The sequence below is a fragment of the Astatotilapia calliptera genome, chromosome 12, assembly GCF_900246225.1.
Source record: "Astatotilapia calliptera chromosome 12, fAstCal1.2, whole genome shotgun sequence".
Classification (NCBI taxonomy): domain Eukaryota; kingdom Metazoa; phylum Chordata; class Actinopteri; order Cichliformes; family Cichlidae; genus Astatotilapia; species Astatotilapia calliptera.
This window is the reverse complement of record NC_039313.1, coordinates 38,489,017-38,561,105: the sequence shown is the minus strand read 5'-3', so window position 1 is coordinate 38,561,105 and position 72,089 is coordinate 38,489,017. Positions and strand designations below refer to the sequence as shown.

Genomic DNA, 72,089 nt, shown 5'->3' with positions numbered 1-72,089 from the left:
TTTATGTTGTAATTTTATTTTGCTGACATAATATCCGTGTTTTCATTTCTTATTTCACCGTATATTTTCACGGTGTTTGCTGGTGAAAAGAAGATTAAAATACTGGTTAAACATAAGTTGGAGCATGGCCCTTTATTCTACTCCAAACATCAAAAAGAATTACCTTCAGGAGCAGTTATAGACTGGACAGTCTGAGCTACCAGAATTTTTTCTGTAATTTTACACGTTTATTTCTTACAATTTAAGACCAAAGAGTTGTGCTGACAGATGTCTTTCTTTGTTGCAGCAGCTTTTTCTTTGTCCTGTGGAAAAACAGTTAAACATGTAACTTATTTATACTGACTGAAGATCCCAGTGATCTTCAGTCAGTATAAAAATCTTTACTGAGGCTGAAGATCACTGAGGTCTGCGGATCACTGAGGTCTGCTCCTGGTTGTCCCGAGATCCAGATTAAAGCACAGAGGAGTTCGGGCCTTTGCTGTAACTGCTCCTAAATTGTGAACCGAACTGGCCCTTCACATCAGGACCTCCCCAACACAGGACACTTTTAAAACCCGTCTGAAAACACACTTTTACGCCATGGTTTTTAAATCAGAATGAGTTTGTTTTACTTTTATTTATCTTACTTCTTGCTCAAATCTTCTTATTTTATGATTGTTTCCTTAACTTTTATCATGTCTGTTTATCATGTTTTATTGCTTTTGATTATCTTAATTGTACAGCACCTTGATCAACATTTGTTGTTTGTTGTAACGTGCTATATAAATAAATTTGACTTTGACTGACTGACTGGTGCGACCCACTTAAGGTCATAGTGGGCTGTTTGACACACCACGGTTGAAGTGTAGCTTTTAATTATTGTAACATTGCTACGGTGTAACTAAGAAATAACCCAACAATAATTGTACCAACCTGATTAACACCCATTTCAATATCAATAATAAAACATATTTGATTAAAAACAAACAATCAAAAGTGTTTGCCCGAATCCTTATTCTAGCAGATAAAGACCAACATTTCTCAAATATAGGACTGCAAAAAATGTTTGTTTTTTTAAAGGCCGGGTTGTAGTACTTCTATAGTCAGTGCAAAGGGTTTTTTTTTTTCAACCCCTGTAATGTGATGCCTTCACAGCGGTGGCTTTAAGTTATGTATCAACACAAACATACATCCATAGGCTAGAATACGATGGTCGGTGGTGATGGTTTGCGCCGCTTTGGAAACAGAAACAGTTGGTTTGAAAGCCTGTAGTGCCTCCTTGTGGCGGGACTCCGTAAGATGTCCAACAGTGTCAGCTGTATGCTAGAAAGTCATACAAGAAATTTTCTGGGGTCACCATGAAGAGCTTACTTCTTTTCTTGCTCAGTCTACAAAATGTGGCAGTTAATGGATTGAAAAGAAAAAAGATGACACCCTTTAGTTCACACTAGTGATGATGATTCAGGGTTTTAATTTGTCAGGTTTCAATTTTGAGTCCTCATAAATTTTAACCTCCTAGGACCTGGCATCCACATATGGGGACATCCCATTTTGGGTTGTCTAGACCGCAATACTAAATTTGGTTCTTTCAAATGAGCCATATTGCTCAAAGGGACACAATTGTTGCTTCTTGTTTTGTTTTTGTACTCAGGAAAAATGCAGCTGTTTTCAGACACCAAACACAGACCTATCCGGGTGCCACTTGTGTCAGCTAAGAACAGAAACCTGAGGCTATAATTTGTGCAGGCTCACCAAAATTGGACAATACAAGACTGGAAAAGTATCGCCTTGTCTGATGAGTCTCCATTTGTGGTATTGGGTCAGATTTTGGTGCAAACAACATAAAGTACAGAACCATCCTGATCAGCTCAGGCTGATAGTGGTGTAATAATGTGTGGGATATTTTCTTGGCACACTTTGGGATCATTAATACCAGCTGAGCATTGTTTAAACATCACAGCCTTCCCAAGTATTATTGCTGACCATGTCGAGCCCCTCAAGATCACAGTGTACCTATCTTATGTTGCTTCCAGTTGGACAATGCAACACATGACAAAGCTCAAATGATCTCAAACTGCTTTCTTGAACATAAATGACTTCCACATTCACCAGATTTCAGTCTATTAGAGCATCTTTGGGATGTGGTTTAGCAGGAGGTTCATGGATCGTGAATGTGCAGCTGACAAATCTGCAGTTTTGCAGCTTTTTTTTGCAACTTTGTGATACTGTTATAACATAGTCAAACACAGAAGCCTTCTTATCTCAAATTAAAGCTGCCATTTGCTCCAGGTTATAAATTAACATGTAGGATTTTACATTTGAGCTCATGTTTCCTGTCTTAATGGTTTCAGATAAGTTAAACTCTGTAGTCCATCCATCCATCCATTTTCTTCCGCTTATCTGGGGCCGGGTCGTGGGGGCAGCAGCCTAAGCAGAGAAGCCCAGACCTTCCTCTCCCCATCCACCTCCTCCAGCTTATCCGGGGGAACACCAATGCGTTCCCAGGCCAGCCGAGAGATATAATCTCTCCAGCGTGTCCTGGGTCTGCCCCAGGGCCTGCTCCCTCCCGGGTGAGGTTTTCCGGACATCCGGACATGCCCGGAAAATGCCCGGAAAACCTCACCCAGGAGGCGCCCAGGAGGCATCCTTGTCAGATGCCCGAACCACCTCAACTGGCTCCTTTCAATGTGGAGGAGCAGTGGCTCTACTCTGAGCCCCTCCCAAATGGCCGAACTTCTCACCCTATCTCTAAGGGAGAGGCCAGCCACCCTTCGGAGGAAGCCGATTTCCGCCGCTTGTATTTGACCAGTAAATTGAGAGCTTCACTTTTACACTCAGCTCTCTCTTCACCACAACAGACCGGTACGGTATCCGCATCACTGCAGCCACTGCACCAATCCGTCCGTCGATCTCCGGCTCCCTTCTCCCATCACTTGTGAACAAGACCCCGAGATACTTGAACTCCTCCACTTGGGGCAGGAACTCATCCCCGACCTGAAGTGGGCACTCTACCCTTTTCCGGCTGAGGACCATGGCCTCAGATTTGGAGGTGCTGATTCTGGTTCCCACCGCTTCACACTCAGCTGCGAACTGTTCCAAGGCAAGCTGGAGGCCATCACCTGATGAAGCCAACAGAACCACATCATCTGCAAAAAGCAGAGATGAGATTCTGAGACCACTGAAGTGATAGCTTTCAGCCACTTGGCTACACCTAGAAATTCTGTCTATAAAAATTATGAACAGAATTGGTGACAAAGGGCAGCCTTGGCGGAGCCCATCGCCCACCAGGAACAAGTCTGACTTATTGCCGGCTATGCGAACCAAGCTCTTGCAACGGTCATATAATGACTGAATGGCCCGAAGCAATGGGCCAGGCACCTCATAGTCCTGGAGCACCCCCCACTGGACCTCCCGAGGGACACAGTCGAATGCCTTCTCCAAGTCCACAAAGCGCATGTAGACTGGTTGGGCAAACTGCTATGCACCCTCAAGTATCCTTGAGAGCTGGTCCAGTGTTCCACGACCAGGATGAAAACCACATTGTTCCTCCTGTATTCGAGGTTTGTGCTACTACAAATTCTGTAGTAAAAAGTAAAATGTAACCTCTGCGTCCAATGTTTTCTTGTGTAATAAAGTGTAATAAATGAGAACCCTAAAGGATTTTAGTCACTTCTTACCTGTACTTACCATCAGAGCTTCTGTAAAATGGCACAAATGCTTGCAGCCAGTTCAAAAACTCCCAGAAATGTAGACTTTATTTAAGAATCAGTCACTTTTAGACCATATAAACATATCATGTATCAATGTTGGTGCTAATTTAAAAGCTGAATTGTGCAAAACAAAAACAAACAAACAAAAAACCTGCTCCTTTTAAAGCAGTCCATTCAGTGGCCAATATTGACGACAGCTTTTGTTTCATTATCACAATGAATACATTTATCACTGAATTCCTCATTAACAGACCACAATAAATAATCACTGGTCCAATACACAGTGTGTGTGTGTATACAGTGTGCTAAGCCAATTAAGTAGATATTATACATGCATAGATGTCCTTTGTAGTTAGACACTTTCAGATTTTATCCTGCAGAAAAGGATCATTGGGACAGCCATGGCACATAAGTGAGGGGAAGAAAAGTTTAAAAATTTAAAAACTAAGGTAAGAAAAGGTGCTAAAATGAGAAAAATGAAACATCCATTCACCACATTCATCTTAATACAGTGGGGCAAAAAAGTATTTAGTCAGCCACCGATTGTGCAAGTTCCCCCACTTAAAATGATGACAGAGGTCAGTAATTTGCACCAGAGGTACACTTCAACTGTGAGAGACAGAATGTGAAAAAAAAATCCATGAATCCACATGGTCCCCTCAGGAGGCAGAAGCTGGAGGATGTTTGGTCATTTGTTCTAACACAAGCTGTTGGGGAATTATATAATATTTTTAACCAGTTTATGAAAGAGGATCCAAAACCAAATTTGTGTAAAGTTGCAAATAGAAATTTCCAGTTAACTCTGTCAAATGCTTTTTCTGCATCTAAAGAGAATATTGTAGTTTCTAGGTTTTTACTGTATGAGTAGTCCATCAAATTAAGTAATCTACGTGTATTTGTTGATGAGTGCCTACCTTTTATGAAACCAGTTTGGTCAGGATGAATTAAGATGGGGGTTATTTTCTCCAGTCTCTTTGAGAGAGCTTTGCAGATTATTTTAAGGTCTACATTTATAAGGGATATTGGACGATAGCTTGAGGGATATACAGGGTCTTTGCCTGGTTTTAGCAGGAGATTAATGTTTGCAGAATTCATATTTGATGGAAGTCTGCCCTTTTCTTTAATTTCCAACAACGTTCTGTAGAAAACTGGTGCTAGAATCGACCAGAATTCTTTGTAGAATTCTGCAGGAAAGCCATCTGGACCTGGAGCCTTATTATTGGGCATACTTATCAGGGCTTCCTGGAGTTCACCTGGTGTCAGTGGTGAATCCAGTGCCATTGCTTGAGTGTCCAATAATTTTGGAAGAGTTATGTTGTCCAAAAACTGATCAATTTCTTTTTTAGATGGGTTTATTTGTGGTGAATACAACGTTTTATAGAAATCCCTGAAAATGTTGTTTATTTGTATCGGTTCATATATTGTGTTCCCAGATGAATCTTGAACAGCACATATAGTTGTTTTTTCTTTATTTATTTTTAGCTGGTTTGCTAGAAATTGTCCGGATTTATTACCATGTTCGTAATTTTGTAGGCGTAGTCTTTGTACTAAGAATTTTGTGTTTTTTATCAATTATCTCATTTAATTCTAGTTTTGTTTTCTGTATTTTGTTCAATGTTTCCTGATCTTGGTGGGACGCGTAGGCTTCTTCTAGGGATTTGATGGTTTTTTCTAATTCCTGAATATTTTTGTTTTCTTTTTTCTTTTTATGTGATGAGAAAGAAATTATTTTACCTCTCATCACAGCTTTCCCTGCTTCCCATAGAACAGAAGCTGATGTTCCGGGAACATCATTATAGTCTAAATATAGAGTCCACTCTTTTTTAAAATATTTAATAAAGTCTTCATCTTTAAGCAGTGATGTATTAAATCTCCAGTTCTTACTTGGCGTAGTATTATTCTTGTGCATTAGTGTTCGCGATACAGGAGCATGATCGCTGACAGCTATAGGGTGAATCTCTGTGTCTGAAATGTCGTTCAGCAGTGAGCTGCTGACCAAAAGATAATCCAGACGAGAGTAGGAGTGATGGACATGTGAGAAAAAAGTATATTCCTTACTGGTGGGGTGAAGGGAGTGCCATGCTCCAAAGGGTATAATACTTACTGCTAAGAATTATTGTTCCAGCAAAGAAATAATCAACTAAAAACAAATTCCCTGACGTTTGGTGACAAGTAATAAGGTTATATAATGCAGGTAGTGATGTTTTTTAACGTCAGCAGGCTCTTTGGTAGCAAAATACCTAAAATGACTGATCTAAAATTCTAGTTCTACTCTACATTCTAAAGTACATTCAGATCCAGTGCCCATTACAGAGGTTTTTTTCATGAAGGTCTAGAAATGTACTGTAGGTGAAGATACAAAAATAATTACCCAAGTGTTAAAATCACGTATTATCTGTGAGACAATACAATTAAAACATGGGAAACTGATCTGATCTGTTAGCATCTACCAAGAGGCAAATGTCAGAATTTTTACCTTTTTGTAGGTAAAAATTGTTGACAAAGAATATTTGTTTCTTGTTAGTTTCGCTGCAACCAAAAGACTGACCAGGAAAATACCGGGATGGGTAATATACCATTCAGCACTTTCATGAGAGTAAAGTCATAGCAGCCCTCAGTCTGCCCACTGAAGCAAGGGCCTGCTTTGCAGGTGTCACTTAGGTAGAAAACAAAAAGCGCAGAAAAAAGTGCTTTTATGAATAGGTGAATGAGTCAAGTTGTAGAAAGTGCTCTGAGTGCTCAGCATATCACATCTTCACCTGTCTGTATTACCTGTCTCCACTAGTTACTGGTGATCTGTTGTTGACACATAGGATATTAAACACGTACGTAACAGTAATCAATATGTAGCTTTTTAGGTGATAATCATAATATCAGATTGGGGCAGCTCTAGGACTTAGTCCATCTGTACCCCTGTTCAGCCCAGTTTAATCTGAGCTGCATTTAACACCAACAATAACTCATATAGAGCTGCTCATCACAAGATTGTGGCTTTTGTGTGTCCTGATCATTCTAGTAAGCTGCTTTGCTCATCTGCCCCCCCCCCCCCCCTTTTTTTTTTCAAGGTTCAAGGTTCAAGGTTCTTTATTTGTCACATGCATCGTTATACAAGTATAACACACAGTGAAATGTAGCCTGACACACTCCTCGACATGTGCAAAAATTGGGGGGGGGGGGGGTAGAGGAAGAACATTATATATATATATATATATATATAGTATATACACTGGGTGAATGTGCAGTAGTAGCAGCAAGCAGGTGAATTCTGTACATTAATATGAATAGATATCTGACTATTTTACAGGATAGACAATATAAACATATTTAAAATTAAAGGAATTGAAATGTACATTGTGCCTTGGTTTAGTGTCTGGAAGAGTCCTGTCTCAGTCAATTATAGATGATGTGAGAGGGCGGGTGTGTGTGTTTAGGGCATGGATGGCTTGGGGATAGAAGCTCCTCTTGAGTCTCTCTGTCCTTGCCCGGAAGATGCGGAACCTTCTACCAGATTGCAGAAGTTGGAACAGTTTGTTGCCAGGATGGGACGGGTCCTTCAGTATCTGCGCTGCTCTAGTCCGGCATCTCCTGGTGTAGGTGTCCTGAAGCGGGGGGAGAGCAATCCTGCAGCAGCGTTCTGCTGTACGGATCACTCTCTGGAGAGCTTTTTGGTCCTTCACACAGCTGTTCCCAAACCACGATGTCATGTTCTGTGTGAGGATGCTCTCCACAGCGCCTGTATAGAAAATCCTGAGGATCTTTGGAGAAACCCTGAACTTCCTCAGTTGTCGTAGGTGATACAGGCGCTGCCTAGCCTTTTTGGTCTGGACCTGAATGTGGGCAGCCCATGTCAGGTCTGAGGAGATGTGGACACCAAGATACTTGAAGGACTGCACCCTCTCCACTGGAGCTCCATTGATGATAATGGGCTTGTAGTCTCTGTGCTGACCCCTTCTGAAGTCCACCACCAGCTCCTTGGTCTTGCTGACGTTCAGCTGGAGGTGGTTGTCCTGGCACCACGATGCCAGATTCTTCACTTCATCCATGTAGGCCGCCTCATCGTTGTTGGAGATGGCACCCAACACCACTGTGTCGTCAGCAAACTTCACAATGGTGTTGGAGCCATGGGTGGCCACACAGTCTGAAGTGTAGAGGGAGTAGAGCAGTGGTGAGAGGACACATCCCTGAGGTGCTCCTGTGTTGATGGTGATGCTGTTGGAGAAGCACCTGCCCACCCTCACCACCTGAGTTCTGCCAGTGAGGAAGTCCAACACCCATGCACACAGACGGCTGTTAAGTCCCAGATCCCTCAGCTTTGTGAACAGTCTGCAGGGCACTATTGTGTTAAACGCTGAGCTGTAATCAACAAACAGCATTCACACATAGTTACCCTGTTTCTTGTCCACGTGGCTGAGAGTGGTGTGTAGGACGTGGGCGATGGCATCCTCTGTGGATCTGTTGGATCTGTAGGCGAACTGCAGCGGATCTGTGGTGTCTGGGATGGAGGAGGAGATGATGTTCTTCAGCAGCCTCTCAAATCTTGGTCCAAGATGGCGCTGGAGTGACGGCAGCCTTTCCAAGTAGCTCTGCAACACCGCACCTTTTTTGTTAACTTTAACTTTTTTAGACTAGGCTTTTCAAACTTTTTTTCACCTTCCTCTACTTATACCTCTTAGATATAGCGATACAAGATGGATAATGCACTTTCAAAACTTCTGGAACCAGCTCCTTCATCTATTCGAGAGCGGAACTGCTGGCACTAAGAACAAAGGGACAGACCGGCATGCGACACAACATCCCGGCCGAACTAAAGAGGAGCTACAGAGGCTGCAAAGCTGGAGCGAGGAGAGCGGATCACCGGAGGCGATTCAAACCATCAATCCCGACAGTGATCATGGGCAACGTGAACTCGTTACAGAATAAGATTGACGAACTGTGTGCTCTGAACAACCACAGACTATACCGTGAGTGCAGCTTGTTTATCTTCACGGAGACGTGGCTAACCGAGCTAACGCCGCAGGCTAACGTAGACCTATGCGGTTTCACATCCGTGAGAGCCGATAGGGACACGCAGGCCAGCGGAAAAAGCAGAGGTGGGGGACTCATTGTCTACGTTAACAACAGATACTGTAACCCTGGACACGTCTCCGTTAAAGTTTCGGTATGCCGTCCGGACCTGGAGCTGCTAGCTGTTAGCTTGCGGCCATATTATCTACCTCGGGAGTTCAGTCATGTGATCTGTGTGTGTGTTTACATCCCTCCGAGGGCCGACGCAACAGCTGCCTGTGAGAAAATACACACAGTCACAGCAAGACTTCAGACACAAAACCCCGAGGCTTTCATTATTATATCTGGAGACTTTAACCATGCCACACTGGATTCTACTCTGGCTGCTTTTCACCAGTTTGTGAATTGTCCCACAAGGAGCAACAGGACAATTGACCTACTGTATGCTAATGTGAGAGATGCATACAGAGCCACCCCCCTCCCCCCACTAGGGAAGTCAGACCACAACCTGGTTTACCTACAGCCACAATACACACCCCTCGTCCAAAGGCAGCCTGTCACAACGCGCTCCATCCGGAGATGGACCCCAGAAAAGGAGGATGCTCTGAGAGACTGCTATGACACCACAGACTGGGATGTGCTCCTGAGCCCACATGGTGAGGACATAGAGGGGGCGACACACTGTCTTACAGACTACCTCAACTTTTGTGTGGACACAGTCGCCCCTGCTAAGACGGTACGGTGTTATCCTAATAACAAACCGTGGGTAACACAGGAAGTCAAAGCTGTCCTCAACATGAAGAAGAAGGCTTTCAGGAGCAAAGTGAAGGAGGAGATGAAAGCAGCACAGCGGGAGGTGAAACGCTGCCTGAGGGAAGCAAAGGACACCTACAGGAGGAAGGTGGAGCAGAAGTTGGAGAGGAACAATATGAGGGAGGTCTGGAATGGTGTGAAAACCATCACAGGCCACAACACCAAGAAAAGCACAGTGGGGGGGACTGTGGAGAAGGCAAACGAACTCAACAACTTCTTCAACAGGTTTGACCAGCCCACAACCCCCCCACCCTCACCCTCACTACAGAGTCCTCTCCCCACTCTCCTGCCTCCCTCGCTTCCCCCCCTTCCTGACACCATGACACCCCCCTCCTCCAATCAGCAGCAAGACATCTCCCCCCCTCCCCTCCTCCCAAACATCTCCCAGTGTCACAGTGGATCAGGTCAGGAGGCAACTGAGGAAGCTTCGCCCCAGAAAGGCAGCAGGCCCAGACAAGGTGTGTCCTAGGATGCTTAAGGCGTGTGCTGCTGAACTTGGGGAGCCGCTACAACGAGTCTTCAACCTCAGTCTGCGACTGGGGAGAGTGCCCGCCCTATGGAAGACATCCTGCATCGTCCCGGTCCCTAAAAGGAACCGGCCCAATGAGCTGAATGACTTCCGACCGGTGGCACTGACGTCACATCTTATGAAGACTCTAGAGCGGCTCTTCCTCAACTTCCTCCGACCACAGGTACAACATGCCCAGGACCCACTACAGTTTGCATACAAGGCGGGTGTCGGAGTGGAGGATGCCATCCTGTACCTCCTACACAGAGCCCACTCACACCTGGATGAGGGATACTGTTTCTTGACTTTTCCAGTGCCTTTAATACCATCCGGCCCTGTATGCTTCAGGAAAAACTGAACAGGATGGAGGTGGACCCCTGCCTGGTGGCTTGGATCTCCGACTACCTCACCGACAGACCACAGTACGTCAGGCTGAAGGACATCACGTCTGACACAGTGGTCAGCAGCACAGGAGCACCACAGGGAACTGTGCTGTCCCCCCTTCTCTTCACCCTGTACACCTCTGACTTCTGCTACAACTCTGAATTATGCCATATTCAGAAGTTTGCAGATGACACGGCCATCATGGGGTGTATCTGGGATGATCAGGAAGAGGAGTACAGAAGTCTGGTGAGGAACTTTGTCGCATGGAGTCACACAAACCACCTGCAACTCAACACCTCAAAGACTAAGGAACTGGTTGTGGACTTCGGGAGGTCCAGAGAAGGTCCACTGCCAGTTCAGATAGAGGGGGAGGAGGTGGTCAACAAGTACAAGTACCTCGGGCTGTGGGTGGACAATAAACTGGACTGGTCATGCAACACAGAGCACCTGTATAAAAAAGCCCAAAGCCGACTGTACTTCCTCAGGAGGCTGAGGTCTTTTAACATCTGCAGGAAGCTCCTGAGGATGTTTTACCAGTCGGTGGTTGCTGGAGTACTTTTCTATGCTGTGGTGTGCTGGGGGAGCAGCACAGCAAAGAGGGACTCATCCAGGCTGGAGAAACTGATCAGGAGGGCTAACTCTGTGGTCGGCATGAAGCTGGACACTCTGGTGACAGTGGCAGAGAAAAGGACATTAAAGAAACTGATGGACATTATGAACAATGCTGGGCATCCTCTGCACACGGCCATAAACAACCAGAAGAGTCTGTTCAGTGACAGGTTGCTTCTCCCCAAGACAAGAACTAACAGACTTAAAAACTCCTTTGTCCCACACGCCATCAAACTGTTTAACTCCTCTCTGGAGGGGAGAGGGAGGGGAAACAGGAGGACAAAGGAGGGGGGAACAACTAAGCTGTAGTGCCTCTGCACCTCACTGTACAACACCTTGTGCAATACTTTTTGTAAATAGTCAACAGTGCAATAGACTCAATACTTGAAATGTGCAATTCACTTGTATTTTTATTTTTTATTCCTATTTATTCTATTTATCCCCTTCGTATATTTTATTTATATTGTCTCTGTATTTATATATATGTGTGTGTGTATAACTCTGTAACTTCTGTCGGTGCTGTGCTTTTTTGGAAATCGAATTTCCCAGAGGAACCCACCCGAGGGATTAATAAAGTTCTATCTTATCTTATCTTATCTTATCTTATCTTAATGAAGCACAGAAAACAGAGGACTTAAATACACAGGAGGTAATCAGGGGAAGTGAGAACACATGGGGAAACAACTGACTATTTACAAAAAGTATTGCACAAGGTATTGTACAGTGAGGTGAAGAGGCACTACAGCTTAGTTGTTCCCCCCTCCTTTGTCCTCCTGTTTCCCCTCCCTCTCCCCTCCAGAGAGGAGTTAAACAGTCTGATGGCGTGTGGGACAAAGGAGTTTTTAAGTCTGTTAGTTCTTGTCTTTGGGAGAAGCAACCTGTCACTGAACAGACTCTTCTGGTTGTTAATGGCCGTGTGCAGAGGATGTCTGGCATTGTCCATAATGTCCATCAGTTTCTTTAATGTCCTTTTCTCTGCCACTGTCACCAGAGTGTCCAGCTTCATGCCGACCACAGAGCTAGCCTTCCTGATCAGTTTCTCCAGCCTGGATGAGTCCTTCTTTGCTGTGCTGCTCCCCCAGCACACCACAGCATAGAAAAGTACTCCAGCAACCACCGACTGGTAAAACATCCTCAGGAGCTTCCTGCAGATGTTAAAAGACCTCAGCCTCCTGAGGAAGTACAGTCGGCTTTGGGCTTTTTTATACAGGTGCTCTGTGTTGCATGACCAGTCCAGTTTATTGTCCACCCACAGCCCGAGGTACTTGTACTTGTTGACCACCTCCACCTCCTCCCCCTCTATCTGAACCGGCAGTGGACCTGCTCTAGACCTCCCGAAGTCCACAACCAGTTCCTTAGTCTTTGAGGTGTTGAGTTGCAGGTGGTTTGTGTGACTCCATGCGACATTGTCAGGTCGTCCGTTTTCCTACACCATAGTCTCGTCATAGCTTTTATAATTTGGTCACCATTTCATAGCCTGTCCTCAGTTTAGTAGTTACTGTTTTTACCTCAGCGTTCATTGAATAGAATGAATGCTTTATTGGCCATATACAGGTTGCCCCGCAGAGGAATAGGACTACCTCCAACGCTTCCGTGACTGGGATGTAAGTGAAGAGAGATATAACGTCTCTCTTCACTGTACAGGTCCTGTTTATAAGATTGGGGAAACCTGCAGTCAGCTGAGACTGAAGAAAGGTTTCTCCCACTGAAAACGCTACGTCCAGATGAACAGAATCAACCTTTTGGGATTTACTTACCTGGATGATTAACCCTCTGGGCTCTATCCTGGCCATTTGTGGCCAGTTCACTTTTCTTTTTTCAACCATTTTTGTTCTGTTAATGGAATGAAACTTCCCAAAGGTGTGTATTTTTTTTTCAGATTTTTTAATTTTCAACATCAGCTCCTTAATAATGTCAATAATATTCACTATACACCAAATTGTTCCTCTTGACTCTATCGTGACCATTTTGGCCAATTGAAATCCATTATAACCACCTTTTTTGATCCCTTGTTATTGGCAGTACTATATCATGCGATTTAGATAAAATTGCTTTCATTCTAAACTCAACACATGAAAGTTGTAGTGTTGTGGAAGTTTTCCATTTAATAAAGCCCACAGACGAGCAGTGAGCGTAGTAATAATCTGACTGATATTCAAAGGGTATAATATCTGAATTTGAATTATATTTTGGCTTTCATGACTAGGACTGGTGCTAATTTAAAAAATCAAGTCAATGAAAGTAGAAAAATGTTTTAATATATATTAATTTTATAGTATTTTGTAAACGCAAACAGGGGGTGGCCATTTTTGGCCACGAACAAGCTGAGAGGGAGTGTTTTTGTTTTTCTGTCACTGCAAAAAAAAACAAAACAAAGATGCATAAAACTCATTGATACTTTTAATTATTGCTACACATCTAACCTCCGTCATGGTTAGAAAATAAATCAGTTTGCATTTGGGATTTTATGCTTTTATCTAGGGCTGGGTATCGTCACTGATTTCTAGAATCGATTCAATTCCGATTCACAAGGTCCCGAATCGATTCGATCCACGATTCGATTTAATTCAATTTAATTCGATTTGATTCGATTCTGGGAAATTTTGACAGTCAGAAATATTATAATTCAGATCAGTACATTTACATATTTTTGTATCTATTAAAAGGAAGCTGACACACGCAAGACTTTATCAAAGGTGTGAGCGTCACAGCAGAGGCCTTTGTGTCAAAATAGCTGAAGATAAAACACAGAAAAACATGAAGGTGATTTTCCTGTTCTGGGATTTTATAAAAATGTTCTGCAGTACATCAAAAATGAAAGAAAACCATTAATCAACATATGAACATCACATCTGAAGTTACAGCGGTTTTATTAGAGACACGGCTAAGCGTTTTGCATTTTGCTTAATTTTAAAAAGTTTAAATTTGTTCAATATTGAACGGCAGAAATTAGGTTTACTTTTCGGAAGTAAGTAAAAGGAAAAAAAAAAACGTCGGCCGACAGCCTGTAAACAACAGTAGACTGGTGCGTAACAAGCAAGCGAATAATACAGAAAAGAGAGAGAGAGAGAGAGAGAGAGAGCTGTGCATGAAGTGTGATTTTTATCCTGAAAAGTCAGCAAAAGTCAGAGTGAATACATGACGATGTTTATGTGAAGCGTGGTTTGGATCTTCTTTTGCTGCTGGTTCGGTCAATATTGTTTGGAGAGAGATAAAACTAACAGCCATATGATCAGCGCAAAAAGGCAAGGCAAGGCAAATTTATTTGTATAGCACAATTCAACAACAAGGTGATTCAAAGTGCTTTACAGAGACATTAGAAACAAAAACAAATAAAAAGCATGATTTAAAATTGATTAAAACAAACAAACTAACTAAACACACACATTTCACACCTGTTCGCGCGATCTGAACCCTTATCGAAAGGGGAGCTACCAGTCCTTCTGTGGATGAGCTACTTTCTATTTTAAATTCCCTGAATTTAAAATACTCTCTAGACCCAGTTGGGGAGCTAAAAAAAGGGCATAAACACACAGCGCGGACCCGCGGATCAGAATCAGCGAGCTGTCGGCTTTCAGCCCCGACTGTCAGCTGAGAAAGGCGACATCTCACTGATTCTGATCCGTCGGCGCTGTGTGTTTACGTCTTTGTGCAGAAGCTATGTACCTGCTCTCATTTACTGTCTTAGCTGTTTGGTGGTTGTTGAACTTTTGTGATCTTTCACCTGAGATTCTGGCATTTCGGGCAAAATAAATTAATATTAAAAAATCGATTCAGGATTTTAATGAATCGATTTTACGTTATCCAAGCCAGAATCGATTTTAATCGATAAATTGATTATAAAAACCCACCCCTACTTTTATCCCTATGTAAATCATTAAAATTATGTGATTTAACTGGTATTTAAAGGGTTAAAATTATGGTTTTGATTGAAATTTTGGTCTTGATGAACAGCACTGATGCTAATCTAAAAAAAACAAGTCAAAAAAAGTGGAACTTTTTCTTAATACATATGAATTTTATAGCATTTTATAAACGTAAACAAGGGGTGGCCACTTTTGGCCACGAACAAGCTGCGAGGGAGTTTTTATGTTTTTCTGTCACTGCACAAAAATAACAATGCATTATAAACAATGTTGATGTGAATCAATTACATGCCCCAGACTCTACTATTAATAATACAAGAAATTTCAGTAGCAATGCAATTATATAAAATTGCGAGATTTGAGGTTGTCTTCCAGCTAGTGCAGCGGACAAACAAACTGGTGTTTAAAGGGTTAAAAATTTAAAAAGTAATAACTATTTTATATTTATGAAAAGAACTAAAGTTACTTAAAAGCTTTATGCAGAAAAAAATGGCAAAAAACATAAAAAAAATAATAAAAAATTACAGACCTAATGATAGCAGCACAAACCAGCACAAATGTTTGACATCAATTTTGTTTGATTTGGGTAATGGGGGGGCTGCTTGACCTCAGATGACCTCTGTAAATTTTCTTTAATATCTTTAAAATGAAAGTGGCACAAACCACCACAAACTTTTGATACCACTTTTGTTGGATTTGAAGAAGGTGGGGGGGCCACCTTCACTCTCACTGGGCAAGATACTGAGTCCTGAATTTCCCCGATCCATGCATTGGACTGTCAGTATGAGAATTTTAGGTTAAAAGAGATCAGGAATATAACAAAGTGTTTGTGTGAATAAGGCTTGTAGTAACAAAAGTGCTTTGAGTGCTCAAATAGAGTAGAAAAGTGCTGCATAAGTCGCAGTTCATTTATTGGTTACTTGAAAATGACTAAACATAAATAACCTGTACACAATGGTTTCTTACTAAGTCTGCTTTAACTTGCAGCGTCATGCATTTTCCCAATTGAAAAGATTCACTCACTCATGCACGCACGCACGGAGACACAGACACACACACCTAAACAAACTAACAAGGTTGGAGAGAACATTTTAGTACTAGTGCACACTCTCTGTCACTACCATAAGTATTTGTGGGTGGTGAAGAACATTAACATAAAACTGATCAATGTCTGAATTCTGTCACTTTAATAAAATAATGTTATCCCAGATCTAAAAAGTGCTTCAGTCACAACCATGTTGTCCTGGGCTGGTGTTCTTCAGACTGTGGTTGGAGCTTATAAAAGCATCATATGGTACAGGATCTGCTGTCTTTCTTCACAACTTGAAGAAGTCAACAGCCCTTACTAGTACATGCCATACAAATGAAACTAAAATGGCCTCTGGAGGGTGTTGGGTGGTGAGCCTAAGCTGCTTGGACTGTGGAAATTTGAATCATAGGAGTTGGGCGTCAGTCCCACAATGCCCTCGGCTTGAGGCGTCTCTCCACATAGGAAGTCATCCTCATCCTCCTTCGAGCCCTGAAACACACAGAATGAACAATCACAGTCAGGCATTTACATTTTAATGTTCTCATGAGTTTTAATATTTCCCCTTGCAGTTGGTTGCAGTCTGAGGGGGAACAGTATTGAGTTCTTATATAGTGCTTTTCTACTCTCCTGGAGTACTCAAAGCGCTCTATACAACATGTCACATTCACCCATTCACACAAGGACTTTCTTCTATGCTTTTAAGTGCTCCCTAACTACCATTCACACAGATTCTTACTCCAATGGGTTAATATGAAAGATATTTGGCATGCAGATTGGGGGGAGCCAGGGATCGAACCACCAACCATCTGATCAGTAGATGACCTGCTCTACCTCCTGAGCAGGTCCTCCAACTGCTAGCAACACCAGCCTCCTGTAACTGTGCAGCCAGGTTTCTAGTAGTTGTTGGTACTACTCTTCACAGTGCAGCAGGCCCAACAGCTAACATGTTGGCTATTTGACAAATTTAGCTGCATTTATTATTAGTTTCTTTTTATTGTCTTCTCTCAGCTTTTAGGTCTTTTCCACACAAATATTAAAAGCCTGTATTTGTCATGCCTACATTTTCTATGCTGTTAAGAATTTATGCTTGTGCCAGTGCAAATACACCTTGCTGGCTATAGAGATGTAATCTCAGTTTGTGTTATGATCGAAGCAGATAGTGCTCTCTAGTCAGAGGCATGCACTTTCACTGCACCTGCAAGTGAACAAAAGTTCCACCAGAGAATGGTACAAAAGAAAAGATGATGGTGTGGGTTTATGTTTGTGGATCTGACATATATAGTGTGGCTGAGGTGGTAGATTTGGTGGTCCATCGCAGGTTGCTCCAGTCTGTATGCCCGAGTATCCTTGGGCAATATACTAAACCCACGTTGCTCTAGATAGGTTCAACTCAGAGTGAATGTTAGATAAAAAGCCCTTAGATGTTGAAAAAAAAAGTGCTTGTGTGTGAAATGTGTGTGAAAAAATTGTAAAAAGTGCTATAAGTGCTCAAGCAGAGTAGACAAAAGAAAAGCGCTATATAAGAACCATAAGTCCATTTATCATACTAGCATAAATGTAACTTGATAATCTCTAAACTATAAAAGAGAGAAAAGTTAACTATTCATTATTTTGCTTTTATATGTTAGGCAGTGGGAAGCGCAGTGGTGTGATGATTAGCACTGTTAGTGGGGTTAGGTTCATTGGTGCTTTAAAAGTTTATGAACCAGGTTATAATTTTATGCATGGTATGTGTGCCTCCACACCTGGGTGTGTAACTGTTCATTTTGTCTGTTGTTTCAGGTGGCAGCTGATCAGTGCTTGGAGACTGAATAGGGCTGAGTATAATTTGGGACCTGTCCAGACTGGCAGGTGACGCTTTTCCATCGTGCATCAGAAATTTCTGCTTTTGTGGCACCACCATTGTTTAAAACCTTTTCTCTTGTTTAGGTTAGGAAGACTGGTAAGATGCTTGGATTTTCTTTTGGATTCTCAGGTCGAGTATCAGACGCCACCTCTCTGGGACAACGCAAAGCAGGAGATGAAGCATCGCTGAAAATGTTTCCAGAGCAACTTCATTCTAAGCCAAAGACTAGAAAACATGGTGAAGCAAATCTTCCCTTTGGCTTCACCTGCACAAGTGCCGAGGTAGGTCTCCCTGCAGGATTAGTTTTTCCTGTGTCGGGAGCAGCGCTGGGCTGTTCAAATCACAGATAAACAGGATCCTACATTCTTGACTTTTAGTTCACAAACACTTGTTGTAATGACTAACTGCTCCTGACATGTTGGAGATGTTTGCTCTTTCTACAGTAAAAGTTACAGCTGGATACAAATAACATCAGGCTGATCCTGACACGATTTGTTCCCTCGGTTCAAATCACGGACAAACAGGATCCCACAGCTGTTTATGTTTTTAAACCTATTTTGCACAGAGAAGCATTTTTTGAAAAATGTATTGATGCAATGTTGAACATTATTACTCAGGAAAAAAACAACTACAGTAAAATAATGACACTGTGACGCCTCTGCCTTTGTAAATGGAGGGACAGTACCTGCGCGTAAAACCTGCAGACAGTCAGATTAACAGTATTTTGTCTCTGTCATTCTGCAATTCATCCCATGTAAACAATAACGTGGCCACAGCGTGACGTGAAAAAGGCACATACCTTTGACGTTGTGTGACCAACTCTGTATTCCTCGTCCACACGGAAACGTAAAAAAAGGAGTTTTTAAAAATCTCAGTTTTCGGTGATTCGAAACGCCGTTTACATGGACGAAACAGCTGCGTGTTCAAAAACACCCGTGTAGGTGCGGACGTAGCGTAAAAGAGTTAGTAGTTCATTTTCTTACTACCTGTAATTTATTGCAGATTATTGTATTTGCTTAATTGTTTACTAAATGTTTGAGGTGTGAAATAAACCACAATGGAGCAAAATATGGGCGTGTGTGGTTGGAGGATGTGTGCATGTGCACGAACATTTTTCTTGTAAAACAAAGGTGGGCCCAGCAAAAAAAGTTTGGGAACCACTGCTCTAGCAGATCATTACATGAAGGAACCTTTTAAATAAATAAATTCAAAGCACACTGTGCGCTGTCAAACTTACGTGCTGCACAATAATGTTTAATATTTAGTATTTACTGTTATATTCCCATATATCATCGTGATGTTGTTTATTATGTTGCTCTTTTTTTTTTCTTCTGCTTGTTTTCTCTTTTTTCTTTCTCAGCAGCTGATCCAGGTGATCGATATTTGTATTTTTTGTCTGTTAGTTTTGTTGGTTTTTGTTTTTTGCCCTTTATCCCCGTCCCTCTTCCCTGCTGTTTTTCTTTCCCTCTTTCTTTCTCCCTTTTCTTTCCCCCAGTCAAATCTGTCCCATGTTTAGCAAGTGAAAATAAAATAAACAATAAAAGGTGAATCAAATAGACCATTACGGCACGGCTGGTATGGTCAATTTGGTAAAGTAAATCCGTTGGGCATCTTTCTTCACCTTTAGACAACAATTCTGATGCAGAAGAGCCAAACGGGACAGGCAACAAAAAAAAAAAAAAGAAGTTATAGGCCTGCTTATTTTTTTTGTCCTGTCCAAATCCCCTACTTTTAAAAAACCCCTCATAAATCTGTTACAATCATCATCTTACCTGTTGCCCTCTTTTGGTGGGAAATGGCTCTGTGTCTGATAGATCATCCCAAACCTGGTACAACGGTTCAATGAGCTGACCAGACCTGTAAATATACAGTTTATATTTACAATCCTGTTTGTGCAGACATAAGTGCTGGGAAAACTATCATGCTTCAGTTTTTTTCCATATAATCAGGAATCAAATTTCCAATAAACATATTGGAAAGAGTAAAATAATCTAAGTAAAATGGTTTAACTGCTAAATCGTGGAAATAGTAGAAAGAGGACTAAACAGAATAATAGAAGTGCGAGATGCACTTAAACAATGAATGTATGGAAAATAATCAAAGGAGCTTGCAAAGAAAAGCGTCTGGACTTCTTTAAGTTACTTGAAGACGTTTCACCTCTCATCCGAGAAGCTTCTTCAGTTCTAAGGTCAAATGGTGGAGAGTCCCAGATATAAACCTAGTGGGAGTGACCCCCCACAGAGGGACAAAAGGACCCCCTGATGATCCTCTAATCGCCTGAGCCAAGGTGGGAAACTGGGCGTGGGTCCCAATCAGCCAGAGTTTCGGGTGTGTTCATTGTGAAACCTGGCCCCACCTTATCATGTGAATTCCTGAGGTCAGATGGCCCAGGATGTGAGTGGGCGTTAAGGCGTCTGGGAAGGATCTCAAAACTGGATTATAGATGGCAGAGAGTTGGTGTCGTAAACCCCGCCTCTGTTCAAAGATGGTCGCTCACAGTGGACATAGATGCTTCTTTCACTCCTCTTTCAAACCATCTGTCCTCTCTGTCCAAAATGTGAACATTGGCATCCTCGAAAGAGTGACCTTTGACCTTAAGATGCAGATGGACTGCTGAGTCTTGTCCTGTGGAGGTGGCTCTTCTGTGTTGTGCCATGCGCTTGTGAAGTGGCTGTTTGGTCTCTCCAATGTAGAGGTCTGAGCATTCCTCGCTGCACTGTACAGCATACACCACATTGTTAAGTCTGTGTTTTGGCATTTTATCTTTCAGGTGAACCAGTTTCTGTCTGAGCGTGTTGCTGGGTCTGAAATGCACTGGGATGTCATGCTTGGAGAAAACTCTCCTGAGTTTCTCTGATACACCGGCTACATAGGGGATGACAATGTTGCTGCGTCTGTCCTTCTTATCCTCCCTCGCTGGTGTCTGATCTTCTTTTCTGTGCCTCTTTGCTGACTTTAAGAACGCCCATTTAGGATAGCCGCACGGTTTGAGTGCTTCCTTTACATGTGTGTGTTCCTTCTTTTTCCCTTCAGGCTTAGAGGGAACATGTTCTGCCCGGTGGTGTAGGGTCCTGATTACTCCAAGTTTGTGTTCCAGAGGGTGATGGGAGTCAAAGAGGAGGTACTGGTCTGTGTGTGTGGGCTTCCGGTAAACTTCGATGTTGAGTTTGCCGTTCTCTTCAATGTGCACGGCGCAGTCCAGGAAAGGCAAACAGTCGTCCTTTGTGTCTTCCCTGGTGAACTTGATGTTTTTATCCACAGCATTAATGTGCGCAGTGAAGGATTCCACTTCTTGTGTCTTGATTTTGACCCAGGTGTCGTCCACATATCTGTACCAGTGGCTGGGTACTCTTCCTTTGAAGAGGCTCTTGGCTCTTTCAAAGGAAGAGTACCCAGCCACGATGACCTGGATGACTGAGAACCTTCACAGACGTATGGAAAATAATGGAAACGTAGCAGAGCTTCCCGTTCGTTTCTTTTAATGTGAGAAAAGTTACATTTTCCCCATGTCTCCAGCTTCTGCTGGAGCTGAAGTCACATGCTTCAAGTGGCTGATTTAGTACAAAACGTACAAAAAGTGTACGTTTTGTACTTTCAAGCAAATATGATTTTAGCTGTTTGTTTACTCTCGTACTAATTTTCTTTTCTCATCATGGTGGAAGTGGGAGATAAACTCCCCCATGGGTGTTCCCCAGCACCAGTGTCATAGTGAAGGATGGATAGCACCATCTTCATGGGTGCACATTAACTCGACCCCTCCACTCCAGAGACTTTGGTATCAGTATTGGTGATGGGGAACAAAGGGAGCAATCGGAGTATGAAGAATGTCGCTTAAGCCTAGCTGCTGAGTACGTAAACCAAAATAAATGGAAATAAATCAAACAATGAGTGTACCTCTTGAGCAGGTAGGGGTCGAAGGGGAAAAAACTGTCGAGTGGGTTGGTGTTGGTGGTCACACAGTCTCCTCCTGCAGAGCTGCGGACCACTGGCAGCACACACCGGTTGTTCCTCTCTATGATGGTGTAGCAGAACACCACTTGGTACTTCCTGCAACAAAAACAACTGCTGGTAGGAATGACGAGGAGGAAAAATACCAGCATTTTATAACTGATGCAAAGACTTTCTTCTAGTCTACACACTAGGGCGTGCACTGTGATCTACTGACAATGCTGTACACTTTAGCGTTTTTACATCAGTTAGAAAACAAATGTAGAGCTTTTACTTGAAGTCGACCAGAGGCCCCCTCAATATTAGCATGTCTAATAATCATTTAGTTCTTGAAAAGTTCCTGGAAAATAATCTAGAGGGTTCAGGATTACAGGAAGGTCAATGGTATTTGGGGGCATGTGCACCTTGTGATGGCAGCAAACATGTTGGTGATTGAAGGTAGGCAGACTCTGAGAGGATTCAGCTGACACATCACCACCTGCTCCAGGTTCAGACTCTGCAGGTATTCCAGACCTGACGTACACACACCCAGTGAGGAGGAGTCAGAACATATTCGACAAGGTGTGACCAAAAGGTCCGGAGAGCATCAAAAACAAAAACCATACCTGATTTAAAAACAGTTGATCAAGCTCATGTGTTCTAGTCAGTCTAAATGAATTCCAGCATGTCTGCCATTTTCCCTAAAATCCTCATTCTGACAGCTTACACTGTGCGCTATTCTTTATCATGGATATCTCAAACTGACTGGAATTTTGCATAAAGTATCGTTTCTGGTGATGACCAAGCAGTTTTCAAGTTAAGAGGCTTAAAGTTAGTCAACGCCAAGTTCTAAGAAACATCCTGAGGCATCTGAGGGAGAAGAGTCACAGGAAATGTCCTAACGGGCGATCGTGGCTCAAAGAGTTGGCAGTTCGTATTGTAACCGGAAGGTTGCCGGTTCGAGCCCCGGCTCGGACAGTTTCGGTCGTTGTGTCCTTGGGCAAGACACTTCACCTGCCGCCTACTGGTGTTGGCCAGAGGGGCCGATGGCGCGATATGGCAGCCTCGCTTCTGTCAGTCTGCCCCGGGGCAGCTGTGGCAACAACTGTAGCTGCCTCCACCAGTGTGTGAATGAATAGTGGCATTGTAAAGCGCTTTGAGGGCCCCGAAAAGCGCTATATAAATCCAATCCATTATTATTATTATTATTATTATTAAACCATGCTGTGTGCCATTGTGTCATGGTGCGTCAGCACAGTGCTTTGAAAACAATCTTTGTTCCCCATCTGGTGGCCTCAACAGATCTGACAGCCATCTACTTCATGAAAATTAAAAAGGATCACTGTTGTGGCACGCAGGAAGAGAGAAAGCACCCATCCCAGAAATGAAGGGATTTCTACAGAGTGAACTCAAATAATTGCCTTGCTGAAAGCCATTAAAATACATAATGAGACATCTTTAATGTGACACTAGAGACAGTTAAATCAGGTAATGATTCAGACCCATTGCTGAAACCTGTGCTTACATCTAACTGATTTTAGTAAATTAAACCAAGCAGCCTGAGGTAATTTTTGCTCCCATGCTATTTTATTGTTGTTGTTTTTTTACCTGTAATTAAAACAAATAAACTGATATTAGCTCAAAGTTTTCTATTCTACCTTTCTTCATGTTGGCCTCTAGCAATGCTCTGTGTCTGAAGATGATCGTGTAGAAGACAGCCTGGCAGGAAGTGTAGAAGGGCCCGTGCAAGCTGACGTCACAGCAGACTTGTTTCCCACAGCTGTCCTGGCTGTAGATGTACTGATGGATCCAGGAGCTCAGTAAATCAAGACAGGCCCGCACAGTGCTATAGGAATCATCATTGACACAGAATGAGAGAAGAACCCGTTAAAAACCTGCACCTGCTGCATTTGTGCTGTCTTAAGCAGGTGTCGCATAAACTCACCTCAATGGGATGAACTTGGCTCGGGCCAGGAAACTTCCCAGGTATCCAGCAGCAGCCTGGCGAAGGACAGCAGGCAGAGACGGGTTCTGCAGGATCTTCCACAGGTGATCCAAGAAGGCCTCTGCCAGGGCCTGTGACATATATCACAGGAAACACATAATATACACAACTCCAGAAGCTCTTAGTCTCAAAGTAATGAATGATAAACGTCAGTACGAATAAACCAGCTAAATAAATACATGCATTATAAATCATATATTCTGAATGTTGAGGACAAGGATGATTTAGAAAAAGCCAGTCTACCCATGAACATGAGTAAATATAATATGCGTAGCAATGTCAGTGGCAGCTGAGATATAAGAGACAGGGCACTCTGAAAGCCTGAATCTATGGAAGAGCTCTACAACAGCAGTAGGAGACACACTGGGCGGCACTCCTGTCAGATCCAGTCTCACCAAGACTGGACGATAGAAGCAAACTGTAGTCTGGTCTGATGGATCCATCCTGTATCAGTCAGGCTAATGGTGTGTCATGTTGTGGGGCGTTTTCCTGACTATAGTCAGGGTTGGATCAGGTGACCATCCCTGCTGCGATAGGCTGCTGGGGCCTTCCTATGATGTACTGAGCGTTTCTTCTTCACTCTCTATTAGGGCTGCGTATCATCACTCATTTCTATAATTGATTCAATTCGATTCCATTTGGACTCAGAGAGAAATATTATAATTCTGATCATTATCCATATCAGATACATATTTTTATATCTATGTATAAAAACAAAGTTGGCACTTGTGAGACCTCATCACAGCAGAGGCCTTTGTGTCAAAGTAAGTGAGCATAAAACAGAAAAACATGAAGCAGATTTTCCTGGCCCGACTTTTTACAGCAGCCTTAAAAATATTCTGCAGTAGAACAAAAACTGAAGAAAACCACGAATCAGCATCTGAACATGACCTGATGCTGCTGAAGTCACAGAGGTTTGATTAGAGACACAGCTGAGAGTTTTGTAAAAGTTGACATTTCTTCAGTATTGACAGCAGAAATGAGGCTTTCTCGTCCAGAGTCGTTTTTGAAGTTTTGCTGTACAAACTAGAGATGGACCGATCCGATATTACGTATCGGTATCGGTCCGATACTGACCTAAATTACTGGATCGGATATCGGAGAAAAATAAAAAATGTAATCCGATCCATTAAATATCACGAAAGCACCTCACAAAACTTGCAACACCCCGTAACTCACCTCAGAACGTTAGCACGTCGGAGCAGTATGCATCACGTGATAGAGCGGCTGTGGCATGCGGGACCTGTCGGTGGTCTGGATAGCATGTGGAGCTTCGCTAGCAACCCGGCATTTCATCTCCGACAAAGTTATCCCCGAGAGAAGTAAAGCAAGTGTGTAAGTCCATCTCTGAATGTTTGTAAAGCATTCCTGCGCTAACCCTTTTCTGTCTCGAGTCCGTCTCTCTTGTTTGTTTTTGGTCCACTTTGCACCAGAAAGAGGAAACCAGCGGCTGAACAACAGCAGCACGTTTAAGCTTGATCAGCTGTTGTTAGAATTTATTTATTATTACTTTCTACTCGAGGATCTTTTTCTACAAAGCTGACGGCTGGTAACTGTGCAGGGGCGGATCTAGCAAAGTTTAGCCAGGGGGGCCGATAGGGCATGAACAGGGAAAAGGGGGCACAAAGACACACTTTTCTTTATTCTCATTTAAAATGTCGAGCTTTTAATAAATAATTATCTGACACCCAAAGTTTTAATTTGATGTAAAATGAATAGAAGTCAATTACTGTATATAGTGACTATTAAGTCTAATATATATACCCTAGTAAGCTATAGTACATTTTCCTTTGGGAAGGTACCATCTGTGCAGTCTGCAATTTTGTTGAAGAAAGATGTTGAATCTATTTAATATTTCTTGAAAAATAATTGATTTCTGTGCTTTTTTTTCACACTGCATCAAATTAAGGTTGATTACGTTGATTAAGCATCATGAGGTGGAGCGTGAGAGGTGGTTCCCTATTTTTTATTTATTTATTTTTGTTGTTGCTGGGAGTTGGAACCCTATTAGTTAGGTTGCTTAATATTTACGCTAAGTACTCTTTAAAATACCAGAATAGGGAGGATGGTGTAGGTCTAAGTTTATTAGATTGATCAGTATTGCTGAACTATAAATATTTTTTTTTTGCATATAGGTATAACAGAATAGCTTTAGTGTAGTTGTTGTTTTAAACTTGAGTATGAACTTATACAAAATGCAGCAAGATATTTAAAAAAACTGTTTTGTTGATTAAAAAACACTATATCGGATTCATATCGGTATCGGCAGATATCCAAATTTATGATATCGGTATCGGTATCGGACATAAAAAAGTGGTATCGTGCCATCTCTAGTACAAATAATGCAGAAAACAGAGACTGGAAGCTGTTCCTGAAGTACACAGAGAGACAGAGCTGCGCAGGAAGTGAGATCTTATTGTGGCGGAAGCTAAACAGCCAAAGTCCGAGTGAATTAATGACGATGTTGATCAAACATGTAGTTTGATCTTCTTTTGCTGCTGGTTCAGTGAATTTTGGTCCGAGTGATGAAACCTGCAGCATCAGAGTCTGTGAGGTGTCGGCGTTCAGCAGCGACGTGTCTGCACACGTGCTGTCGGGGCTCCATCCACGCTCCGTGTTTACATCTTTGTGCACAATCCGTCTTCCTGCTCTCATTTACTGCTTTAGCTGTTTGGTGGCGGTGAAATAGTTTCGTGAGCTTTAACCCGAGTTTCTGGCAAAATACATTTATATTTAAAAATGGATTTAGGATTGAATGAATCGATGTGGCTTTATTCAAGCTAAACTCGATTTGAAACGGAAAATCAATTTTTTTAAACCCTCCCAGTAGAGCTGGGCGATAGAACGATAACGATATGTATCGCGAAATAACTTTTTCTCGATAGAAAAATTAAACTATCGCGATAGGCCTCACCGCTCTTGTCCTCTTAAAAAAAAGAAAAAAAAGAACAGCCAATCCAAATTAAGCAGCACAGAGCCGAACCAATCACAGCCACAGCGTCACGTCACGTGACTTGTTACGTACAGCGCAAGTGCCAAGCCGCACATGTGTATTTGTTTGGGAAGCAGCCAGCGGTAATGGAGGAAGTGAGTGCGCTGACTAGAGAAAAATCAACGAGAGCGTGACCGAAGAGAAAACAGATGATGGTTCCAACGCCGGAGAGATTGTTGAACAGAAGAGCCAAAGAAGTCCCGTAGTGTGAAGGTATTTCGGCTATAAGTCTGACAAAAACAGAGTAGCTGCACTGTAAATGTGCGGAAAGCAAGTCTGGAAATACAATAAAGCGGTGCAGCTCAGTCTCTGACTGGAAGCGCTGATTCGTCATTCGGCTTTTGTCAGACTAAAGTAACTGTTAAAACTGTTTGAAAAGCTCAGCTATACAACAAGGAGAGATTGAGAATTTCCTTTTAGTTCTCAGTTTATTTGATATTGACAAAAGTTAGTCCGTTTTGTCTGTTCTTCTGTAAAACAAACTAAGATTTATTTTTAGAATTAATATTTTGTTTCTAAGTGGAATTGACAATTTAGTCTGTTTCGTTTGTTCTATTTTGAAACTTAAACGCTTTAGCGGCTGCCTTTTGTGTAGTTTGCAATATTTGCCTTTATTTATCTGAAAAAGTCTCATGTTCCTTAAGTACATCTACCCTGTTGAACTTATTATGGGAAATAAATATTTAAATAAAAACAAGCTGCTGATTATTTCACATTTTACTTGTGAGCAACAGCACATTTAAATCTTACAAATATAGTTATTTGGCTTATATCGTGATAGATATCGTTATCGCCTGAAATGAAAAAAACATATCGTGATATGAAAAAATCTCATATCGCCCAGCTCTACCTCCCAGTGAGAAAGGTGACAAAGAAACACCCAGTGCATCATGGGAATCCCCGGCAGCCTACGTCTATTGCAGCATAACTAAGGGAGGATCCAGGGTCACCTGGTCCAGCCCTAACTATATGCTTTAGCAAAAAGGAAAGTTTGAAGCCTGATCTTGAAAGTAGAGATAGTGTCTGTCTCCTGATTCCACAGGCACCCACACCAGCTGTACTTTGTCATACTGTGCCATTTGTGAGGTAAAGCAGCCCTTACAGATGCAGAAAGTGGTGTTTACATCAGATAAAGCTATCCTACTTCTAGGCTGGAATATTACAATTTCTAATTACCAGGCTGCTCCAAATGCTCCTTTAAAAGCCTTGAGTTGATCCAGAATGCTACAGTAAGAGGACTGACACAATTAATATTATTATTATTATTATTTTTCTCATATATGGCTTCTCTTCTCCAGAATTGAATTTAAAATCATTCTCAAATTATCTATTTTATCTTTATCTAAGATGTAAGAGTTTGGAAACTTTCCTGTGCCTGTACATCTCGTCGCTGAAACCCAGACTGCCAGTAAAATGCAAAAACCAAAGTTAACTGGTCCCAGTATATGTGGGGAGTACTGACCGGTTTGAAGCTGCAGAGGTAAAAGAGAGTGTACTGCACATGACAAGAAGCATGTGTTGGCAGAATGAGCTTGTCAAATACAGTCAACAAATCTCTGTACAGCTCCTTTGTCCTTTCCGCATGAAAAGACCCTGAAACACGAGACAATACAATACATAAAAATATTAACGTACAGCTTAGTATAAATATTCTCCATCTTCCTACATTACAAAAGTTTAGAAACTGAAGGATTCAGTATCAGTCGGGCCTGGAAAAGATGGTCTAATCTTAAGAAGTCAGGGTTAAACAATGGTTAGTATTTGGACTAAAATCAATCAATAAAGATGTGATTGAATCAGGCTTTGAGCTTCAATTCAATTACTTAAAGTAGTGCATTACCATCAACGTAGCAGACATCCTTGATGTAAGCCATAAGCACGGCCATGAGAGTATCTAGTCTTTCTGCCACTGGATGGGCCATCACAGTCGTCCTGGTGGGCTCATCTGCTGACACGTCTTCATCCTAACAGAAACCCGGATACACACAGAGGTTATCAGGATTAAAAGAAAGAATAAAGAGAACAAATTCAAATTTGGGTCCAGGACGCTGCCCATGTTTCCTTATTTAGATTTTATGTCTAGGAATAGTTTTATTCAGGCTGTCCACTTAGATGTTTCAGTTATAGTCCAACACACCCAGGTCTCATGTTCAGATGACTTCATGTGGTGCCTTACACATGCAGTTTCAGTGGCGAGGTGTTGGGTTCAACCACAGACTTAAAGACTGAATGAATTACTGGGTCTTTAACGTATAAAGGAGGACAGTATGTGAGCAAAGGAAGTGTGACACACCTCTCTGTGCTCATGAAACACCAGGAATGTTAGATCAAGAAATGTTATTAAATGGAAAATGTAGATCATACCACGCTCTCCAGTTCGGGGTCACCTGAAAGACCAGCCAAGGTGTGGAACAATCATCTGCTCCAGAGCAGTATGAAGGTTCTGACACCATCTTGGTTTCTGCCTCACAGACACCACTGACTCAGCCTTACTGCTGCCACCTGGCTGAACCTCATTGGCTCCCAAGACTGCATTAAGTCATGGTGGTTGGTATTGGTACTTCTATGGTCTGACGTGTGGCCGTACCTTGTGCTCTGCTGGTGTCTGTGTGACAGATATTGCTCCAACTAATCTGCAGCTGTTGAAAACCACAAGGCCTTTGCAATCGTTGTCCATACTAATGACTTCTGTCAGCCTGTGAACTTCAAACGAGACTTTGTGCACCTTGTGGACAGCCTATGGGCCACTGGAAAGCAGCGTATCATCTCCGGTCCACTGCAGTGAAGTTTAGCCATCTCCATCATCTGCATATTTGGCTTTATGAGTTACTGCAGGAACAGAGATCTTCCCTTCGTCATCTTTCCTCAACTGCCCTGAACTTTTTAAACAAGATCACCTGCACACTAAACCACTGCACTGACCTAACCCTACACCCACTCACCCACTACAGCCTGACACTTGCACCACTAGTACACCCAGACTCAACCTTTTAAAAGAACAGCAGCCTGACTTTTTGTGCAGAGTCGTTATGTTTTACGCAGAAAGTACATTTATTGACATTTTCTATATTGGTGTTTTTTCCCTTAAAGCCTGAAAACTTGGTTTTAAAAAACTGTCGCTGATTTAACAGCACAACAATCAACAACATGTCACCTCCTGCACATCAGATTTCACATGTGCCAAAAATGTCCAATAACCTAACCCAACTAGTTTCATTTGAGCTCTCATACATGCTGGCCGAAAACGTTGACTTCTTAAGTTATTTAATTTATTCACTGTCATGACAATTATTCATATGCTTTGGAATAAGTCATTTTTATTTTATCTGTGGAAAAACATTACTATCATCAAACCCTGCTGGCTCTTACCATGTCAAAAAGACACTCCTCAGTCTGCTCCTCTGCTTTCTGGGTCTGCACTCGGTTTTCTTCAGCCTCCTCAATATGTGTGCGGGATGCGTTCACCTAAAATGTACCGCACACATGTGCACCTTTGACATATCTCACCAGTTTCCAGAAGAAAGCAGCAGATGATGTGTGAACTGATGCTACTTGTTCAGAAAAAAATGAATTGATCAATTTTATGTCTGAACATGTCCTTCTGCAACAGATAAGTCAGATATGACTAATTTATTTGCATGCATACGTTTCTACATATTTTGGTATTGACAGGCCTCTAAGAGACTATACAACAAGGTCCATAAGTTTTTGAAAGATGATACTTTTGTGTAATTTTGTCTCTCTAAAGTCCCATGTGCTCCATAACCGCATTGTTCCTCCTAGATCCAAGATTCGACTAACTGATACTTTCCTCTCCAGTATCCTGGCAAGTGTTGATCCGGAGGTACTGTCGGTGATTCCACATTAATCAAGTCCACTTGTGACTCGGTGGAATCACAGAGTACACATATATCAAATTCAGGGAGAGAGAGTTTCAGAGTCTGGGGGCTACTGTTGCAAAAGCTCTGTCTCTTTTAGTTTAGGTACAATAAGTAGGCCCTGATCACAAGGCCTCAGGAACCTGCTGGAGATGCATAGCTATGAAAGTTCACTGATGTAAGCTGATGCTTCTCCATGAAGAGCTCTAAAAGTCAGAACCACAATCTTGAAATGGACTCTGAATTCAAAAGGTAACCAGTGATGCGGTGAGCAGGAAGTTAGGTGACAGAAACGTCTCAAGGAAGACCAAAATTATTGCTCCAGGCTCTCAGTGAATTACTCCCATACCCACATTTTTGCTTCAGCCTTTCCCAGAGACTTGGCCTGTCAGCTACCTCCACATTCCACGGGCTAACAAGTTCAACAGGACTCGGCGGTAGATCTGATGTTAATAACACAATTATTGACTTGTGACCTAGGTTGGCTTGTTACTAAGTGCATGCTCATGCTGGTGATTTCTATGGACATAAACTGCAGGTCTCAGTCACACTGCCAAACAGCACCCGAGACTCGAAAAAGACATGAAATGGTTATTTGGCACATAAGCAGAGAAAACAGTCCAGACTCCACTGTGGTGAAACCCAATGGACAGGCACCAAATCAGTGGGATATGAGCGCTGTCTCTTATCTTTGAGCTGGAGAAGTAAAGAGGGCAGGACCAGAAACTTCTCTGAACTTCCACGCGCTGAAGCAACTACCAATAAGAGTGCAGGACAGTGCTGAGTGAGATACAGCCATTAAAGGATTATCTATGAAACTGGAGCCTCAAAATGATGCGTGATGACTGAATCACTCCCTGTATGGATGCAGCTTCTTTTGTTAAACCTCTTGAATGAAAGCTCTGCACTACAGCGATAACCAGAGACAAAATCAGACAAACTGTATCACTATCCAAAACTTAATAAACCTACCTGAGCACCTACCACACAACTCATGTTGAGTTACTACTGTTACGTTCAAATTAAACTACAAATAGCAGAATTTGGAGGTGCACCACTCACATCCAGCTTCAGCAGTTTTCCAATGATCAGCTCAAGTAGGTCTCGTCGAATGGAGGGGACGTACACTGTTATCCTCAGGAGGTTATGGACGTAACACTCCTGTAAAGCATCCATCAGTTAACAGAGACGTACACTTTGAAAAAGAATCAAAAGCTTTTTTGATAAAACTGATGACGTCCCATTTTGTACAGTCTTTTTAATCTCCTCAATGTCTAATCTACAAAAAGTTACATTAAAAAGCCTTTGATAGGACCCAAATTAAACAAACAAACACACACAAAAATATTCAGAGGTACAAAATGACGTCTCAAAGGATCAATAAAAACACATTAAGCTGAAAGAGCTGTTATTAAGACTAGAGATCCCAGTCTGTTATGAACTACAATAAATACAACTTTAGAGGTTATTAGCAAGAGTTCTAAAACAAAATAATAATGAAACAAAAAAGATGAAATTATGTAAGGACATTTAATTAGGTGAAATGAAAAGGGAAATAGCACCTCCTGGAAGGAAGAAGTTTTAACAATGATCTACAAAGAAGACAGAGTGGACTCTTTAAATTATAGACCACAGCCTATTAATAATATGGGGACGTCAGGGTCTTGCCTGTATCTTACCAGTGTTCTTGAGGATTTCTGTATGAAGGGAAAGTTTTCTTGCAAAATGGGCATCAGAAAGCGACTTGTGCTAAAAGAAGAGGAAAAATCTTTACATTACAAAAACATTTAAAAAATGTAACACGAGGGGTGAAAATCACAGTGAAACCACAATGCAGGCTGACTGACATCAAATAAAACAAAGTGTATACAAAGTATCCATTTATGCAACAACATTAGTTACAAGATAACTTTTTTTACAGTAACAAGCTAGTGGCTACTTGTTTGTATTAGTAGGTAAATTAATGTCAAATAATAAGAAGAAAGCAAGTTATACTATAATAAAGCCTGCTGAGACAAAAGGGAAGAAATACACTTGCAGCAATTACAAGATAAGAATACCACCTTAAAGGGAAAAGATAAGCTAGTTAAATCAAATCCGTGGGCAGATTTGGAAATGGGATTTTGCCAGATTTAAAGCTAGCTGGATATCTATATCATACTTGCTCATGTTATGACTACCAAAAACATACCTAGCATGTGAACATGTGGACAATACTGCAGTTTATTAAAGGTCAGTACCACCAACCCCGTGGTTTTGTGAGGTTTTGTGAAGTTACAGCACTAGAGACATTACAACCTTTACACACAAAGAGGTTGAAAGAATATGGAGGACCAGGAGTGCCAAAAGGAATTGATTAAATACACCATTAAATAATTAATTAAATCTTTCATTAATTCATTAAAATTGGAATTAATTAAATAAATGTTTAAATAATTCAATAAATGCCCATTCATTTCATTTAAAACATTTAATAAATTATGTGTTTATTTATTTATTTATTCCAAATTGTATTTAATTCATGACACATTTAATTATTTCATTAATGACAAATGTAATTAATTATTTAATGATTTTTTTGGCACTCCTGGCCCTGCGGCTGTGTTCTTGAATCAATGTTATCTGTCAGCCTCACCCAGCAAACCCGGGGGCGGGGTTAATGCTGCCGCTGCAGCTTGTCTAACATCTGATTGGTTACTGTGCAAAGTTAATCAAGACAGGTCGATCCTAGATAATCAATCACTATGAACTGGTGGTAGTGTGGGGAAGCAGGTATCCCAGAATGCATTTCAAAATGTAGTGGCGTAATCTTCACATCTCTGGTCAGGTTGTCAACATAGAACATGATGTTTCCGGCAACGTTCCAGCTGACTGTTAGCAGAGTGTACTGTGAACAGAGTGTACCGAGCTCACAGCCCCGGTGTTCCAAGTTAACTTTAGTTAAAAAGTCCGACAACTTTTTTGTAATGAAAAACGTAAACACTCATATCGCCAGTAAGTTACAAAAGTGCCAGCTGTTTAATGTACAGCAGGGTCCTGCTGTAAAACTGTGAAACACATGGAAATGTGTTGATGATGAAAACAGCCCGTCTGCCTCCAGTCTTTGTGTTTCCCTGATGGCTATCAGTAATATAAAGTCACAGACACAACTATATTTAACTGTCTCATGTTGGCCAAGAACAATTTTACATATATGATCTTAGAACAGGACACAGACACTCTAATTACTGACCTCATGTCAAATGTGTACGTAGACCGAGTCTGTGTTTTATATGAAATCTTTGCTCTTAACCTTTAAACAGCAGCGAGTGTGCAGCTGAGACAACACAAACTCAAACAGCAGGTTTGATCATTGCGATTATAAATCAGCTGGAAGCGCCACGTTTTCACTCAGTCTTTTATTTACAGCATGTTTGAAGTGTTTGAAGAATGATGTGGGGAACATGTTTTAAATGCTGTACTAAAATCACTGCGCAGACAGTGCGTGGCATTGTCGATTGCCATGGAATTCGATTCGTAGATGACCGTTAGATTCGTTTGATGCTGCCGACACTTTCATGTGCCCGTGAAGCTGAGTTAACTTAGAGAGCTGAGAACCAGCTTTGTGTGACTGTTTATCCAGTTCCCAGTGTTAGGGTCAGTGATTCCAGATAACGGAAAGATATCCTGGATATGCTGACCTCACTCCGTGATGGCGGCAGGTGGACTGCCCGTTTAGCCTCATGCTTAATATTCACAATGAAAATATTAGTCAAACATCGTGAAGTCTGTATGTGTTTCTAACAAGCTTTGTACACATAAACCTAACAGTTACTACATGACAGAAACCAGTGATGTCTCTTTCTATAAAGATTACTGATCACTGATTATTTATTTGCTCTCTTCTCCTTAAACATGTTTTTAATGTTAGTTATGATTCAGAATGGGCGACTGAAACAAGTATGCTTAATGTTATTAAATAATGAATTAAATGTGTCAATAATTAAGCTGGGATAGGCTTAATTATTGATAGGATAGGCTGGGATAGGCTCCAGCGCCCCACCGCGACCCTGAAAAGGATAAGCGGAAGCGAATGGATGGATGGATGGAATAATTAAGTACAATTTGAAATAAATAAATAATTTATTAAATGCTTCTAAATGAAATCAATGTGCATTTAATTAAGTAATTAAATATTTATTTAATTAATTCCAATGTTAATGAATTATTTAATGGTGCCTTTAAATAATTTATTTTGTCACTCGGGGTCCTCCACAGAGAAGTCCAGTGATGAATCAAAGCTCAAGTGTACAAATTCAGAGTTTAAAGGCCAAAAACAGCAGCCAGCAGAATAACAGGTGACACAGACTTACGAGGGCACGTATCTGATGATGAGCTGCAGCGCCTGGTGACAGTGATCGAAGTTTCTGGGTAGATCTTAAAAAAAAAAAAGCCATACAAGCTCTTAGTGAACATAACGATGCTTTACAAAGCACACCTGCATCTCGCTTCTTTGTGAACCACTGCAAGGTTAAGATGTCTGAAACCACCACTTCATAGGAGAAGAGAAAAAACTTACTCTCATCTTCATCATCTGAATCGGAGATATCCACTCCTCCTTCACAGATGGTCACTCTCTCTGAAAAAACACACAAGTTGTTTCTCCATCATGCAACAGAGATGACAACAAGAAAGACAACAATACTGTACAGGGTTGTCAAAAACTGACTATCAGATCCTAAAAGTGACTATCAGATCAGATACTCATTGGTTACAGTACAGACACTGCCTTTGCCTCATCCAGCTGTCACACAGCTGCCCGTCTGCACACAACCCCTCCCCTCATTACACCTGAACACGGAGGAGGAGTTGACATGCAGAATTTCAAGGGTTAGTAAAGTTCCCATTTCCACAACACTGAAGTATTAAATATGTTCTTATGTTTCAGGTACATGGGCCATGCTTAGGCTGCTGCCCCCGCGACCCGGCCTCGGATAAAGCGGATGAAGATGGATGGATGGATGAAGTATTAAACAGTTATCATAAAAGTTAACCTGGCCGGCACACACATTAGCATTAATCATTTAACCCTTTAAGTCATCTCTTCAGTTACCATTAAGTTAGTGGCGATCGCTAAAAATATAACACTAACATTAATTTAGGAGCTAAGCAGTGAAAGTTATCAGTCCTGCTCCTCATAAACTTGCAATGTTTGGTGTTAATTTAAAAGGATAACACAATTATATGTGACCGGTGTTCTTTTTCAGACTGAAGCTGGGAAAGGTCTATCATCGACTACATAGAAATGTGCAAACATGGAGCCGAGTCACCAGAAGCACAGCACTACCTGAAAATATTCTTGACTTTTGTTTGTTCTCCACATCTAACAGAATTTGTGACTATTTATCACATATATATACATCTGACAGTCATGTATTTCCTTTCCATCCTGTCGACCATCACAAGCCTACTACTGTAACACGTTTATGAATCATGATTAATTCAATACCATCAGAGTAACATACTGGGGGTGAAGTGGGAGACCACCATGTTAAGGCAGGCACACAAGTAGACAGTCTGTGCTGACACCAGGTTACCCAGAAAGGCCAGGTACTCGTCCACCACAGCCTGGCTCCGGCCCAGCCAAGGAAGCCTCTATAAAACACACACACACACACACACACACACACACACACACACACACACACACACACACACACACAGTGTGTTTATATGCTGAAACAATCAGCTTTTTGGACGTCTGCTGATTCACACCACATGAAGGGTTTAAAATGTGCACCAAAATGACAGAATAGATGACACATTACCAGCAGCATATCATACTGACAAAAGGCTTGTAAAGGTTTGTCCATGTTAAATCAACCACGGCTTTTCCTGGGAATTTTTTTTTCATTTTATATTTGACTCTAATATTGGTCCTGACTCAAACTTGAATGCTGGTGGGGGAACCAGTGATCAAGGGTTATTGTCTGGCTACTACAGGAGCAGAAGGCTAAATGGGTGTGGATTCAACTAAGAACAACGGGTCAGCGTTCTGGATGTGTTGTTCTCTCTAAGCTCTGATCACAATAATACTTTCCCTGTTGACTGTAGAGGCAACTGCTGTTGTGATTTGATGCAATATAAAGAAAATTGAATTTCATATTGGAATGAGGTCGTAACAAATTTGGTGAAGGCATACATGTTCCATATCTTGTATATCTACCCTCTTTTTTCTTGGCTCAATTTAATTTCTTTGTTTTATTAATACACACTAGTTTAAGACGTTGCTTTAAAAAGCAAATGATCTCTCACCCACACTAAGGAGCAGGGCTGGGTTATAAGTTATATAAATTTTATATTTCAAAGAAATATGTGATGACAGTCATGACAATATAATAAAAATATACTAATCAAGGTATTATGAGTGTGGCTTGCAATAGGCATTTATTTATTAGAGAAAACAAAATAAAAGGCATTTCCAGCCTCTTTTTGAATGAGTCTATAATGACAGACTGCCTCATTCAAAGTTTGAATTTACTGCCACAAGATGCCAGCAACAGCATTGGTCCTGTTTTTAGGCTATAATAGTGCTGTGAAAAAGTATTTGCCAAATTCCTGATGACTTTGTTTGGATACATTTTTTAACATTTACATGTTTAAGATCAAACAAATTCATTTTTTCTCTCAGTTGTGGGGCAGTTTGGGTGGGTTGCGAGGCAGCAGGTCCTACACAGGCCAGTTCGTCTTGCACTCGCTTTTTTTGCCTGTTGCTGACGGAGTGGACGGCTGGTGTTACGGCTCAGTGTGCAGGTGGGCCCTACACATGAGGACTACAGTTCATCCTGTGTTTGACTCTATGTTTTTGTGTCAGGTGACATTTGTTCTGTAACTGTGGTGATTGGTGTGAGTAAGTTAACTTGGGGTTTGCCCTGCGCACTCACATGACAGGGGTGGTGTTGGCAGTATCTAACTAAACTATAATGGGCATTTCACATGTCATGTGAAAATCCCACAGTAAACAGAAAATTCATCACAGCTCCAACAGAAACATTATCAAATAAATGTAAAAATCGACAGAACATATAAATATAGTGGTAAAATGCAACATGTGATTAATGCTGCAGAAACTGGTTAACCTGGTCATTTAGTGCACTGCCTGCACTCAGAGCTGCTGTTTAGGTCTAAAGCTGCATATTAAAGCTCTGAAACTTTAAAATTGATCCATTTAAAAATTAAAGCTTATGCCACTTTTCCACTCGTACCTACTCTGCTCGGTTTTGGTCATTTTACAATATAACTGAGAACCACCTCAATGTTCGTGGGTTCGTTACAGCGACACCCAAAAATGAGCTCATTTAAACACTACACAACAATGGCGGACACTGAGGCAACGGTACACCTGCTGCTGAGCCGTCTGCTTGCCATGCTGACAGGCTAATCAGCAGCATACAGTTTGTTGATGTGATGTTTGTTTCAGATCAACTCAGACCCCCGGTGGAGTAAATACAGTACTCTTCTCCTTGCATCATGTTAATATTTACACTCACCAGTATAGTATAAATGAGCTGTTCATGATCCTTGGTCAGGTGGGTCACACTAGACCGAAATTCTTGCAGCCAGTTGATGATCTGAGCATCCTGTCGGAGGAGAGGGCGTTCATTGAGAAGCAAAGTCCACCACACCACAGGGTGCCCTCACACTGACGCTTACCTTTATCTCAGGATCAACCAGCTGATGTTTCAGGAGTTCATAATCACTCGAGTCTCCCTTAAAAACAAGCAGAAACAGCAGTTCGCCAAAACCGTAAGAAACGTAGAGGTGTTTGTAAACAACTTTACGAAGGTCAGCAGAATCCACAGACAAGCCAGCAGGAAGGTCTAGATTAATTTAATAACTTAGTGGACCATCTCGTGGATGTGTCACCAAAATCAACAACCCTAATATCTCTCTTTATCATTTTCCAAGAATGACAACCCTAAGATACAACTCACGTGTTTGTGTTTCTCTAACGTCTCCGCAACACTACCTCCAAACCTGACCGTCTTCACAGAAGGGGTCTTCAGAAAGTCTCGACCGTCTATTTCCATAACCCACCAGGCAGCTAACGCTGGTCTTTGCTTGTTAAGCTGAAAGACAGAGCTGGAAAGGAGACTCGCTCGTTACATCTCTCGCACCGTACAGCTCTCGATACTGTGGCGTTAACTAGTTTGATCAAAGGAATCACGCTTCCGGAAAACAAAACCACGCGAAAGTAACAGGAAGAGAACTGCGTGTTTACGGAAGTGGTTGTTCGGAGCAGCAGCGTCACATTAAAGGGGGACGTTCGAGGAATCCATTTCGCTCAGGAAGGTTCCTACCTGAGTGAAGTAACTTTATTGAGCTTATGTACAAACAAACAAAGGCTGTGAGTCCAGGCTCACACCGTAACAATAACACAGGCTGAACAAATACAACGAACGAACAAATAAAGAGAATAAATGTAGCTGGTATAAACCAACAAAAAAGGAAAGAAACGCAGAGTAAACAGATTAAATCAAGGTTAGAGCTAAGATAACACATTTTTAACTCACTATCACAGAGCATGCAGCCATTTACATACATTTCTATCAAGTCAGCCAAATTATTATCATTGGATAAAATTCATGTATCCAACAAATTATATGCACCACTGTCAAAGAAGCACATATCAGTATGAATATTAAAGACCTCATACTACTCTATATCACCCCAATGGAGCACTCGCTCTCACACTGCAGGCTTACTTGTGATTCCTGGGATATTTAAAAATATAATGGGAGGCAGAGCCTTCAGCTTCCAGGTCCCTCTTTTTAGAAACAGCTCCCAGTTTGAATTCGGGATACAACAGTATTTTTTCTAACACTTTAAATAATATCTTACTGTTCAAATAAGAAAAGAAAAATAGAACTAGAACAAAAAATAAAATCATTAAAAGCTGCCTAATGATTGCCTTGCCTCGCCACAAGAGCACATTATTAACAACCCGAGAAAGCTAAAACTAGAATGAAGTAATTAACAAGAAAACGTGATTTCTGATGCAAAGGCTGTGTTTGGAGTGCTTTAAACAAGGCAATAAATCTGGAAAATTCTTTGCTAAGTTAAAACTAAATAAAGAGAAAAACAACTATTAATTATATAAAGGATTTGACTGGAAACTTTACTTATGATCCTCAACAAATAAATAAATCTTGAGACTTTTATATAGCTTCACACTCATCACAGTGTTATCTCCAATGACATCTGATGCTGTCAGATTTGGGACTCGTCTGCAAGACCACCCTTTGTGGTGGGGGCAAGCAAAGACCAGCGTAGCCAGGCTGACAAACAGTCAGAGCTCTGTTGAGCCAAACATCCCTTTAACGTTAACTAGTAATGACTTCATGAACTTCTTCACAAATAAAATTTTACTCATTAGAGAAAAAATTACCAATAATCATCCCACAGATGTAATATTATCTACAGCTACTCTTAGTACCATTGATGTTAAGTTAGACTCTTTTTCTCCAGTTGATCTTTCTGAGTTAACTTCAATAATTACTTCCTCCAAACCTTCAACGTGTCTTTTAGACCCCATTCCTACAAAACTGCTCAAAGAAGTCCTGCCATTAATTAATGCTTCGATCTTAAATATGATCAACCTATCTCTAATGATCGGCTATGTACCACAGGCCTTCAAGCTGGCTGTAGTTAAACCTTTACTCAAAAAGCATCTCTAGACCCAGCAGTCTTAGTTAATTATAGGCCAATCTCCAACCTTCCTTTATATCAAACATCCTTGAAAGAGTAGTTGTCAAACAGCTAACAGATCATCTGCAGAGGCTTATTTGAAGAGTTTCAGTCAGGTTTCAGACCTCATCACAGCACAGAAACAGCTTTAGTGAAGGTTACAAATGATCTTCTTATGGCCTCTGACAGTGGACTCATCTCTGTGCTTGTCCTGCTAGACCTCAGTGCAGCGTTCGATACTGTCGACCATAATATCCTATTAGAGCGATTAGAACATGCTGTAGGTATTACAGGTACTGTGCTGCAGTGGTTTGTATCATATCTATCTAATAGACTCCAGTTTGTGCATGTAAATGGAGAGTCCTCTTCACACACTGAGGTTAATTATGGAGTTCCACAGGGTTCAGTGCTAGGACCAATTCTGTTTACATTATACATGCTTCCCTTAGGCAGCATCATTAGAAGACATAGCATACATTTACACTGCTATGCAGATGACACCCAGCTCTATCTGTCCATGAAGCCAGATAACACACACCAATGAGTTAAACTGCAGGAATGTCTTAAAGACATAAAGACCTGGATGGCTGCTAACTTTCTGCTTCTTAATTCAGATCAAACTGAGGTTTTTGTACTCGGCCCTGAAAATCTTAGAAATATGGTATCTAACCAGATTCTTACTCTGGATGGCATTACCTTGGCCTCCAGTAACACTGTGAGGAACCTTGGAGTCATTTTTGACCAGGACATGTCCTTCAATGCACATATTAAACAAATATGTAAGACTGCTTTCTTCCATTTGAACAACATCTCTAAAATTAGAAATATCCTGTCTCAGAGTGACGCTGAAAAACTAGTTCATGCATTTATTACTTCCAGACTGGACGACTGTAATTCATTATTATCAGGAAGTCCTAAAAACTCCCTGAAAAGCCTTCAGCTGATCCAAAATGCTGCAGCAAGAGTCCTGACAGGGACTAGAAAGAGAGCAGATTTCTCCTGTTTTGGCTTCCTGTTAAATCCAGAATTCAAAATCCTGCTCCTCACATACAAGGTCTTAAATAATCAGGCCCCATCTTATCTTAATGACCTTGTAGTACCATATCACCCTATTAGAGCACTTCGCTCTCGCTCTGCAGGCCTACTTGTTGTTCCTAGAGTATTTAAAAGTAGAATGGGAGGCAGAGCCTTCAGTTTTCAGGCCCCTCTTCTGTGGAACCAGCTTCCAGTTTGGATTCAGGAGACAGACACTATCTCTACTTTCAAGATTAGGCTTCAAACTTTCCTTTTTGCTAAAGCATATAGTTAGGGCTGGACCAGGTGACCCTGAATCCTCCCTTAGTTATGCTGCAATAGACGTAGGCTGCCGGGGGATTCCCATGATGCATTGAGTTTTTCCTTTCCAGTCACCTTTCTCACTCACTATGTGTTAACAGACCTCTCTGCACTGAATCATATCTGTTATTAACCTCTGTCTCTCTTCCACAGCATGTCTTTATCCTGTCTTCCTTCTCTCACCCCAACCGGTCGCAGCAGATGGCCCCGCCCCTCCCTGAGCCTGGTTCTGCCGGAGGTTTCTTCCTGTTAAAAGGGAGTTTTTCCTTCCCACTGTCGCCAAAGTGCTTGCTCATAGGGGGTCATATGATTGTTGAGTTTTTCTCCTTGAGGCGACTTTTGTTGTGATTAGGCGCTATATAAATAAAATTGAATTGACTTGTGTGGTTGAGATAACAGATCACTTGGTTGGATTACTGGTTGGTAATTTTTGCGTCATAGTATCTGTGTTTGGGTAATCCTTTTGGTTTTTGGCTGTTGTGGTCAACTTAGTGCTATTTACATGTTACAGTTGTGTCTTCAGTGCAGGAGCTTGTGATTGTCATGTAGAATCATACATGTCATTACAGGGTTTTTTTTTAAGAATTTCCAAATTGAGAGTATTTAGTTTTGCTGTGTGGTAAGATATCTGCTGATTAACTGCTCAAGTATGTCCTTGCTTGTTAATAATTGGGCACTGCAAAGATGAGAATTCTTAAAGCTTTAATGATTTTTTCTGTCCAGTCAGTCCACTTAATGGCTTGTGACCATAAATGCCTGCAGTTTGCTTCAAAGGGCATCACTGATGATAGTCTATAAAACTGAAAACTACTTCTTCCCATTTTTTTTATAAAACAGCCTAGGAACTAGATTAATCTTAGTGTGTGGAGAGGTGTGTCCATTTACATACACAAATTGGAATCTGTTAGATATGACAGGACTTACAGGTACTGTGCTGTAGTGGTTTAATACCTACAGCATACTCTTATCTCTTTAATAAAACATTATAGTCAACAATATCGAATGCTCCGCCTCTGGACTCTGTCATCCTACTGGAAGAAGTCAATGCTGATGAGCAATGAAAGTGAGACCTGCACAGGTGCGATTGGTTGGAATGGCCTGCTGGATCGGAACCTGAGTGTGGTTTTTTTTGTTAAGAGACTTCACTGCAAACCACAGTTTGTCTATAATAAACACTGTGTTTGAACATAAGAGAGCCCATAAGTGCACATGGCACTAGGACATTGTAGGCCGCAGGTCAGTGATACATTTTGTAATCATATCATTGGATCTGCGGCAGTATGCTCTGGACATTCGGTCGAAGAGAGGAGCTGAGCTGTCAACTGACCTGGTGGTGAGTTGGATCAGGTAAACATCTAGTGAGAGTGTGCTGGGAAGACCGGGCAGAGGTCCCGGTCTGAGAGATCTTCAACTCCCACCTCCGGCTGAGCTTTGACAGCATTCCGAGAGAGACTGGGGAACAATGAGTCCCAATGGACCATGTTCAGAACCTCCATTCCTGAAGCTATGCCCACAAGGTTGTTGGTGCATGTTGTGGTGGTAACCCCGAAACAAGATGGTGGACACCAGAGGTGAAGGGAAACGTCAGACTGAAGAAGGATTCTTATCGGGCTTGGTTAGCCTGTGGGACTTCTGAGGCAGCTGATAGGTACCGACAGGGCAAGCGGAAGGCGGCTCAGGCAGTGGCTGAAGCAAAAACCTGGGTGTGGGAGGAGTTTGGCGATGCCATGAAAAAAGACTTTCAGACTGCCTCAAAGAGATTCGTATAAACCGTCAGTTGACTCAGGAGAGGAAAGCGGTCTTCTACCTGCACCGTGCGTAGTGCCAGCGGAGCACTGCTGACTAAGGGTATTGTTGGGCGGTGGAAGGGATACTTGATACACCTCCCTAATCTCACCGGCACATCTTCTGTAAAGGAAGGAGGATGAGGGGGACGACTCTTCTATCACCGGGGTGAGGTCACTGATGCAGTTAAACAACTATTAGGTGTGTTTGGTGTATTTGCAGTTAGTGAGCTGCTCTCTCTTTTTGACTTACGTTTTACTTTATAAACCAACGCTTGAGTTTTGTTGGTTTCCTTAAATGGTGATAGCGGCTTGTCCGTCTCTTTTAGTTGAATATTAATAGGAACTTTAATAAAACTCTTTAATTTAACCATTTTACCTCTTTCTCCTTTTTCTGACCAGGACACATTTTGTTATTCCCTCCCCCCCTCATCGCCTAGACCCCTTTTAGGGGAACGTAACAGGGGGGGGTGGCACCTCAGGCAGAAGAGATTGAAGGACACGCCCACACAGGCACCTTCAGGAGGAGGCCCTGCAAGGGCCGTAACAGGTGGAAGAGTTTTGCCCCGAGTTCCTGAAGGCTCTGGATATTGAAGATCTGTCTTAGCTCACATGCCAATGTTTAATGGAGATCAGGGGCAGTAGCTCTGGATTGGCAGACCGGGGTGGTGATTCCCATCTTCAAGAAATAGGACTGCTGGGTATGCTAAAACTAAAGAGGGATCGCACTCTTCAGCTTCCCTGGGAAAATGCCACGGTGCTGGAAAGGAGAGTCGAATCTCTGATAGAGGAGGAACAATGCATGTCCTGGTCGTAGAACACTGGACCAGCTGTTTATCCTCCCCATGATACTTCAAGATTCAGATTCAAGATTCAATATTTGTCACATGCATAGTTATACAAGTACAACACACAGTGAAATGTATCCTGACACTCCTCGACTGTGCAAAAGGGGAGAGAAGAACATTATACATTAGGTGAATATATACATGGGGGACATTGTGTGCAGCAAGTAGGTGAATTCTGTACAGTAAGTAAGTAGCATTTTATGCAGTAAGTATTATGTGCAGTAGTAGTACTTGAAGGTGCATAGGAGTTTGTCCAACCAGTCTGGCTGTGTTTTGTGAACTTTGAGAAGCCATTCGACCTTGTCCCTCAGTGTGTCCTGTGGGAGGTGCTTCAACAGTATGGGGTGTCTGGCCCATTGCTACAGGCCATTCGATCATGTACATCCATTACAAGAGCTTGGTTCAAATAACTGGCAATGTTGGACTCCTTTCTGGTGGGTGCTGGACTCTGCCAGTAGTAATGGGATTTCCGTCTCTTTTTGGAAAACCGGCTCAGCTCACTAAAAAGAGCCGGCTCTTTCAGCTCCCAACCAGCTCTTGAGGGTGTTTTGTTGCTTTAATTGATTTATTGTCAACAATAATATAAAATTATGCACAAAAGGAATTACTGATGTAAAAAAAAAAAAAAAAGTGGTTTTAATTATATATGTTTATAAATATATGCGGTGGCTCCTAGAGAAAGCACGTACAAACTCCAAAGCACATTTCTAGCGTTAACTGAACTTCCAAAACAGAACTACCTAGATCACTTAAATTACACAATTGAAAGCATATGTGTATGGTTTGTGTATTTATACACAAGCACTCATATGTAGCGAGTAAAAGCCACCGAGTAACCGCTAAGGGCCTCTATACTACTCGTGCAAACTTTCAGGCCCAAAGCTCTTACAGGAACGAGCCCAGAATAAACGGGACAAGAGGGTCAAATATCAGTCAGATACGTTAAAATTTATTATTTTAAAAGAAAACAAAGGGTTTGCAAAAGGCCTAAAACATCAAAATGGAAAAGGTCACTAACGACCACAATATAGTCTTATTGGTGCAACCTGCCAGCAATGCAACTTTCACCTGTGGGCTTGCTCTCCCTCGACGGTCCCAGATGCTCGTTGCTTTAAAAGAAACAAATCCACCCCAAATAAATACAAGCCTGTGATGGACCAAGCAGTGAAAGAAACTTAGGCACAGGTTAAAGTCCAAAAAAATGATTTTTTTAATTTAACCCAAAAAACATAATTGGTTAACTCATGCAAAAAGAATCAAAATCTTGGGCTCATAAAAGAGGTCAAAATAACAAAACTCTACTCAAAGTTGACAACACAACTGATAACTCAAACAAACTGACCTAACTTAAGGAGACAAAGGGGAAACTTAAATAGTGGCTGATCAGCCCACAAAAACAGGAGAAGGGGTAAAACACACAAAACCTAACTAAACCTAACATAATGAACTCCAATTCCCCCCCATGGTCCCGAGTTATGGCATGAACCAATTTGCAGTCTTCCTTTAAAGCTCGCTCCGCCCCTTTTCCACCTCTTGGCTCCTTAATCAAGGGACTGGAACAGCTGCAACTAGTGATGGCCAAATGAAGCTTTCCGAAGCACTGAAGCTTGTATTGAAAAACGGTTCATTACTCGAAGCTTTTCAACACAGTCCTCTCCGGTGACATCTGGTGGTGAAAATGTTGAAGAGCAGCTTGAATCTGCAAAATAAAACGGACTGCTCAAGCATCACTGCTCACTCAAGAGTGGAGTTCTCTCTGATATTGGGCCACCGTTCCGTTGCTTTGAACATGTAATTGGTTTTGTTTTCTCGATTGGGGGGCTGAAAAAAATGTAATGCGTATCTGTGTAATACATTTTGATCAATAAACTTTTAAACATGCACTATGGTGTGGCCTTTCTCTGCTCATAACTCCTTGATGTTGGTAAATACAATAAGTGAGCAATATATATAATATACATATGAGAATGCACAGCACATTATGGAGTATGCCCCTGCTGTGAAGTCCTGCCTCCATCTACTTGTCGTTTAATCACTGGACAGCTTCATACAAAATATTAGATTAGGCCAATTGTCCTATACATATTTTTGACCTAGGGGTGGGATTGATTGTGAACTGGAAAGGGAAAATGCTTAGGGAGCTGAGTACGGCTGCATCGTCACTGATTTGTAGAATCATTTTGATTCGATACAGGATCCAATTCAATTTGATTGGAATCTGGAAAGTTTTGCCTCAGTCAGAAATATTACAAGTCTGATCATTTAACAGTATATATCCATAATTTCGTATCTATTAAAAGAAAGCTGACACATGTGAGACTTAATTAGAGATGTAAACAGAGTTATGAAACCTGCAGCTGCAGAAGCCAGCGAAAAAAAAAGAGGCAAACACAGCGCGGACCCGACGACACATCAAAATCTGACTCTGACGCGTCGGGTCCGCGCTCTGTGTTCACGTTTGTATGCAGAATCCGTAAACCTGCTCCCAGTTACTGTTTTAGCTGCATGGTGTTTGACGACATGTTGTGAGGTTTAACCTGAGATGCTGGCGTTTCAGGCATAATAACGTTAATTTACAAATCGACACGGGATTTTAATGAATCAATATCACTTTATTCAGTTTAGCATGGATTGTAATCAGAAAAGCGATAATCAAAACCCACCCCTAATCAAGAACTTGCAAAGTAAAAACATGATCTATGTCAGGTAGCCCTTTTGTTATTTACAGTTAAAAAGAGGATTAGTGTTACTGTGCGCTGGCTGAGTCTGTTTCTTTTCTTAGAAATAGTTTCTCCTGCCCTGGAGAAAATCCACTTGCATGGAACAGAAGAGGCTGTGGAGTGCAGGAACTACACTGCAAGCTGGTAGATATGCAGGTATTCCTGGGTCCTGCAGACTATCACCTAAAAACAATAAACAAAATGATTTTCTAAACTGTAGCAATGTAATGTACGTATAGTGTCAAATACATTTTTGTAGTCTTCATTAGCTTTAATTCACATGGAAGTGTTCCTGAAGTCATATGCTGTAATGATATTTACATTATGAAAACATGATTTTGGACATTTCAAGTTTTTCACTTCGGCAGATAAAAAGAATTGAGCAAAATCAACTCAAAATATTCCCACACGCCAGAACGTCCTCTCTTCCTCGCTGGCTCCATATCTATCAGTGGAATGATCACCTCGTCGCTATCTGTCACCATCAACACACTCCACGAATCCCGTGGATGATTCACTTCCTTATATCTGTTTGAATCAGGTACCGAAGCAGTTACGTGCGTAATGAAGCTTCGGACGTCACTGGTCACGTGACTTTTGCCAAACGAAGCAAGCCTCGACACAGTGCTTCTGAACCAGTGTGTTGTTTTTTTCGACACACGCTCCGGAGCGTCAGCTTCAAGCGGGCCATCACTAGCTGCAACTAAGGTAACTCAGAAAACAAAAGATTAATCATACATAACAGTGTAAACTAAAATGTGCGCACTTATTTTAGAATGCAGTGTTATGTGGATATGTGAATGAATTCTAAACCAAAACCAGTTATTTGTCCTGTAAATTAATTCCTATATTTAAAGAAAGACAAATGTGAATGCAATGTTACTTATAAGTCTCTACACTAACATGGTGGGTATTACCACTGTGTGGCTGTAAGTGCAGCCATCACAGAGCCCAACAGAACACTTATTGCATGCACTCGCAAATCCACACAGAGCACCTCTAAAAGACCTAATTCCCCTAAAGTAAGAGCCCAGCTCAGGGATTGCACACTGCCCGACTAATATTGCACCAGCCCACTGAAAATAAAAACAAACCCAGCATAAAAAACAAACAGTTTTAAAAGGTGACCCTACTCTAAAACCAACCTGGGAGAAAAATGCAACGAAAAAGAGAAGGAGGATAAAACTGACAAATTCACATGTGCAGCCTGTCCTGCAGGAGGCAATACAATATAAATTAGATTGTAGCGCATAAATATACTTTTTTTTATGTCAAATATATTAAGTTAACATACCTCCAGCAGACAACTGTTTGCGCTGCACACCTGGCTTGTCTTCTAAAATCACTACTAGAAACATAAAATACAATAAACATCAAATACATTTCAACGAATTTAAAAAAGCACTAAAAGAAAAACAGCCTGTACCTCGAACCTCTGCTGTGGAGGTTTAAAACAACCGTTTGTGTAGAAGACAAAACTTCTCAGGCTCTTCACCAACTCACACAACCATTGTTCACAGCCGCTCGTCAGTACAAATGAGAGAAGAAGAGCACCTGCTGCTACTTCCTCTTTTATACCCTCCCTTGGAGCCTCTGGGTCCTAAAGCCTTCCTATTACATATATTCAAATAATTAAAAAAATAAAAAAAGTTCATTTACCTGTTGTCACTACCCGATCCGTACCGGAAACCCGATCGGTACCCCGCATGCGCGAAAGGTTTCTACTTCCGGTCGTAGCGTTTTACGATAGTTATGGGTCAGAGTATCTGTTAAAATGTTAAGAATAACAAGTATATCTTAAAATGTTTGCAATAATGAAGCATTTCAGTACAATGTAGACAAAAACGAAAAATAAAAAGAAAGTTACGGATCAGGACTCTCCGATCCTTACTGCGCATGTGTAAAGTCTGACCGTACAAATCGGGTCTACCCGATCCGTACCGCGCATGTGCAGATGTTTTCTTCTTCTTCTGTTCTTTTAATGGCAGTTTACTCCCCAGTGTACGAGGATACCGCCACCTGCTGACCGAGCGAATAAACCCTATTATAAACTGAATTATCGTCATTACAAACGTGTGTTAAATCTGATTTAGCGAAAGTCGAGTGTGTTTATGCTCGTCTGTGAGGAGAGGATTGTTGGAATAGTGATGATGATGTGCGCTATCACTGTCAATTGTCAGTAAACACTTAATCTGGCTGATGAATCTACACGTGAGATATTACAAAGTCTGCATTATTAACTCTGTAATTAGGCGCCATTCTTCTTATTTTACGGCGCTGCTGCTCAATCGGGGGACGCTCTCTGTTGAGGAGAAAAGCATGAATTTCTTTGTATATGGATTATCCATTGTTTAAATGTCCCGGGCAGTCGAAAAGGAGGCAGAGCTGTTGAGAAATGCTAGGAGCTAACTGGGCGCTAACCGTACCATTCAAATATATTGAATGTCGCAATGTTGGCAAAGAGAGGAAGTGACGTAAGATTTGCGCATGCGGGGTACCGATCGGGTTTCCGGTACGGATCGGGTAGTGACACCTGTTACTACTGTCACACACCAAATCCGGTCGTGAGTGGAGAGAAAGATGGCAGAATAAGCGGTTGTACAATCTGCGGGTCTGATTAAGAAACGTGATTTTGATGTCCTGTAAAATACTTTACTGACAAACTGTTACTCCAAAGGAAGTAGAACGCAAGCGAAACCCCCTGGAAGTTACTTTGACAGACCTTCAGGCAGACACAAAGATAAACTTAGAGCGATAAAAATGGCTAACCCCAAGCTAACAGGTAGCCTCTCCGACCATGATTACAACCTTGCTGCTATGCGGGAAGCATGTGAGGATGAAGATATAGAAGAGATGGAACTTCAGAAAGAGATCGGAAGACCCATAGGTGACCACACTCCGTTACCAAGTCCCAATCCCAAAAAAATGAAAAGCAAAATAACTGAGAAGCAGGTGAGCATCGAGAATGTATATGAAGTTTTACTTGGCTTCACAAAGAGATGCGAGGAAAGGTTTGATTCGCTTGAAAAGAAGTTGGAAGCCTTCGAACAACGCATTGAAGTAAATACACAGGCGACCCAAAAAAACAGAGAGGAAATTGACAAGCTGAAGACGAAGGTGGAGTCGCTGATGAAGGAAAACAAAGAATTAAAGGAGAGCTGTCGGGAGAGTGCACGTTACCGCAGAAGATGGGACCTCAGAATTTTGGGTCTGACAGAGAAGGACAACGAGAATACACGTGAAACAGTGATCGGCATTCTAACAAGAGTGGTTCCTGTATCAGTGGAAAAACTGCAGCTCATGGTTGATACAGTACACCGACTGGGGAAGAAAGACAATGCAGTGAGCAACAAGGTGCCAAGACCAATCATCATACAGTTCAGCATGAGGACGGCAAGGGATGAAGTATGGAGGAAATCCAAAGAGGCCAGGGTCTGCAAAGAACTGAACATAAAATTTAAAGAAGACTTCTCCAAAGAAGACCGTGAAGCTCGGATCAAGCTGTGGCCCAAGGTGCAGGAAGCTCGAAACAACGGCAAAAGAGCATTCCTAAAGGAGGGTTATGCAATAATAGACGGTAAAAGGATCGATCTTTGAGATGCACTTGAAGAAGTCACTACAAGTTAACCATAAAATGTGGGTATGTGTGTGTGTATATATATGTTTATATATACATATCTGTTAAAAATACACAAATAAAAAATAGGAGAGGGTCAAAAAGCAAAGTCGTAGTTAAACGTGGGCTATCCAGAGCTAAAATTGCCGCATATATAAAGGGGTAGTACTGTGATAGGGTCGGAGTACTGTTATGATTACATAGGTAGGACACTAGGCTTATTCCTGCTTCAAGCACTTTTTTTTCTTCTAGTAAGTGCCAAGGAAGCCGTTACTGTTCTTGTTTTGTATTTTGTTCTTGCGTTTTTGTTTTTGTTTTTTCTTTATCTTATAGATGGCTGTTCTATTAAGTTCCTTAAATGTTCGAGGCTTAAAAAACAATGTCAAACGTAAGGCCATGTTTTTATTCTGCAAGGAAATTAAGGCAAACATTTTGTTTTTACAAGAAACACATTCTGGTAAGGAAGAGGAAACATTTTGGAAACATCAATGGGGAGATAGTATTCTTTATTCACATGGTACTACTCACTCAGCAGGAGTTATGATCTTATTCAACAAATTTGCAGGGAGAGTTATTGATCATAAAAGCGACGGAATGGGGCATTGGATCATGGTGTTGGTAGAAGTCTGTGAACAGAAAATTATTCTTATTAACGTGTATGGATACAATAACAGGTCGCTAAATAGAAATATGATGTCTAACTTAAGTAAATTAATTGCAAAGTGGAGTACTACATATGGTTCTACCCAGGTGATAACTGGAGGCGATTTTAACCTGGCTCCTAACTCATGGCTTGACAGACAACCACAAAGAGGAAATCAACCAGAACACGATAGCATTATTTGTGACTTTTGTACGACAACCAATATGATCGATTATTGGAGGATGACAAACCCAAATACGAAGAAATATACTTGGTTTAGTCCATCAAATAAAAACTTATGTTCAAGATTAGATTATTGGCTTGTCTCCCAAACAGTATCATCATCCATCCATCCATCCATCCATCTTCATCCGCTTTGTCCGGGGCCGGGTCGCGGGGGCAGCAGCCTAAGCAAAGAGGCCCAGACCTCCCTCTCCCCAGCCACCTCCTCCAGCTTATCCGGGGGAATACCAAGGCGTTCCCAGGCCAGCCGAGAGATATAATCTCTCCAGCGTGTCCTGGGTCTGCCCCGGGGCCTCCTCCCGGTGGGACATGCCTGGAACACCTCACCCAGGAGGCGCCCAGGGGGCATCCTTGTCAGATGCCCGAACCACCTCAGCTGGCTCCTTTCGATGTGGAGCAGCAGCTGCTCTACTCCGAGCCCCTCCTGGATGGCCGAACTTCTCACCCTATCTCTAAGGGAGAGGCCAGCCACCCTTCGGAGGAAGCTCATTTCTGCCGCTTGTATCCGCGATCTCGTTCTTTCGGTCACTACCCACAGCTCATGGCCATAGGTGAGGGTAGGGACGTAGATCGACCGGTAAATTGAGAGCTTCGCTTTTACACTCAGCTCCCTCTTCACCACGACGGACCGGTGCAGCGTCCGCATTACTGCAGCTGCAGCCCCAATCCGTCTGTCGATCTCCGGCTCCCTTCTCCCATCACTCGCGAACAAGACCCCAAGATACTTGAACTCCTCCACTTGTGGCAGGAACTCATCCCCGACCCGGAGTGGGCACTCCACCCTTTTCCGGCTGAGAACCATGGCCTCAGATTTGGAGGTGCTGATCCTCATTCCTGCTGCTTCACACTCGGCTGCGAACCGTTCCAGTGCGAGCTGGAGGCCTTCACCCGATGAAGCCAACAGAACCACATCATCTGCAAAAATCAGAGATGAGATTCTGAGGCCACCAAAGCGAAAGCCCTCCGCCACTTGGCTGCGCCTAGAAATCCTGTCCATAAAAATTATGAACAGAACCGGAGACAAAGGGCAGCCCTGGCGAAGCCCATCACCCACCGGGAACGAGTCCGACTTATTGCCGGCAATGCGAACCAAGCTCTTGCAACAGTTGTATAGGGATCGAATGGCCCGTAGCAATGGGCCAGACACCCCATATTCCCGCAACACCTCCCACAGGACACCCCGAGGGACACGATCGAATGCCTTCTCCAAGTCCACAAAACACATGTAGACTGGTTGGGCAAACTCCCATGCACCCTCAAGTATCCTGGAGAGGATAAAGAGCTGGTCCAGTGTTCCGCGACCAGGACAAAAACCGCATTGTTCCTCCTGTATCCGAGGTTCGACTAACGGACGAACTCTCCTTTCCAGCACCCTGGCATAGACTTTCCCAGGGAGGCTGAGGAGTGTGATCCCCCTGTAGTTGGAACACACCCTCCGGTCCCCTTTCTTAAAGATGGGGACCACCACCCCGGTCTGCCAGTCCACAGGTACTGCCCCTGATCTCCACGCAACATTGCAGAGGCGTGTCAACCAGGACAGCCCTACAATGTCCAGAGCCTTCAGGAACTCGGGGCGGACCTCATCAACACCAGGGGCTCTGCCACCAAGGAGTTGTTTAACTGCCTCAGTGACCTCGCCCCCGGAAATTGGCGGGTCATTCCCCTCATCCCCAGACTCTGCTTCCTCCTCGGAAGACGTGTCAGTGGGATTAAGGAGGTCCTCGAAGTATTCCTTCCACCGCCTGACAATTTTCTCAGTCGACGTCAGCAGCGCTCCGCCAGCACTATACACAGTGCAGGTAGAGCACCGCTTTCCCCTCCTGAGACGTCTGACAGTTTGCCAGAATCTCTTCGAGGCAGTCCGAAAGTCTTTTTCCATGGCCTCTCCGAACTCCTCCCACACCCGAGTTTTTGCTTCAGCCACTGCCCGAGCCGCATTCCGCTTGGCCTGTCGATACCTGTCGGCTGCCTCCGGAGTCCCACAGGCTAACCAAGCCCGATAGGACTCCTTCTTCAGCCTGGTGGCTCCCTTCACCTCTGGTGTCCACCATTTGGTTCGGGGATTACCACCACGGCAGGCACCCACCACCTTGCGGCCGCAGCTCAATGCAGCAGCTTCGGCAATGGAGACTCTGAACATGGTCCATTCGGACTCAATGTCCCCAGTCTCCCTCGGAATGCTGTCGAAGCTCTGCCGGAGGTGTGCGTTGAAGATCTCGCGGACTGGGGCCTCTGCTAGACGTTCCCAGCACACCCTCACTACGCGTTTAGGTGCACCAGGTCTGTCCAGCGTCCTCCCCCGCCACCTGATCCAACTCACCACCAGGTGGTGATCAGTTGACAGCTCAGCCCCTCTCTTTACCCGAGTGTCCAGAACATATGGTCGCAGGTCTGCTGATACGATTACAAAATCGATCATCGACCTACGGCCTAGAGCGTCCTGGTGCCACGTGCACTTATGGACACTCTTATGTTCGAACAGGGTGTTCGTTATGGCCAAACTGTGGTTAGCACAGAAGTCCAATAACAGAGCACCGCTCGGGTTCAGATCAGGGAGGCCGTTCCTCCCAATCACGCCCCTCCAGGTCTCGCTGTCGTTACCCACGTGAGCATTGAAGTCTCCCAGCAGGACAACAGAGTCTCCAGGTGGAGCACCCTCCAGCATCCCCACCAGAGAGGTGACATTCCATGTCCCTATTGCCAGTCTTGGCAGCCGGGGGTCAGTCCGCCAGGGCCTCCGCTCCTGGCCGCCACCCGGCACACAATGCACCCGACCCCTATGGCGCCTCCTGCGGGTGGTGGGCCTGCGGGAGGATGGGCCCATGTCTCCTCTTCGGGCTGTGCCCGGCCGGACCCCATGGACTAAGGCCCGGCCACCAGACGCTCGCCCTCGGGCACCCTCCCCGGGCCTGGCTCCAGGGCGGGGCCCCGGTAACCCTATCCCGGGCAGGGTAAACTGTTCCCTCGGTGTCCTTTTCATAAGGGTCTTATGAATCGCTCTTTGTCTGGTCCCTCACCCAGGGCCAATTTGCCATGGGAGACCCTACCAGGGGGCAAAAGTCCCCAGACAACATAGCCCCTGGGATCCCTGGGACACACAAACCCCTCCACCACGATAAGGTAGCGATTCAAGGAGGGGCAGTATCATCATATGTTACGAAATGTGAGACCCAGTCAACCCCACTTACTGATCATTGTCTGATAAGTCTCTTATTATCTCTACGTAAACAACAAAGATCTGACAACATATGGAAATTTAACAATAGTTTATTACAAAACGAAGACTTCTGTAAACAAGTTAAAGAACTTAAATCAGAAATTAACAATATGAGCATGACTAATGTCAGTAAATGGGAATGGTTTAAATATAGTGTGAAACAATTAGCTATAGAAACGGGAAAGAGAGTGTCTGCCCTACGCGTATGTGAACAGAAAAATCTAATAGAACAAATTCATTTATTATGTGGTAAACCCTGTATGACTGCGGAAGAGTCAGAACGCTTACAATCTTTACAAAATAAGCTAGATGAGGTGTACTTGATTAAAGCTAAAGGAGCATATGTAAGGTCTAGAGCCAAGTGGATTGAACATGGAGAAAAAAATTCATCTTATTTCTATAGTCTAGAGAAGCGTAGACAAACAAAGAAAAAAATAACTAAATTGAGTAAGGATGGTACTATAATTGAGGAACCAAATAAAATAAGTGAGGAAATTAACATGTTTTATAGTAATCTGTATAAATCAAGAACTGAAAAAGAAAATGCAGATATCTTTTTTGATATGATTAAAGATCAGGTTAAAAAATTGGAAGAGGATGATAAAACATGGTTAGAAGAAGATTTGAAAATATCCGAATTAGATACAGCTCTAAAACAAATGAAAAATGGAAAATCGCCTGGAATTGATGGTTTAACGATTGAATTTTATAAAACCTTTTGGCAAGACATTAAAGATTTGTTATTTAATGGCTTTTTGGATTGTTTAAAAAAATGAAGAACTATCCCCAACAATGAAAACAGGATTAATAACCTTATTACCCAAACCAAACAAAGATTTACAAATGCTAGACAATTGGAGACCCATAACACTTTTATGTAACGACTACAAATTATTAGCCTTAGTATATGCAAATAGGCTTAAAAGCGTCTTAACCAAATTGATTGATGAGTGCCAATCAGCGTTTATTAAAGGAAGGCAGATTCATAATAACATAAGATTAATATTAAATATGATTGACTATCGATCCTTTATTAATTCAGAAAGTTTAATACTATTTATTGACTTTTTTAAAGCATTTGATTCAATAGACCATAATTTTTTATTTAGATCTTTAGAACTTTTTGGATTTGGAAACAAATTTTGCAAAGTGATCAAACTGTTCTACAAGCAAATTTATAGTTATGTTTCGCTCAATCCAGGCATAACATCTAGGATAGACATATTCTGTGGAATTCGACAGGGTTGCCCAATTTCTCCAAAATTATTTATTCTTTGCACTCAATTAATGGCTTACCTCATTGTGAACCATTCAGACATCGAAGGAATAAACATTTTTGATATTGAACTGAAAATAAGTCAGTTTGCAGACGACACAGTAATATTTTTAAAGGATAAATCAATACTCGAGAAAGCATTGAATGTCATTTCAATTTTTTCTAAAGCTTCAGGCTTGTGTCTGAACCTGAAGAAGTGTGAACTTTTGCCACTTTATGATTGCTTGGAAAATAGCATGAGGACGATTCCAGTGAAAAATGAAGTTAAGTATCTAGGCATCTATTTAGACGAAGACATCAACACTAGAGAATCAAAAAACCTAAAAGACAAAATTGATGGCATGTCCAAAACACTAAATCATTGGTTGACGAGAGATATTACAATTTTTGGATGCAATCTATTATCCAAATCAGAGGGCGTCTCAAAGATGGTTTATCCAGCATACTCACTATACATTACCCCGAAAAGCATTAAAAAGATTAACTCTATAATCTATCAATTCATTTGGTGCAATAAAACACATTACATTAAAAAATCACAACTTGTCAAAGATTACGCTAAAGGTGGTATAAAGTCAATTGATTTTCAATCAATGGTTGGAGTTTTTAAAATAAACTGGATAAAAGCCTTCCTCTTGAAACCTGACTCCATATGGTTCCATATCCCAAAAAATATTTTCAAAAAGGTGGGAGGGTTGGATTTTCTCCTGAAATGTGATTTTGATATATTGAAGTTGCCTGTGAAACTGTCAGAATATCATAAGCAGGTCTTGTCTTATTGGAAGATGGTGTTTGCCCATAACTTTTCACCACATTGCTCCACCTTGTGGAATAACAGAACAATTACAATTAATAAGAAGTCATTGTTTATTAAAGAGTGGTTTGAAAAAAACATAATCTTTATAACAGACTTACTTGATGAAAGGGGTCAGTTTCTCTCAGTGGGTGTTTTTAATGCTAAGTTTAACATTCAGTGTTCCCTTAGAGCATAGGTGTCAAACTCTGGCCCGCGGGCCAAATTTGGCCCGCAGCCTAATTACATTTGGCCCGCGAAGCCATACCAAATTACTATTAGAGCTGGCCTACTGGTATTATACAGCTAATATATATATTGTTTAGTATTAAGCTTTGCTTGTTCCATATTCAGTTTTTCAGCAAAACATGTTTGAGTCCATAAGAAAAGATTCATTCTTATATCTGGAGGAATAAATATATTTCAATAAATATTAACGTTAGCCCGCGACTTTGTTCTAGTTTTGAATTTTGGCCCACTGTGTATTTGAGTTTGACACCCCTGCCTTAGAGAATATGACAAGGTTTGTAAGGCAATCCCCTTACCTCTGTTGAGTTTGATTCAAGGTTATTTGTATTACTCTAAGGCACAAATTAGTCTACCTTCTTTACATCTAAACCAGATTCCTTTGACGGATAAAAACTGTAATAATAAAACCATGAACAAGATATTTAAAAACAAATTATTTCACGACTTTAACAGTAACACAAAACTAAAAGGGAGTAATATTAAAATAACGAACAAATATACGCACTTTTTAAAATGGCCTATCCCCCCCAAAGTCAAAGAAATGCAATTTAAAATAATTAATGGATATTACCCAGCAGCTGAAATGCTTAAAAAAAGGTTTGGGTTTGAGGTAGAGCCATGTGGATTTTGTTCACAAAAGGTGGAAAGTATTGATCATTTGTTTTTTTCCTGCTCAGTAACAACTGACTTCTGGCAAGATTTAGTAGACTGGTTGAGTATAAGAATAGATGGGATGACCCCACTGACTCTAACACAAGTTTTATATAATAATGGTGATCCATCTAAGGAACTGTCCATGCTACACAAGGTGGTGATAATTATGGGCAAATACCACATACACAAATGCAAATGGCAAAGTAAAAGACCTTCCCTAACTGCATTGAAAATTGAATTAAAATCCTTTTTGTCATCTTTAGAATTATTGAGGGATTCATGTAAAGAGGCTGCTTTGATATGCGACAATGGGACTCAATCTCTATCCTTTTAATGATTGTGTTTTTGGTGTACTAAGTAAGCCACATGTATGTTAAAGTGTTCGCAGAAAGGAAACTGTTATATGTCATAAAAATGGCCTTCATATATTTATGTATATGTATATATGTGTTTTTGTTTTTTTGTTTTTTTTGGGGGTTTTTTGGGTTTTTTTCGTTTGGTTTCTTATTCAACCTTTTCAAGATGTTGTTGCACTAATGTTGTCTCCCAACGAGAGATTGTAATATGTGCATAAATTTAATTAAAGTATGAAAAAAAAAAAAACCAAATCCGGTCGTTGGTACTTCCTGGCTTGTGTAGCCACGAGGTAACCAAAGCTCAACACCGCCCCCTAGCATCCTGGAGCACTTCTGTTGTACGTGCTTTGGAGTTTGTATGTGCTTTGTCTCTAGGGGCCATCGTAAATTTACTTTTATTTATTCACTCCACATGAAATGTAATAAATAAATCATGTAATACAAAAAACAACTATTCGCATTTCAACTTTTAACTATTTAAATTTTCAGCTTTTTAAACAAATTTAAAGTGAAACAACACAAAACACTACAAACCACAACACAATTAAATATAAACTATGAAAACAAAAAGAAGATGCACATTCTCTGTCATATGGACCTGCATGAATAAACTTTCTGAATCCCTTATCATCTGCAACTGAAAATAGTTGTGGATGATTACTATACCTTTCTAATGTGACGTTGTTGTCCCTGCTCTCTCTCTCTCTCCCTCCCGCTCTGTTCCTGTGCTACTGCCAGTGTAACTACCGCCCCTCCCCCCTCTGCCCAGCGCAAAGCACAGAGAGGGTGAGAGAAAGAAAAAAGAAACACAGCTCCCAATAAGGTGCCGACTCGCGTCATTCACTTCAAAGATCCGGCTCTAACCCGTTTCGTTCGCGACCGACACATCAGTATCCGCCAGGGCCGCCCTTTGTCACTGATTCTGTTAATAATTTTTATGGACAATTCCTAGGCCAAGCCAAGTGGCAGAAGGCTTTCACTTAGTTGGTCTCAGAATCTCATCTCTGGTTTTTGCAGATGATGTGGTTCTGTTGGCTTCATCACGTGATGGCCTCCAGCTCGCACTGGAGCAGTTTGCAGCTGAGTGTGAAGTGGCAGGAATGGGGATCAGCACCTCCAAATTTGAGCGTGGTCCTCAATCGGAAAAGGGTGGAGTGCCCGCTCCAGGTCAGGGACTTTGATTTCAGCATCTTCTCTAGGTGCACTTCAACACGTGGAGTGGTGGAACTGGGGCTCCATTATCCTTTTTATAATATGTGTTTGAATAATGTTAGCAGCCAAACTTCATCACTTACTTGTTGTTGGGCAACAGACAACTGCTAAGCAACTGCAACTTGAACTGAATTCCCCTACAAGGCATGAGGTCAACAAGGGGTCATAAGAGGAGGATAGAAAAGACATCATGAATAAATTTGTATTTAAAGATTGTTTATCTTTGGCAAATATGTGATGAATCCCATTCTCAAAAGCAAGGTGTTTGAAGAAAGTGTTACGACCACTTGTATGTGTTGTCTGAACAGTGCACTTTGTTATGGTTATTTAGCTGGGCAGGGGCCCTCTGCTGGTGCGCAAATGTACAGCTCCCGAATGACTAGTTCCAGCGGGACGTCACCTAACGTCTGATCATGTCATGGTGCCTGTGCCTCACCAGCTGACCCATATTAGGCAACATGTGGTTTTGTTGTTTTGCTCTTTCTCTCCCTCCTGCCGGGGCGGTGCTCATTACAGGCTCCCGCCCCTGACCCACCCACCTGCCATCTCCACACCCGCTGCCTATCTTCATAATCCCGAGCCCTGCTTAACATGGCAGCACTGAGCTACTCCTTGCTGGATTGTTGAGCGATCAGCATCAGTCACTCAGTAGTTTGAGACAGAGGTGGGACCAAGTCATTGTTTTGCAAGTCTCAAGTAAGTCTCAAGTCTTTATCCTCAAGTCTCAAGTCAAGTCTCAAGTAATGTCAGGCAAGTCAGAGTCGAGTCTCAAGTCACTGGTGTAAAAGTCCAAGTAAAGTCACAAGTCTGAAACTTTGAATTTCAAGTCCTTTCGAGTCTTTATATAAAAAAAAAAAAATGAAAAAATAATGTTGCAGTTATGCTAAATGTAAATGTTAGACCATGTAATTTTAAAATCTGTGTTTTTCTCAACACATGACAAAATAGTGAACTTAGAAAATATACACAAATTGTGAAATTGCACCTCTTTAAAATGCAGCTCAATTAAACCTAGCTCCAAGAATAATTTTCACCGACAGTTCTGAGATAAGCTGCATGTTATTCTTGGATGCGGTTGTAGGACCGGCTTTAAAATCGCATGACAAAAATATCATACACATTTAAAAAAAACTGCATCACCAACGTAGCCTGGACAACATTTGCTAGTTAGATGAAGTCAGCTATCTCATCGTAGCATATTTATATGCATATTTATAATCATACGGTTCTTGGAGTGAGTGCACACACTCATGAAGTTTAGTAACTTCAGGTCACTGCAACAAGCCCAGGTACAGTTTACCGACGGATGGGTGCAGGACCTTGAAATGCACCGTGTAGAACGAAAGACCATCGTACGTATCATAAGTTTACCAGTCTCACAAATCGTCTTCATAAATACACATTCGTTAACCGTTTATTAATAGGACCTTTGAGCTCAACGGTAATTAATTAGCAGTGGAAATAATTTCTGGTAGCATCACAGAAATGTAGCAGTGACAATAATACTGTATGCTGTAATCGTACTGGGCAATTAGTGATACAAAAAACCTGTTTTATCCTGTGAATAAAAGTATGTTTTTGTCAATGTACCATAATAACAGAAGCGAAACGCAATATTGTGTCAGGACAATTCACTATTTATGCACAATAAACAAAGGAGCATAGCGCGACAATTTCTGTTCAGCGCCAGACTTGCTTGTAACCTATATCACCAATTATGTTATGAAAATGACGCATTAACTACAACAGCAGACTGACCTTTGTGTAAATGCTTGGAGCAGACTAACCTGTGAGCTGGAGTGTTCTGGGACGTTATATTTGATCTTTGAATGGCTGCAATCCAGTCGCGTCTTTGTTACTTCGGAAACATGGCTCGAACAATTTCTCTTCAACGACGTAATCCGATAACAACCGATCTCTTTACCCGTCGGCTTCCCGTGGCTGTCATGCGACCGGCTATTGCAGTTAATAATACAACAGCTTCTTGACATTTTTGTGTTTCTTTTTATCGCTGTGTGACTGAGTTCAATTGAAAGCCTGCATGCGCTACTACCTCTTGCCACGAGTTCCCAGAATCCTTTGCGGTTCTACCCGTGAATGACGTCACATTTTCAATCTCTATATAATATGCATGTTAAATTTTATATTTGGGGTAAAATATCAAGTCTTTTCAAGTAAACCGGTTCAAGTCCAATTCAAGTCCCAAGTCATTGGTGTAAAAGTCCAAGTCAAGTCACAAGTCTTAGAACATTTTTTCAAGTCAAGTCTAAAGTCATAAAATTAATGACTCGAGTCTGACTCGAGTCCAAGTCATGTGACTCGAGTCCACACCTCTGGTTTGAGAATCTGTGAGACGTTTTCCGTCAGTTTGCCTCTAATTGAAGTTTTTGTGCGCAGATCTTTCCCGGACCTTTCCCTGCCTGTAATCCTGTGAATGAGTGTGACCCAGTTAAGGAGTGAGGAGAGTGATTTGGAGACCTTTTGGAGCACGTTTGATCCCCTTCCCTCCCCTCACGGATCCTGGAGCCCTGGACCCCCCTTCAGCACATTGTATACTCTGTCAGTGCGCCCCAGGGTGGCTGTGGCTACAATGTAGCTTGCCATCACCAGTGTGTGAATGTGTGTGTGAATGGGTGGATGACTGGATGTGTAAAGCGCTTTGGGGTCCTTAGGGACTAGTAAAGCGCTATATAAATACAGGCCATTTACCATTTATATATTATCACCTGGTGTTGTCTGTATAAATAAATTAACTGTCTTCTCTAAAAGGATTCCTGGTCTGCGCCTGAGTCCGTTAACTAATCCTGACAGATCAGCTGTCGGAACTGGGTCGCCGTGTTACGCTGGCCGGGGTCCTTCTTTTCCACCTGGTCTTCCTGCACTCCTCTTCATGTCTGGGGCCTATCTTCTCCAGTACTCAGCTGGCTTCCTTTTAATAGGTCTTTAAACAGCTGATAGGCCACCTCTGGACACACCCAAAGCTCAGCAGGTGATCTCTATCAGCTAATTTGTCCCATGCACCCAATCCACAGTGGATTAAAACATTGTCAAATAACACACTAAAAACATGCAATACAAACAGAATGAAATCATGCAAATAAAAACTACACTCATAAATAAACACTAAAATTCAGAATAAAACCAATATACAAGATAAATACAAATTTCCACTGTGTGACAATTGTCTCCTGTGGCTGCTTGGGTCTTGGGGGCAGCAAGTGCCTCATCCATGCTATGACCTGTCCCCTAGATGGGTTGTAACAAAAGAAACTACAGAAAAAGGGACAGAACTTTAGTAAAGAAATCTGGAGAAATTGCTGCGACAATAAAATCATCAAAACAGCTCCTAGAACAACAGTGTAAAAGTGTTCAATCCCCATTAGTTATGTTTTACTGGGTAACACTAAGAAAATTACTAAAGTAATATATCAGATATGTTGCATCCCAGTGAGCAATAGAGGTAGTGGACATTACAAGCAGAGCAAATTTTGAAATGATACTGGGGTCAATATAACACTAGGCACAGTCCCGGCTGTTTCTGGTGTGGGAAATGTTTTCTGGGCACTACTTAAGCATGCTTTTATTAGTGAAGAATAATTTGTAACTATGAAGCATTGTCCCAAAAAGTTGATTCTGTTCATCTGGACGTAACGTTTTCAGAGGGAGAAATGTTTTGTCACTCATCCAAGTGACGTCTTTAGACTCAGCTGACTGCAGGGCTCCCCAATCTTATAAACGGACATTTGCATAATGACTGAAACTAACACCACTTATGAACAATGGGCTGGGAGGTTCATTTCTTCATCATTAATTTACAATGCTTCTAAATGAGAATACACTCCTAAAGGTGTTTGAATTCACAGACAAACTTAGCCCAGCACAGCATGAGAAGTCTAAGACCAGGAAACAGGAAATCTGTGCGTCAGAAACATCACCAAAATATGGAGAGTGTCCTAAGAGAAAAGTATGCCACACTGAGGATGGGGACAAGTGGGTTAAACATTTTGTCTGACAGACAGCTCACCCAAGCAGAGAAAAACATCCTTGCAAAAGGGTTGAACTTTGTTGTGATGCCGAGAAAAATCCCACTAGTGGAACTGATCACAGCAACTGAAACAACAGCAGACATGAAGCGGAGTAACTGCAAATGAAAGTTTCGGCTTGTCTCAGCAGTGCATCCAAAATAAGCATGGAGGAGAGGAAGGCATTCGCATCGCTTAGTAACGACAACAACACTATCATCTTTCTGCCAAACAAGGGTAGGTGCACAGCTTTGATAAACAAGAAAGACTATTGTGTTGGAGGTGTGGTCTGAGGAGGGGTGGTGCAGTGGGCTCGAGGGACAGTGCCAGGGAAACTGGTGGGGCAGCTGAAAGCCATTCAGCACATATGCTTTCACTATATCAGTGATGCTGGGACCTGGAGATGGAGCCAGCTGGAAAGCTGAGAAGTGGTGAACCTGTAAGCAGGGGGACTGTAAAAACCAATGTATTTTGTAATACAGAAACCACACAAACACACCAAATGTCTCAGGTTTTTACCAGGCTTCACAACTATCATGAGAAAATTTTGTTACTGCTTAGTGATAAAAATACTTATGAGCCCCTGAAACGAGACCCAGGAAGTGGTTACAGGAAGAGGATGTTAGGTTGTGTGAAGCAGTTAGAGCAACACATTGCTACTGACCGGACCTCATAACACAGGGGAATCTACATCATCTGTGTGGTTTACCAAAGACACATAAACAGGGTATACCAATTGTCTATATGAACAACTTGGTAAATGGTAAATGGACTGGTTCTTATATAATGCTTTTCTACTCTGAGCTCTCAAAGCACTTTATGCAGGATGGTCACCGATAACATCACCAAGTTTCTGGCTTCGATCCTCAAACCGATGATAGTCAGCTCTAAACACCACATCCAGAACACTTTTGTTCTGTACTTCATTCCACCTACTTCACATACAAGGGTCAGTTCTACAGGCAGAAACATGGGTGTGCCGTGGGCTCCCCAGTTTCACCCACTGTGGCCAATTTGTACATGGAAGAAGTGGAAAAGAGGGCTTTGCTATCCTACCCTGGAACACCACCAATCCATTGGTTCAGATATGTGGATGACACCTGGGTGAAAATCAAATCTCAGGACGTTTCACATTTCACGGATCACATTAACTCAGTGGACCGACACATCAAATTCACCAGGGAGGATATGAAAAGTGAGATTTCCATCAGTAATGGGGGACATCTAAAACCTGACCATATGTACCGTAAACCTACACATACGGATCAGTATCTAAGGTTTGACTCTCATCATCCACTGGAGCACAAACTGGGTGTCATCAGGACGCTACAACACAGAGCGAACACCATCCCCACTGACACAGCAGCCAGGGAGGCAGAAGAACATCAGGAAGGCCCTGAGTAAATGTGGTTATCCCAGCTGGACTTTTGTCAAAGCAGGAAAGGCTCCTAAAGAAAGCTCCAGCCGATCCAGGAGGGAAGGACAACCGCTGCCCAAGCGAAAACCTGTAGTGATCCCGTACATGTCAGGAGTATTGGAGCAGCGACACATTTTTTCTAAACACCGGGTCTCTGTGGCTTTTAAACCCCAAAACGCCAAAACTTGGTCCACCCCAAGGATCGGGTCCCCCGACACAAACAGAGTAACATAGTGTACGCTGTTAAGTGCAGGAGGATTGGCAGGATTTATACATCGGGGAAACCAAACAACCTCTGGCTACAACACAGAAGAGCCACCTCGTCAGGCCAGGACTCTGCAGTCTGTTTACACCTACAGGCCAGTGGACACTCTTTCAATGTTGAGGATGTAACATCCTGGACAGGGAGGAACGCTGGTTTGAGGGCGGAGTCAAGGAGGCCATTTACGTGAAAAGGGAAAGACCATCTCTGAATGGAGGAGGGGGCCTAAGGGTACATCTGTCACCATCTTACAATGCTGTGATTGCAGCCATTCCCCACCTCTGTGAATGGGACTCATGGTTATTGATCAGTGGGCTTTGATCAGTGGTCGTGACAATTTGCTTATTAATTGTCAAGAAACTGACTGATTTGTGACTGGACTATCTGGTTGGTTGTACAACCTCACTGCTAGGTGCCACCAAATCTCACAGTAGTCTTTAATTCTACTTAATCCTGATCTGAATGCCACAAACCTGAGAACTGTTGCTGATCACGTGGATGCTTTCATGGCCACAGTTTACCTTATTCTATGCCTATAACTACTCAGAGGTGGGACCAAGTCATTGTTTTGCAAGTCTCAAGTAAGTCTCAAGTCTTTATCCTCAAGTCTCAAGTCAAGTCTCAAGTAATGTCAGGCAAGTCAGAGTCGAGTCTCAAGTCACTGGTGTAAAAGTCCGAGTCAAGTCACAAGTCTGAAATTTTGAATTTCAAGTCCTTTCGAGTCTTTAAAAAAAAAATGAAAAAAGAATGTTGCAGTTATGCTAAATGTAAATATTAGACCATGTAATTTTAAAATCTGTGTTTTTCTCAACACATGACAAAATAGTGAACTTAGAAAATATACACAAATTGTGAAATTGCACCTCTTTAAAATGCAGCTCAATTAAACCTAGCTCCAAGAATAATTTTCACCGACAGTTCTGAGATAAGCTGCATGTTATTCTTGGATGCGGTTGTAGGACCGGCTTTAAAATCGCATGACAAAAATATCATACATATTAAAAAAAACTGTATCACCAACGTAGCCTGGACAACATTTGCTAGTTAGATGAAGTCAGCTATCTCATTGTAGCATATTTATATGCATATTTATAATCATACGGTTCTTGGAGTGAGTGCACACACTCATGAAGTTTAGTAACTTCAGGTCACTGCAACAAGCCCAGGTACAGTTTACCGACGGATGGGTGCAGGACCTTGAAATGCACCGTGTAGAACGAAAGACCATCGTACCTATCATAAGTTTACCAGTCTCACAAATCGTCGTCATAAATACACATTCCTTAACCGTTTATTAATAGGACCTTTGAGCTCAACAATAATTAATTAGTAGTGGAAATAATTTCTGGTAGCATCACAGAAATGTAGCAGTGACAACAATATTGTATGCTGTAATCGTACTGGGCAATTAGTGATACAAAAAACCTGTTTTATCCTGTGAATAAAAGTATATGTTTTTGTCAATGTGCCATAATAACAGAAGCGAAACGCAATATTGTGTCAGGACAATTCACTATTTATGCTCAATAAATAAAGGAGCATAGCGCGACAATTTCTGTTCAGCGCCAGACTTGCTTGTAACCTATATCACCAATTATGTTATGAAAATGACGCATTAACTACAACAGCAGACTGACCTTCGTGTAAATGCTTGGAGCAGACTAACCTGTGAGCTGGAGTGTTCTGGGACGTTATATTTGGTCTTTGAATGGCTGCAATCCAGGCCATCCGTCGCGTCTTTGTTACTTCAGAAACATGGCTCGAACAATTTCTCTTCAACGACGTAATCCGATAACAACCGATCTCTTTACCCGTCGGCTTCCCGTGGCTGTCATGCGACCGGCTATTGCAGTTAATGATACAACAGCTTCTTGACATTTTTGTGTTTCTTTTTATCGCTGTGTGACTGATTTCAATTGAAAGCCTGCGTGCGCTAGTACCGCTTGCCACGAGTTCCCAGAATCCTTTGCGGTTTTACCCCTGAATGACGTCACATTTTCAATCTCTATATAATATGCATGTTAAATTTTATATTTGGGGTGAAATATCAAGTCTTTTCAAGTAAACCGGTTCAAGTCCAATTCAAGTCCCAGGTCATTGGTGTAAAAGTCCAAGTCAAGTCACAAGTCTTAGAACATTTTTTCAAGTCAAGTCTAAAGTCATAAAATTAATGACTCGAGTCTGACTCGAGTCCAAGTCATGTGACTCGAGTCCACACCTCTGATTAAACTACCTGTGGTACTTGGAAATATGAAGAATGTTGACAGTTGTGGAAACGTAATATTTCCATGATGTGTCACATTAAATACTCACAATACACGAAAAAGTTAAATAAACCTAATAAAGTAAAAGATCAAATATGTAGAAATTGAGCTTTTCAGAGAACAAAGAAAAGTACACTGAAAGTAAAGGTAATTTTAAAAAAGAAAAATAATCTTTTATTTGATTAAACCCACAATCTTTTATCTAATTTGAGTGTGTCAGCCATTGTACAGCAATGAGAGAAAAATGGAGAAAACATATATCAGTTAAATAGAAATGCACAACATTTGTACAAAACGGGAATGGAAACAACTTTGTGAAAACAGACATTACTGTCAATGTTCAAAATGTTAGACGACACTAACGAATGATTCAGAGAAACATGGGACATACTGTTTGAAATTTAGTTATAAAAAATAATAACAGCACATACTAGTTTAACACAATATTTGGAGTAACTTTTCTTCATTCACGCTGTAACCAGTTAATTTAATTTCTTTGTATTGTACTGGTTAGAGAACCTATAATGTACGGGGAAACAGTGGAGCTAATGTTAGATGAAGCAGCAGTGTCATAAACACAGCTAGGCTGGTTCCAAAGGTTAGTCACTAAGGCTTGCTATCAGCATGCGTGGAAACAAGAAGACCAGCTGCCAGTTACACCTTTTTTCCCCACAGTCCTGTTTTGTTCAGGAAAAACACTCCACTAGTGTAACATTCTGGCTACTGCTAAATCCTAGCTCATAATATGTACAGTAATCATGATCACTGTCTGTATTCAGAGTCACCGTATAAGTGGCCTGAACCAAGAGCCTGATTCAAACAAATTTACAGCAGGAGCTGCTTCTGCTTGATATTGATTGGCTGGTCTATCCATAGTCTTTATTTTCTACTCAGATGTTCAGGAGTGAGAGCCTCCAGATCATCAGTGATTCATTCTGCATATTAATATCTATATTATCCCAATCTATGATCTTCCTGTAAGTCCAACCATGTGGGTTTTTTTGTTTGCTGCAATTAAACCTGACCACTTTTTTCAAATATATCTATATTTAATATGTCACATTAGAGGGCATAACACTAGTTAAAATCCTGACTCACAACAAGAAAGTCCTGGGTTCAAATGCAGTCTGGGGCCTTTCTCTCCTGTGCTTGTACAGCTTCCTCCCACAGTCCAAACACATGCATGGGTTAGGTTAACTGTGACTCTAGACTGACTGTGGCTGTCAAACTGAATGGTTGTGTGTCTCTTTGTGTTAGCCCTGTGACGCACTGACAACCTCTCCAGGGTGTACACTGCCTCTGAGAGCTCCTGTTATACTTAAATTAATAAATGGAAGTGGATGGATGGATGTCATATTATTATTCACAGATCAGAAGATATATTAACATGGACACAAAAAAAGAAATCTTTTTTTATATGAACAACTTTGAAGATGAGACGTGGAAACTTAAACACATTTTTCTACCTCTGTGTACTAAACCTGACATCATCACACCATGAATGGGAGTGAATTATAATAAAAACTTCATCATTCAAATTTCAAAAACTATGCAGACATCACATTTTTATGAATACTTTCTCATCAAAACAAAGAATAAAGAGGCTTTGCAGTAGCTGGAGTCACTGAAGATGGCTTAGGGCTCTGTATGTCTGTAGTCTCTATTGGGAAGAAAATGAATAAAGTATTAGTTTGAGTTGACAAGTAGTACACAAAGAGTGTGTTTTATTATGCTGCAGCAGTTATTATGTGGAGGGAGAGGTTACAGGGAAGTTTCAGGTAAGCCTGCTATTGTTTAAACTAAGGGCTTGTCTTTCAGTGACCAGTCAACTGTAGTTAATGATTATGCAGTGATAAGAGTTTCACTGCCACAGTTACAGCCATTTTTTTTTTACTTCTGCTTTTAAAGTCCATCAAAAAAAAAAGCTATACCCGGCTAGACAGAAACCTGTCTTTTGTTGTACCATTACCCTTACGTAAAGCATCTGTGAAGGTCATTTATGCGACTAATCCAGGGATCATTGCACAGATTTGAAAAAAGGACTTCTAGTCCAAAATGTAATATGTTTTGTATTTATCAAATAGCACTAACTGGGTATCTTTAAAAAAAAAAAAAAATTGGGATGAAGATGTAAATTGAATGCTATGACGTCAGCTGAACACCTACAGAAGATTTGGGACAAGCTTAGTGCTTTAAAAAAAAGCTGATTTTCTCACATTTTTGTAAATGAGAAACTAACAAAAAATGTATCCCTGCCTGTCCCCAACACACACGCACTGTGAGGAGTAGCCCAGTGTCGCTAATCTGTTGGAAAAACGTGATCAAAGGGCTAAAGGTATTAAACCCATTTTCTGTGTGTTGTTTCTTATACGATTTGAATTTTTGCCATCTTTGTCGTTGCTCAATATCGTTTCAGTTAGTTTCCGCTATTCAAAGTCTTGGTTTTACGTTTATTTCCTTTGACTAATTTACTGTTTTTTACTGACTACAATAACTGGGCCTGTGTGCGCTGCACTGTGAGCCAGGCCTCACCTGTACGCCAGGCCTCACCTGTACCCGTCATTATGCAGGTGATGTCTCTGTAGCGGTGTGGGGCATCTCTACGCCACAGTCTGCTATTGAGGAGGTAGCAGTCTGTGTGGTATTGCCCATCGTTGCCATGGCTACGGTCACCCGCTCCGGCGGTGACACAGGTGGCCCCGAGGCTGACCTGGGCATGCGGGCCGTATGGGACGGTTCTCCGTTCCTGCGGAACGAGTTTCGGATGCCGGTGGACACGCGGCTGGAGAGGCGCCTCACGGCGCCGCTGATGCCCCCAAGTCCGCCCTTGTTCTTTTTCAGTAACCCCACATCATCCTCCAGCTCTGACGGGGGCACTTCGATGTTCCCAGAATACCAGAACACCCACCAGATGAGGCTGAGGAAGATGACGATGGCGCCCGCGTAGATGAGCAGGTCGTAGAAAAACACGTCGACAAACACGCCGAGGAGGAGCACGGCCAGTCCCACAATGTCAAACACCACCGCGAGCCAGAAGCAGCACACACAGCGACCCAGACCCCGATAGGCCGGCTCCATGTCCCATAAAGAGAAGTCGGTCCCCACGACGCCAGTTTATTTCCCGTCGTCTCTGTGCCGCGGCATTGAGCGCGGCTCCAATGTGAGCCAGGTGTGGCGTCCTGTCCGCTCAGGTGCGCTGCCCCTGAGAGGAGGGGCTGTAGACGCTACCTGACGGCTGCGCTCATGTGCGTTTATGATGAGCGTTTATAAGGGTGTAGCTTACTGGACCCAGACTTCGGACGTTACAGTGCAGGTATGACTCATTAAACGTGAATATGAGAGCGGCTTTATAAACTGAGAGGCCAGCATTAATAAACTACAAAAAAAAAAAAAAAAAAAAAACTACAGATGACCTGACCAATGCCGCCTTCGCCATCTTGTTTTTAGGACTGGCCATCAGAAAAAAAGCACAATTGCAATGTTTCAAAATCGATTAAGAAGATAATTTATATTTATGGGTGAATCATCCCTCTGTCTCCCTTAACCATAGTGTGCTGCTACTTTTAGCTGCCCTCTTGCCACAAAGGGGTAGCCACAGCAATTAGCTCCATATGTTTGAGTTTTATGCAAGAGACCCTTCCTGACACAACCCCAAAGGGTACTTGTGTCTCTGTCTAGAACTAAACCAACAACCTTTTGCTTGAGTAGATGTACTAACCACACCACTTGAGATTTCAGTGCAATGGGTAAAAGTTTTCTCCCACCTAGTCTTTGCACTTGTTTGCACATGTTAAACATGTCACCAAAAAGGTGCTACCAACATGAAACCAGCTGTCAGTAATATCCCATCCAATCCACATTTGCAAAGAAATCAAATAAATATAATGAGAAACGACAGGGAAAATAAGAACATACAGCAAGTTCTGTGGCTCATAGCAACATATAGGACCACAGTTTAAAAAGAATGTATGAGCAGACTGTCAATACAAATTTTGACATGATTACCTAATAAAAATTGAGAAGACACGAGCCTGTATCCCCTTTTTTGCTTGCAAATACAGTCAGAAGTCTCACACTGTTACATGTTGCCAATCAGTGCTGTTGTGTCTCCGGCGTCAGGAAGATGAGCCTAAATTCAGCTTCTCCCCATCTGTCCATCAAAAACAGGAAACAACTCAGAAGGTGATATGAGGTATGAAGAGATGAACCCCGGTGCCACCAGAAATAATATTGTTAAAAAGTGTTGAGTCACCACACGCCTTCTAAAAACTTCACTTCTCCTTGGTATTAATTGTGTTGTGCTGAAAGGTGGGACTTGTTTGGAAGTGATCCAATCAGAAGAAACAACCTTGTGCAGTAAGGTTAGATGTGTAGATTTGATCTCCTACTGACAAATAGGAAAATAAGATGCTTTGTGAACTGGAGCAACTCTCACTGGTAAAAACACTTTAGGCAACCTAACCAACTTTAGATATTTAGTCAAATGAAACTAAACTAAAAGAACTTAGATGGCCCCAAATGACCAAAACTACATCAAAACTTCCTCAACATCAATATTCATAATCATGCTGAGCTCAGGGTGACCTGCTGAACACTTGATGCTTAAAGACTGAAGTCACTGAGTGCTGTCAGGGTTCTCAGCTGTTCAGTGTTCTGCCTGAGGATCATTTTAAATCACTTTTATTTTTCACTGAAAATAAGCTGCATTTAGCTGGATCAGTTTTAGGATGCTAGTACTTTTAATGCTGGCTCTTGAATTTCTTTCATCTGCCAGTCGCAAAATTAGCTGTGGGGGGAAAACAGAAAGTTTCCATCTTACCTTTGTTCCATGCTTTGACACACACTGCTCCCATCTAAGCCACATCCACTCCACAGCCTGTACCCATTATTCCACACCTCCA

At 41.9% G+C, this 72,089-nt stretch overlaps 2 protein-coding genes across 3 annotated transcripts; both read right to left on the bottom strand.

Annotated features, from left to right (window-relative positions):
- Positions 1-15,747: 15,747 nt before the first annotated feature.
- Positions 15,748-38,839, bottom strand: rrn3 (RRN3 homolog, RNA polymerase I transcription factor). The gene is made up of 17 exons (XM_026187681.1): positions 38,525-38,839; positions 38,244-38,300; positions 38,081-38,170; positions 36,056-36,185; positions 35,110-35,169; positions 34,904-34,967; positions 32,231-32,300; positions 31,614-31,712; positions 30,043-30,138; positions 28,514-28,637; positions 28,136-28,266; positions 23,622-23,752; positions 23,335-23,522; positions 22,102-22,210; positions 21,644-21,796; positions 19,522-19,606; positions 15,748-16,392 (listed from the first exon to the last, which is right to left on the bottom strand). Exons 1-17 carry the CDS (start codon positions 38,618-38,620, stop codon positions 16,243-16,245), a joined length of 1,833 nt encoding a protein of 610 aa, XP_026043466.1. The 5' UTR covers positions 38,621-38,839; the 3' UTR covers positions 15,748-16,242.
- A 29,692-nt stretch (positions 38,840-68,531) lies between these two features.
- LOC113033632 (transmembrane protein 238) lies at positions 68,532-70,485 on the bottom strand. 2 transcript variants are annotated; one of them, XM_026187619.1, is made up of 2 exons: positions 69,739-70,485; positions 68,532-68,848 (listed from the first exon to the last, which is right to left on the bottom strand). In XM_026187619.1, exon 1 carries the CDS (start codon positions 70,264-70,266, stop codon positions 69,751-69,753), a length of 516 nt encoding a protein of 171 aa, XP_026043404.1. In that variant the 5' UTR covers positions 70,267-70,485; the 3' UTR covers positions 68,532-68,848; positions 69,739-69,750. The 2 variants fall into 2 exon arrangements, with proteins under 2 accessions (XP_026043404.1, XP_026043403.1); XM_026187618.1 differs by having other exon boundaries at positions 69,721-70,484.
- Between the last annotated feature and the right edge of the window lie 1,604 nt (positions 70,486-72,089).

Excerpts from the sequence above, each read along its gene's own strand:
- rrn3 (XM_026187681.1), bottom strand. The coding sequence starts at position 38,620 with ATGGAAATAGACGGTCGAGACTTTCTGAAGACCCCTTCTGTGAAGACG. Across the intron at positions 36,186-38,080 it reads AGCTCATTTATACTATACTG|AGGCTTCCTTGGCTGGGCCG; the intron begins GTGAGTGTAAAT and ends TGTGTTTTATAG. Across the intron at positions 35,170-36,055 it reads GGTCTCCCACTTCACCCCCA|AGAGAGTGACCATCTGTGAA; the intron begins GTATGTTACTCT and ends GTGTTTTTTCAG.
- LOC113033632 (XM_026187619.1), bottom strand. The coding sequence starts at position 70,266 with ATGGAGCCGGCCTATCGGGGTCTGGGTCGCTGTGTGTGCTGCTTCTGG.